The following is a 72,089-nucleotide window of genomic DNA, read 5'->3' as shown; positions in this document are numbered from 1 at the left end:
TGTCCACAGCTTTTGAAGAGTGGGTTCGATTCCTGGCCGGCCAGGGAGATACTCATATGGCGTCGCAGACCTCTCCTATCTCTGCCGCTGCTCCCCTCAGCAGTGTATTTCAGTCAGTCTGCCTGTTCTGTTCCCCACTCTGTCTCTGGTGAATCCTCTCACCCTCCCGCACATCTGGCCTGTACCCCAGTTCTTGTATAAATAATCTTTTTAAAAAATGCAGCAGAATACTGCTTCTTAAAAATTCTACATCTAGACATTGACGTGTCCTAGGCAAGGGGGTAGCATGGTCTACTGCTCTTTGACCCATAGCACAGGTTCTGATGGAAGACACTGCACGAAAGTCCGCTGGATGACAGTGTCCCTTAAGAATTTATATTATCAGTCAAATGAAACTCCATCAAAGCATTGGTTGAATTTTGAAGATACCATCCCCAGGTTTAAAGCTTCATGGTTTCCCTCTTACTTACCACATTTAACTTTTTTCAGAAATATTTATAATTAGAATCCATCTTATTCTGAACTCTGATATAAAATGCTTTTTCTTCAGTGTCTTTTGAGACATGTTGTTTATTTATTTTTTTATTTATACAAGAGCTGGGGTACAGGCCAGATGCATGGGAGGGTGAGAGGATTCACCAGAAATAGAGTGGGGAGCAGAACAGGCAGACTGACGTAATACACTGCTGAGGGGAGCAGCGGGCGAGACAGGAGAGGTCTGCTTGCCGTGTGGGTTGCTCCGAGGCCGGCAGGGATGGAACCGGCACTGCAGAGGCTGCGGACAGCTTCACAGTGCTGCGCTCAACCGCCTGCACCACCAGGCAGGCCCCCAAAACATGTTGTTAGAGAAATAACCATCACACAAAAACTGAGGCTCTTGTTCTTGGTTTCGACCTTGGCAGCCTTTCAATACAGCTTTGCATTAATGGAGTTCTATTAAATCCTCCCTAAGGTCTCTTTCTGCTTTGAAATTTAAGCATTCCCTTCAACTTATAACATAGTATCGATTACTTCTTTAGCAACTTTTAAACACAAGACTAAAAATTGGTGCTAAACCAGTAGTTCTAGATAGCCATTAGTTCTACAAGCAGCAGTTTGGGGCCTCCGTGGTGGTGCAGGGGTTAAGTATCAGGGCTATCAACCTATTGCCAACCACTGCAGCCTAAGTTTGATCCCCTGTCAGAGAGCAAACCTACAGGCCAGGAAGCAAATCCACACGGCGTAGCAGACCTCTCCTATCTCACCTGCTTCTCCCCTCAACAGTGTATTTCAGTAGATCCGCCTGTTCTGCTTCTCTACTCTATCGATGGTGAATCCTCTCAACCCCCACACCTCTGGCCTATACCCCAGTTTTTGTATGCATAAATAAATAAAATAAATCTTTTTTTTTAAGCAGCAGTTTAGAATTAGCACTAGTTTTAGATTAGGCTAGTTCATCTTTATAAGACTTAGGTGTTAATATTTTAGCACAAGATTGCCAGGGATAGCAAGGGAAGGTGTGGGAAGGAAGTGGTGAAGGCAATGTGCAGGCAGTATACTCAAACAGATAAACAATGGTCAGTGCAGATCCGGGGGAATTTCACTCTCTGACACTTCAGACAGAACTGCACGCTAGAGTGATTCCCCCGACACCCTTTTCCAAAGTGCCCTGGGAGGGTGCCCTCTGCTGAGACCAGCTTGTGGGGCCTTATCTAACCCACAATTTTATATGGGCACTACTCTTACTTGCTCTTTTTTTCTCCTCTTTTGAAATGGAATTTCAGCTTCTCAAGGAATGGGCAAAATTTGCTATAAATCTAGAAACTCGTATATGAATTTTTCAACTTGTAAAACTGCAAACAAATCAAACTTGCAGGAGCAACAGCACAGCGACATGTTTGTATTTCTTGCACAGACAAGATCACTCAACATTTAACTGTTTTAGGGAAGTTTTTATGTGCTTGGCTAAGAAAGCAGTAAACTATTGCCAGCGAACATTCAAATCCAAACTTTTATACTTTGGGGTAACGAGAACAAAGAGCAAGGGGGAGGATGAAGAGAAGGGACGTTAACAGAACTCTGAAGAGAGCCATTTGAAGTACCAGAATGCAGTGGGAACCTATAGATGCCCAGATGTCAGACAGGTGCCTGGAAACAGCTTTTAATTGACCTTTATTATTATTATTATTATTATTATTATTATTAGGGCTGGTGAAGGTCTAAGATGCAAAAGACCACAGCAAGCTCCCTTTACCCTGGGCCAAATTTATAGATGGGGCAGGGAGCACAGTCACCTACGTAGTATGCTTTGAGGAACTTGGGAAGGATAACCATTTTATCACCATTCCTACAAAATAACCTTCCCTACAATGCTTGAAATTTTACCATCTGTCACTTATACCCTGTAGTCAAGCCTTGCCCTCTCTCTAGTTTTCACTGAAATTATAAATACTCTTGGGAAATATGTCAGACTCACTCCCTGGCACTTTATTCTTTACTAAGTAGTAATAGAAATAGAGCAAGTTGGCGAGGATGGAGATCAGATAAAAGAAAGATGTTGTAGCAAAGGGAAATCCTTCTCCTCCATCACAGACTTGCCTGGAACCAGCCTTATTCCTACAACACACAATTTACTCCCACTGTGAGGAAAAATCTGAGATCACTGCTGTATTTTCTTCACCCATGATAGATCTTTCCAAAATGACCTAGATTTGAAAGACACAAAGGAAAGAGACCAAATGAAGAAACAGTGTAGAGTATCTCAAATGGAACCTGTCACTTTTTTTTTTTTAAAGATTTATTTATTTATACAAACACTGGGTACAGTCAGAAGCGTGCGAGGGTGAGAGAATTCACCAGAGCCAGAGCGGGGAGCAGAACAGGCAGACTGATGAAGTAAACTGCTGAGGGGAGCAGTGGGTGCGGCAGGAGAGCTCTGTGCACCATGTGGGACCCTAGCCCAGCGGCTGGGGACGAGCTGGTGCTGCAGAGGCTGTGAGCAGCTTCGCAGCCCAGTGCTCAACTGCTGCGCCACCGGGGAGGCCCTATGGAGCCTGTCACTTTATGAGTGTTCAATAAATAAACTTTCCCTTCCTTTCCCAGCCTGTCAGTGGCTCCATTGTATTTATTCTACCATGAGGCACTTAGTTACATTTCCAAGGAGTGTCAGGTTAATGTTAGAAATGACTGGAAATTCCAAGGTTCGCAAGAAAACAATCTTTCAGAAGGAACTGGTGCCATGGATGCTAGAAGGGTCCTACATATTCAACTCCAATTTATAGTTTAATTGGTGATGAAAGTTAAAGAAAGTCCGGAAACAAGGCTCTATAAAGAAGGCACTAGAATAGAGCTCACTTCCTTATGTATCATTTACTGTTGCAAATATTTCTGGGCCATTTCATTTATAAGCACTTAAACTGTACAAGGCTGATCACATAATACAACATAATAATAGTCCTTTAATTTTACATTGTAGATTGTGCTTTTATTTTTTTTCAAGTTTTATTTATTTATGCATACAAGAACTGGGGTTCAGGCCAGGGGAGGATTCACCAGAGACAGAGTGGGGAATAGAACAGGCAGATCTACTGAAATACACTGCTGATGGGAGCAGTGGGCAAGTCAGGAGAGGTCTGTCAGGCTATGTGGGATTGAACTTCTGATGCAGTGGCTGCGGATTGCCTCATAGGTTGAGTCTTAACCCCTTGCACCACTAGGGAGGCCATGTAGACTGTGCTTTTAAAGGAAGATCTTCCTTATTTCCTTTTAGATACATGTGGAACAAAGATGGTATCATCAGTAATCCCACCAACAAAAAAATATCCTCACCAACTGTTTCATTCAAATTCACATAACACAATAAACTACAATTTTTGTTCTTTTCCCATACTGTGTTTCTTAAGTTCTCTGTCCTTGAACATATGCTTCTAGCTTCTTTATTTTTAAAAATATTCATTTATGCATACAAGAGCTGGGTGTGGGCCAGAGGTGTGGGGGTGAGAGGATTCACCAGAGACAAAGTGGGGAGCAGAACAGGCAGATCTACTGAAATACACTGCTGAGGGGAGCCCCGGACAGGAGAGGTCTGCTGTACCATATGTGGGTTTGCTCCCTCACCAGGAATCGAACTCAGGCTGCAGTGGCTGGCAATAGGTTAATAGCACTGGTGCTTAACCTCTGTGCCACCAGGGAGGCTTCTGCTTCTAGCTTTCATGTCTTCTATTTAGTTCCTTCCTTATACTTTTCCCATTTCCTTCATATTCTTTTTAGGTTTTTGCTTCAGTTTTCTGTCCTTTCTTCTTGTTCCTGCTGCGGTACTACTCCCTGGATTTCTGCTGCTTCTTGTTGCCTTTAATAAATTAATATCCCTCAATTTTGAGATATTTGTTTCTTTATCCATTCACTGAACATACATTATGTGCTTGGCACAGTGATAAGTGATTCATTTCCGAACTTCATTCAGAAATTAAAGGCATGACCTTCCTCAAAAGACTCACCATTGGGGCAGGCAGCAGGTGAATAAATAAAGCGCCCTTTGTCAGGCAGCGGGCATAGGACATGCCACAGAGGACATCTGCAGGGGCAATGATGCTCCCTAGAGAGGCTGATATTTGAGTTGATTCTTAATGGATCTGATTTGCAGTAGGTAACCAGGCAGGGATGAAGGCTCAACGGTGGGAAGGAACTTCTAAGGAGAGAAAATTGTCTTCCTCTAGGTCGGAGGCAGGAGGAAGCATGTGGCGGCTAGATGCCATGAGGATAGCTAGAATGAGAAGGAAGGAGTTAGGAAACAGGCCCCAGAGGGGCACCAAGGCGGCCACTATGCACTTCTGTGAGGGTTAAGGAGTTTTAATTTTATTGTAAAATGACATAGGGACGTAGTACTAAAGCAGTGGAGAGACATCTCATAAAGACCACCCTGGCAAGGCCTAAGCCCCTCTGCCGGGAGAGGGGAATCAAGAGATCAGGGAGAGACTGATGCAGTTAGAAAGACACAAGGTGGGCCAGGCAGCACATTTTACCCAGGACTTGGTGAGCAAATGGGAATTGTGGAAGAGGGGAGAGTGGGCTCTCAGACTCTTAGCAGTAGGGACATAATGAGGTTCCCTAAGACATGGGAGGCAGAGTAGGCTTGGGAGGAAAATCTCCTTTAAGCCCATCCCTAATGTGTACATTGTACATCCAGGTGGGGGTGAGTGGTGTTCAGGAGGGACTCTAGGCTATTTAGGGGCCTATTTAGTACCTATTTAGAGGCCTCTAGATGAGATGGTGGCAAGTGGATGCAGATGAGGTGAACCGAGGGCCACCCCTCCTGTGTGACCTGGCCACTGCTGACCCTTCCCCTCCAACACAACACCACTATGGCCAATGCCATTTCTTCAAACACACCAATCTCTTATCCATTGGAGAACCTGGTGCTTGGCATTTCCTCTGTCTGGAAAATTCTCCCATGCTTTTTCCATCTTCTCATCCTTCAGTTACATTCAGAGAAGATTCTCTCACTCCTGACTGGATTTGTTTACCATTTTTTTCCATAATAGCTTCAAGTTATGTCTAGATACTTAGGCAATGTATATTTATTCAGTTACCTAGTTCTTCAATTTCTGTCTCCCTCACTAAACTTTATGGGGGCAGGGATCTAAGCTGTTTCGTCCACTGTCATACTCCTGATCTAGTGTAAAACCTGGCACATTGCAGGCCTGCAGGAAATATTTGCTGACTAAATGAATGAATGATGGGTACAAGGTGTTCTCCACAATAGAATACTCTATGAGCAGGTCTCTTCAATAGAAGAAAATGGCAGACTTAAATTTAGGAGAATTTAATAAAGGGACTCCTTATAAAGAGGTGGAAAGTATAGAGAAACCACAGGGCATAGTGCAGCATGGCCGACTAAGAGTACTGGGTGCTCCATTACCAGCCCAGATCAAAGAGCCATGGAGGGGGGACTCATTGGAGCCTAGAGAGAGAACAGGATGGGAGAAAAGGGCTAAAATGTGCTCCTCCCACATATTCTACTTGCTGTCTTCACCCAAGTACAACTAGAAACTGGGGAGGAGGCTGCAAGGGAGCTCAAGCTCACTAATGTGGACCTGATAGCTCAGTTCTCTTGCAAGTAAAGGGCTGGTGGAGATGGTGGATAGTGGCTACGAATACACAGTACAAGGACCACAGAACCCAATAAAACCCAAAAAAGAAGATGGAATTTCCTAGTTGAGTCTCTGACTGACCAAAAGAGCATGGCTTTGTGTACAGATCATATTGCAAAGACTGCTGACAGAAGAGGTACCCTCAACCCCAGAGAAACTGGACCTCTTCTGAGGAGTAATGGGTCACATTTTCAAAGTTGGTTCTTGGATGTATCTTTCAAAATGAAATTCTGTGCTGCATGAAAAAATGGGTATCATAGTCTAATGAGTTCAGAAAATCCTGAGTTAAATCGTTTTCCCACCTCAAGCTTTCTCAACTCTTTCCTTTTCTAGCATGCACAGATAATATCCAAAAGGAAAGGCTTCTTGGTAGCATGGCATGGCCCAATGTGTTCTTCACAAAACATCTGACCACTGACCTGAGAATCAATCAGGATACTGCAATTTAAGTTCCAGATCTGCCACTGCCTGGCTGTGTGGACAACGCAAGCCACTCAACTCCCTTTGATTTCATTTGCCCAAGTTAAGCGGTTGATCTAAGAAATTCATATTTTTAGGACTCAATGTCTATTTCAGAACCAGGGCTGACCAGTCATCTTAAATTTCTCAAGATAAAAAGTATGAATCCTTCAGAGACTTTTTGAGCAACAGCTTCCTCAGAGGACTCACCAATGTGGATCTTCTTCCCCTGACACAGACTTTAGTCTGGAAATTGTTTGTCATTGACTCTGCACAGCTCTGACTATGACACATGCTGACCTGACTGCCTGCAGCAAATTACTCAACTCAGAATTCTGCCTGTCTGGTTCTACTTCAGTGACTCACCACCTCCATCTGTGATACTTCAGAATGTTCCAAGGTCATCCCAGTTGTGCAAAGGATCACATGACGTCGCCGTTCCGTGCTCTCCAGACTTCAGCAGCAGCTCCTCCTCCTTTATCCTAGCACGTTTCTTCTGGCTGCTGATTTTTTCCATGCTATTTTGTTTATTCCTTAGATCTTTCTCCCTTTTTCCCTACCAACAATGGACAGCAAGTTTTCTTTTCCTCTTTCCTTTCAAAGTTACCACTTCCCTCCTGCCCTCTCCCTGCTCCTTGTATTCCTTTGGACAGAAGTTACCATTCCCCTTCCATGTTAGGAAAACCCACCCTTGCTTCAACTGTAATACAATAGCAAACTCTGTGTTTACCAAGGTGTCCTTAGCATTTATATTTCAAACTGCCCCAAATGGGGTTTTAGCTTCACCCCATTGTTTGCAGACATATGACATACTATTATACCACTGAAATTCCATATATTTTTCTTTTATGAGATGCATTTATGTCCCAATCATGCAGATCGGAAGCACTATTCCTGATTGCATGATTTTTTGACTCACATGTATTACATGTCTCTGACTATCCGCTAAATCAGTCAAATTCCTCCTCTAAATGACAAACTTCTAAATGGGTGGCTAACTCTGCCATCATGTTCATAGTCATGGTCACTGATACAGTTCAGATAACAGAAGCATCTGCACCTTTGAATATTGCCTTATACTTGCCAGGTGTCGGATTCCCACCTCCTGAACCACACTGTCCTAACTCATCAGTCTAATCTGATAGTCTCTCTTTAAGTGCTTCCTTTGGCATCTACAGCAGCTGTCACCAAGACATTCCCAAAGTCAAAAGCAAGAACTTCTGGGTTATGAATACCCAGACATCTATTTACCTGTTTCTGCTTGAGGTTGGAGGCCCTCCTCCTCAGCAGCTCAATTTCAAATGTCTACACTGATTTCACTAGCCTGTGCGTACTGTTTTGATGGCAAGAGATAGAGCCCCAAGCTAGTTTAGCCTCAAAAGGAAATTCATTAATCCAAGGATCTAAGAAAATGTTTTACAAAGAGAAACAGAGATGCGGGAAGGGAGGGCTGAGGAAAGCCCAGAATCAGATTCAAGTGCCACCTTGTCTCTGCATCTCTGTCCTATTTGGAGCAACCAGATTGACTCTCGTCCTTTAATGACTAGCATTACCATATGCCGGGAAAATCTCATTTTTTGAGCTCCCAAAGTTTTCCCCATATTGCTCTGTGTGTGTGTGTGTGTGTGTGTGTGTGTGTGTGTGTGTATAAGGAAAAGACAGAGAAAGCAGTCACAGGTATTAAAAATCTTCCTCAGTTTACAAAGGGTTACATCCACCAAACCTATCACAAATTAAAACTATTGCAAGTCAAACTGTTATAAGTCAGGGACCATCTGTTGCCCCCCCTAAAAAAAAATAGCAACAAAATACACTTTAGGGCCTCCCTGATGGTGCAGCTGGTTGAGCACTGTACTACAAAGCTGTTCGCAGCCTCTGCAGCTCCAATTGGATTCCCCACCAGCCAGGGAGCTACCCACATGGTGCTGCAGACCTCTCCTGCCTCGCCTGCTGCTCCCCTAAACATTGTCTTCCATCCGTCTGCCTGTACACCAGTTCTTGTGTAAATAAATAAATAAACAAACAAATAAATAAATAAATAAATAAATAAATAAATAAATGAATGAATAAATAAATCTTAAAAAAAAATATTAAAATACACTCTAAAGCACCAGTTTTTTCCACCTCATGATTGCATGACTGAGTGGGAAATACAGCTCACTGCCACTGCCCAGCCTCAGGAGAGGGTATTATACTGCATATTACTAATCCTGGAGAAAAAAATCACCATTCAAAATTCAAGTTTGGGGCTTCCCTGGTGGCACAAGGGGTTAAGCACAGCACTGTGAAGCTGTTTGCAGCCTCTGAAGCATGAGTTCGATCCCTGGCCAGGGAGCTACACACATAGTGCAGCAGACCTCTCCTGACTCGCCCACTGCTTCCCTCAGTAGTGTATTTCAGTCAGTCTGCCTGTTCTGTCCCCCACTCTGTCTCTGATGACTCCTCTCACCCTCTACACCTCTGGCCTATACCCAGTTCTTGTATGCATAAATAAATAAATCTTAAAAAAAAATTCAAGTTTGGTTGCTACTGAATATGTATAGCTTCACACTATCATAAAATCAAAAAATTGTTAATTGAATCATCATAAGTTGGGGACCTTATTTCCACTAATTTCTGACTATGAATTTGGGGCATGGTAGCCAGGAGCCCTTGAGGTTAAGTTACCTGGGAGGACTCAGAGGTCTTGGCATATTCTCTCCCATCTGGAGACTTGATGAGATACTTTGCTTGAAGTAAAAGGGGAAGTCTCCTAGCCGCTGGTTGTTACATCCCCATCAGGAAACAGGTTTATTGGTGAGATATGTACACTGATAATTCGTGTTGCATTCTTAGACTTTTCTGTCAGTTTCCATTGATGATTGGATAAGAAAAAACGTATTTTGCTGAGCTTGGTGAATGTCTGACACACTTGAGTATATTGACACAAAGATTAGTAACATCATGGCATTGGGTACAATCCAAAAATCCAGGCAACCAGGTTGACTCTCGTTGGACCTTACTCACAACACCTAAGCAACTCCGGCAGCGTGGGATGAGAAAGGCAGTGGGAGTTTTCCAGGAGAACAGATTTGCTAAACTGATAGTTCCAGAGTCTTCCCTGGACTCTGACCCCAACCCTCTACAGAGCTAACTTAGTTAACTTAGTTAGTTAACTTAGTTAACTTAGTTAATTTAGTAACTTCATTAACTTTGTTATCTATGGTCCCATCTTCTGTTCTCCTAACCCCTTTGGGGGGTGTGTTCTCCTGCCCACCATGTAACACATAGTCCATAAAACTAATCTTCTCTGGGGCCTCCCTAGTGGTTCAAGGGGTTAAGTCTGAGCACTGTGAAGCTATCTGCAGCACGAGTTCGATCCCCAGCCCACATGGCATGGGGACCTCTCCTGTCTCACTCACATGACACAGCAGACCTCTCCTGTCTCACCCGCTGCTCCCCTCAGCAGTGTATTTCAGTCGATCCGCCTGTTCTGTCCCCACTCTACCTCTGGTGAATCCTCTCACCCCCTGAACCTCTGGCCTGCACCCTAGTTCTTGTATGCATAAATAAATAAAATAAAAGAATGCTGTTAAAAAAACCCTAATCTTCCTTGCATGTCATTGTTTTGTTTTATATGTAATTATCTACTGTTCGTGAGACCAAGTTATTTTAGGAAGCTCCTTCCAAGCTGTCATTACATAATTGCCCCAGCCTACCACCAAACAAGCCAGAAATTGTCCCTGCCTCTCACCTCCACCCAGTTTCTTCTAGCATAACAAACAATTTCTCATTTCCTTCCCCTGGCTTGATTCTCGGGTTCCTCCCTTGAGCAGGCTGTATCTCTCACTTGATGGGTTAGTCATGTGCATGTCAAACTTTCAGTTGAGTTTCATCATGTGAGTAGATTTACTCATCTTAATTGAACTCCTAAGTTTCCTTCACCTTTGACACACTGAACTTTTTCAGATAATATCTGATGTTCCCTTTCATTGACCTGCGTGTATCCTTTGAATTTACGGTGAGGTCTTTTTCTAGGCCTTATTGCTCAATTGACACATATGCACGCTCACACACAGCATCAAGACCACCGCCATCACCTGATTTCCTCAAAATCCCCTATGTTCTGCTCCTCTCACTTTATTAACCAAGCAAAGCCATTCTCGGCATCCAACTGTCCTTCACTGCTTCTTTGTTGGAGTTACCCCCAGCAACTTCTTCAGCATTCCTCCACATTTCTTCAATATTCACTGACTCATTCCCTATCTCTCCACCCTCACTCCTGCCTAAAACCCCTCTTGCATCTTCTTAAAAAAATTTTTTTTAAAAGATTTATTCATTCGTACAAGGACTGGGGTACAGGTCGGAGGTGTGGGAGGGTGAGAGGATTCACCAGAGAGAACAGGGAGCAGAACAGGCAGATGGACCGAAAACTCTGCTGAGAGGAGCAGCGGCTGAGACAGGAGAGGTCTTCCACGCCAGGTGGGTAGCTCCCTGGCCGGCCAGAAATCGAAAACACTGCAGAGGCTGTGGACAGCTCCACAGCATGGTGCTCAACCCTTTTATCCATCCCTAGGGTGGCCCCAGGTCTGCCCTCTGGCAGGTGTTATCATTGTTTTCTTTCATTTCCCTTCTCACTCTAGGCCCACCTTGGCTGTGGCTGCATATGGGTAGCTTATGTAAATGAAACTTCCCTCCACACAAAGATTACCCTAACCGTTCTTTAAAAAAAAAATTCATATCGTGGTTCTAGGCATCAGATTGGAAACACTAGTTTCCACTGTACACTTAAATTCTGATAGTTTCCTTTTTGTGTTGCATTTTAAAAACAATGAAGTGTGTTTATAACAATTTAGATTCACAATACGTGTTTGCAATAGCATTTTGCAATTAAAACATCATTATTTTGTTGTACAGTATTTCCTTTCTGTCATTTAAAATATGGTTTTAAAAGAAATATTTGTAATACCTTTTTTTCTTAAAGATTTATTTATTCATGCATACAAGAACTGGGGTACAGGCCAGATGCGTGGGAGGGTGAGAGGATTCACCAGTGAGAGAGAAAGGAGTAGAACAGGCGGACGGACTGAAATACACTGCTGAGCGGAGCAGTGGGCGAGACAGGAGAGGTCTGCTGCACCATGTGGGATTCTCCATGGCCGGCTGGGATCGAATCCACGCTGCAGAGGCTGCGGACAGCTTCACAGCGAGGTGCTCAACCGCCTGCACCACCAGGGGAGGCCAAAAGAAATATTTGTAATTAAATTACATGTAAAGTTGTCAATCCCTCCATTTTCACTCAATGTTAAAATTCATTCATCCAATACTCACTGAACGTTTTTGTATCTGAAGGATTGTATCAGGCCCTGGGGAAATAATGCTCCCACCACCCCACCCACCCCCATTGAGTTTATGTAGAGTCATAGGTGATGGGGCAGTTAAGCACTGTGGGGAAGATACCAGTTTTCTTGACCTCCAATCTAGTCAGGGAAGGCTTCCATTAGTAAAGTGAGGTCAAGCTGTTTCAGGACAAAGGAATCTAAAAACTGACACCCAGTCATAACCTCTCTCACCACTTCTAGGTCCAGACACCTGCTGCCACATGGCCTCTCAGCTCCACCCCTTCCCAGCAGGCCCCTCACTCCGGAGCAGAGAGTTCAGGCCACTGCTTCAAGAATCCACCCCGGCTAGGGTGGTGCCTGAAGTCAAGTGCTGGAGTTCGGCCCTTCCTTTGCACTAGGCCTCCAACAAAGTCAAGATATGAAGAATTAGCAGTAGGGGAATAAGGAAAGGCTGTTCTAGGAAAAGTAACAATATGTGTGCATCATGGTGGTGAAGGCAGCAAGAGAAGCTTTGAGAATTGATTCCTGAGATAACAGCCCATGTTTGCCAGGGTTTTGGGTTTCTGGTTTTTCCTAAGAGCAATGGAGACTTCCTATGCAATATAATCAGATTTACTGATAGACATCTCTCCCTGAAGCAATCGAACAGATGAGCTCCTTTGTATAATTTTTTTTTTTTTACAAGTGTCTGGAACTCCATAGACACTTCCTTTGTATAATTATTAACTCTTCTACTCTACATACTACTACACCACTGAAATTCCATATAATTTTATTTTATGAGATGCATTTATATCCTAATCCTGCAGATTGGAAGCACTATTTCTGATTGCATGATTTTTTATTGATAACATGAGACCCATAAGTAAATGTACCATCATTTACTTACTCATTTCCCTGATGTTGCTGACATTGCAGTTACCAATGATGGTGCAGTAAGCATTTCTATTTGGCTGTCCTCTATACAAACTAAAACCCTAAGTAGGCTCTTTTATATGACTACCTTTATCTTTTCTTTGTTTCCATTCTAGTTCATATATCATGCTTCCAGTTGAAGTCCCAAACTTGTCTACAAATTTAACAGGGACTGTTAGGAATAGCAGCTAAACCTGGGGTCTCCTGTGGGCATGTCCACAAGTTTACCTACCCACATCTACGATCTACTTGCACTGGAGCACATGGTGTTACAGGCAGAGATGCTCAGCACATTTCACATTAAACAGACTTCCCTGGACAGACTTGGATATTTTCTGAAAGGACTGGGAATCTGAGTGGGAAGGAAATGGAGAGAAATTGACCATTTACAAACTGACTGAAAATGTACTGAACTCACATTAATCATATTCACACACTTCCTCTTTTTTTCAGATCTTTTTTTAGTTATCCCAGCTTAGTTCTGAATTACCATCAGTGAGTATAGAAGAGGAAGGAAGCAAATACGACCTTTCTTGAGTCGTTGACCTATTTTAGGAGAGAAGTGTATATCCACAATTGAAGCTTTGTATTAAGAGTTCTGATAAACTTCACACCAATATCATAGCTTACTAAATCTCACTTCCCTGATTTGGCCATTAAAAAGTCAAAAACATGTGTTGGATCTTCTTTTTAGATAAGGTGGTATCATTCCTTTCCACATGATTCGACTCATTGCAATTTCTGTTATTATTTTGTTCGTTTTCTTGACCACTCAGTTTTCTCTTAAATTAAATTTAGTTCATTCAGGAAACATCCTGTTTTCATGGTTCATAATTTCTTGCTAACTAGACTGTGTGCAACCAAGATATCAAGAGCCACGCCAAAGTTTATAAATCTTCTAGAAGCCCTAAACTCACAAACCATTTCATCATTGGTATCTTTTCAGTATATTTTAAAATTCCTGCTAAGTTATGTTAAGGTTCAATATGCTCCTTTATACAAAAAGTAGATTGTCAGATGAGTCCTTCCTTTACTTATTCATTCACTCATTTGTTCAAAAATTGTTTATCCAAGTACCTCCTCTGCCTGAGCTTTGTGATCATACATCCTAATCTACCATGATCCAACGAAAGTGAAGTAGGACCCAAGTCCTCACCTTAGTGTCAAATTGTGATGAAATAAGAACTTGTTCTGAATACCCTATTTGAACAACTTCCAAAGATGACACAATCAACATAATCCCTAGAGCAGGTCAATTTTTAACACCCTCTTTCTACATATGACACAAGGATTTTCAGCATAATCATGAAGTGAAATAACGACGACCAGAAAAGAAATGCATAAAAAAGAAAATTTCATGCTTCCACTGTATAACCTTGCCAGTAAAAAAATTAAAATTAAAATATTACAGTTCAAAAAAGAAAAGTGTAAAGGATTAATATTTTTAAATGTATTAATGTACTTTTGAAAGAGAAAAATTATCCCAACATTTTTTGTTTATAGTAAAAAAAATACAGTATATGTCTATAGCCACAACTGCAAGTCTGTCAATGACAAACTGACCTTTGACCCAAATTTCTGTACTCATGGACAACACATTCTATCTGTGATCAGATTTGTTTATCTGTCACTGAACAACAATGTCTGCTAATTTTAATTTCAAAGAGTTTATTTAACATAAGACAACAGATATACAAACAGATTCACATAAATCCCTTTTTACAATAAATTCTTGAAATATCAATACTGCCAATATTTTTGTTTCTTAGGGATTTAGTCCAGTGGCTTTCAAAGTCTTCATAACCAATAAATTTCCATTCAAAATAGCTTCAGAAAATTCACTGTAGAATTTTTTCTATACTTGCTAAAAAGTTCCAAATTGCTTCCTTAAACAAAAATCAGGAAGTAGACATTGACATTATTTGATCTAGTCATTTAAATTGAATGTCCAGTTGATACAGGGCAGCAAGGGGCACTAAAACTGACCAAGGACAGTGCTCAAATAGTTTGTCAGTCACTGTCTGAGTTCTTCACCTGAGCAATTGCTAGACTACTCAGGTTTAGAGAACAACAATAATGGGATTTATTTGACAAACAAGGAAAAACAAAGAGGCCACAAATGGCTGTTTACCTCATCGGAAGCAGTGTCCGGTGTTTTATAATCCTAAACACAAAGGATCCCAGGATGGTGTCTTCCCACCACTCAGGGCCTAGAGCACGTGGAAGCCAGATAATAGGATGGGATCCAACTCTTGAAGATAGCAGAAGACACAACAGGATATGCTCACCAGAGATGTGCCAGCACAGTACCAGACAATCGACACTGAAAACAGCAACTGCAGCAACAGCATGACCCAAAAGACAGCCCGCACTCACAGCTTAGCAAGGGGCCAAGCTCTGGGTCTTTGCCTGCTCTTCCAGACTACAACAGCCTCAAAGCTGGGAACAGTTTCAGTAGCTCGGCTACCTGCAAAATCTCTGAACTTTTCTTCTCTCAGGTTGGCTGCTGGAAGCCTCTCTACGTCCTTCAGAGGCCATCAAGAGCCTTCTGAAGATCAGCATGTTGGGGGCATAAATGGTTTACCCTGGAATTGTGAAAGATCCCAAAAATACTGAATCCCAAACACTGAATGAATCCGCAGGGGCTGCTTCAGCAGTCCCTTACATTTCTTATCAGAGTCTCCACCCACATCAATACTTTGGTGGTATTTGGCCTGGGGCTACTCACCAGTACCCCCCTCCCCCCCTTCAGGGGCCACCACCTGTAAGAGTCTTTGGCTTCAGCCCCTGGTTACACAATTCCTAGGGAAATGATTGAGGCTTGTTCTTAGGTTTCGTGTAGCAATAGAAAGCCAGAATCTTTCATTTGTCTGCATTCCTCAAAATGTACTTCTATTTTTGATGTAAATGTCACTTGTTTACATTTCGTGGTTGCAGAGTTAAGGGTTTTCTTCATAAAAAATCTGAGCTGATCCTCCCAACTTCAAAGCTGGGATTAATGTTTTAAAATTAGTCTTTGTGGGATGTACAGCTTTATGTTGTGTACTCTATCTTCTCTGGGGAAGGCTTTAGTTTTTTCATATGCCATCTACACTCTGAGGCATTTTTCATACATGAGGTGAGACTATTAAGAAGGAATAGAACTTTACCGTAATTCCAAAAATATCACATATGAAGAAACACATACCAAAAAGTAAGCTGTGCAAAAGAGCTGAGAATGATTTGCAGAGGCCATAAATAAGAACTTTTATCAAATTCTTTGATCTTTGCTGGACACCATCATGAATACTGGTCAGAGCTGCGATGTTATCATTTCCTTCACCACGGCAGGCAGATATTTCTGTTCAGGCCCTCCTTATTCAGTTGCTTCAAAATTTCTTTGGCACACTGAGTGGTAATCATCCCCCAAAAATAAAAGATGCCCCAAACTAATTATTTTAACTTGACAATCTTCTGCATAGTCACATCAGAACATTGCAAATGTTTAGTAGCTATGACTAAACATAGGTCTCTCTTCAGGAGACCAATCCCAAAAAAAGCCAATATACTTTGCGTTTTTAACATCTACTACTATTTCCAATATGATGCAATTTTCCAGAAGGTGACTGATTTTTATTTTTTTAAATACATATGAGATATGGTTCTCTTTAAAAGAATAGTGTGTGTGTTTCATTTTTACAAAATGTTCCTTCAAAACTAGGTTGGAATTTGAGACTATTTCTATCTGTGCAAAAAAAATTCCTCTTGATTGCTCATGATATTGTAACAGGGTGGTCCCCAGGAAAGGGGGAGGTTCCCTGCCCCACCCAAGGGAGGGTGGAGCTGAGCAGGGAGAGAAGCTGCAGAAGAGACTGAGGAAGGAAGCAGGATGGAGCCACCATAGATATGGTGGAATAAAAACTAAAAGGGGGGATTGTAACAGGGTGGTCCCCAGGAAAGGGGGAGGTTCCCTGCCCCACCCAAGGGAGGGTGGAGCTGAGTAGGAAGAGGAGAAGCTGCAGAAGAGACTGAAGAAGGAAGGAGCATGATGGAGCCAGGAGACCTGGAGGAGGCGCATGGAGCCTAGAGACACGTGAAGAAACTGCGCTTGTCTTGGTCGTGTACTGGGTGACACAGATGTGGGTGAGACCCATGGGGAGGTGACCATGGCAGCTTTTATCTTGATGTTGATTTTGCTCTTTTCCTTCTGGGCTTGTCTGGTTGTTTCTGACCCTTTTCTAAGGGTCCCCACTGGAAGATGCCTTAGACTTATAGCAGGCTTTGGGGCCTTGCTCTGGGCCAATCCCATTTGGATGGACTTTTACCCACAAGGGGACGGGTAACTTTGGGTGCTTCATTTAGAAACTGGACTCTGCCTTACCTGTATTGTTTCCTAGTTTTATTAAAGTTCCTTCCCCTTAAAGTCTCCTATGTTTTCTGTTGATGCGGCGGATGGCAGAACCCATTTAGAATAGGCAGGTTTGCGGGGTTTGGGCTGACCCTCTCCCTGTCCTATAACAATATAGCTGTTCTTTAACCACAAAAAAAGTTTTGTTTGGCTGAAAAATATTTAGGCCCAAATGATGACATAAAATTTCTCACAAATGAGGGATGCAAACTGGTCCAACCACTATGGAATGCTGTGTGGAGGATCCTCAAATTACTAAAATGTATCTACCTTATGACCTAGCAATTCCTAGGAATCTACCCAAAGGACACAAAAACACTAATCCAAAAGGAAACCTGCACTGTTTACAATAACTAAGATGCGGAAATAACCTAAATGCCCCAAAACAGATGAATCAAGAAGATGCGGTCTATATCTATATCTATCTATCTATCTATTTATCTATCTATCTATCAATCCATCCACACACCCAATGGAATACTACTCAGCAGCCAAAAAAGATACACTCATGCCATTTGCAGCAACATGGACGGAGCTTGAGATAAGTCAGAAGGAAAAAGAAAAATAACAGATGGTTTCACTTATAGGATGAATATAGAGAAGTCTAGCAAAGGGTCAAAAAAAAAAAAAAGACAAACTTGCAGGCAAACTATAGATCTGAGGCATACAGCAGGGGAGGGGGAGGGAGATGTGTCAAAATAGGGGAGAGAAGAGCACAAGAGACTATGGTGATGGTTCATGAGTGATGTGGTGGTGGGAGATTTATGGAGACTACACCTGAGGGGAGAAATCATATATTGTACAAAAATGAATGATATAAGAAATTAAAAAAAATAATTACAAAAAAAATAAGTAAAGGTCCTCCTTGGTGCCACAGGGGTTAAGGTCTCAGTGCTGTCAAGTATGGCCAACCACTGCAGCATGAGTTTGATCCTCAGCCAGGGAGATTAGCCACATGGCGCAGCAGATCTCTCCTGTTTCACCTGCTTCTCCCCTCAGCAGTGTATTTCAGTAGATCTGCCTGTTCTGTTCCTGACTCTGTCTCTGTTGAATCCTCTCACCCCCTGCACCTCTGGCCTGGACCCCACTTCTTATATGCATAAATAAATCTTTAAAATAAATAAAAATTTCTCAATTCTTTTTTTCTTAATCTGTTTTCACTTGATGAGTTTTATCTGTCATTTTTAGATTTTGCTCCATTGCCAGGGTTTTCCATTTTTTTAAAGTGGCAGAGATATGATTCAGCTCTGCCACTTTCAAGTACTTTAAGATTAAATTTATACCAGGTTTTAAAGCCAGTTATAAAGTTGCAAGCTCCAATTTTTTCAAAATATTTATTTTTATTTATTTATTTTTTAAGATTTTATTTATTTATACAAGCACTGGTGTACAGGGTAGAGGCGTGGGAGGGTGAGAGAATCCACCAGAGAGAGCAGGGAGCAAAACAGGCAGAAGCACCGAAATACACTGCTGAGAGGAGCAGCGGGCAAGACAGGAGAGGTCTGCCGCGCGCCGTTTGGGAATCTCCCTGGCTGGCCGGGAATTGAACCGGCGCTGTGGAGTATGTGGACAGCTTCACAGCGCTGCGCTCAACCCACTGCACCATTGGGGAGGCCTACAAGCTCCAATTTTTCAAACTTATCTATAAACAGTCTCCAACAAAAACAAAACATACAAATTTTAAAAATGTTAATAAACCACCTATATTCTCTGTGCTTTTGTTATTTGGCGAATATTTGCAAAACCATGAATCTGTCACATGTCAACTGCCTATTTCTTTCTCCTTCCTGTTGCATAGTAGAGAGGGGCCACCTTTATTGCCGGGGACTCATTTTAACCTTTTTCAAGTCATGTGCAACTGGTGTTGCAACTCTCTCCCTGCAAGAAAGAATGTTCTGTGATCTTAATCCATTTTTTTGTTTGTTTTAAAACCAACAGTAATTAAAATAGAAACATTAATTTTAAAGATATTAGTCAAATATATTTCACATAAATCAAAATTTGCCCTTACTAGACAAAAATATTTTACCTCACAATTTACACATGCTTTTGTCACAGTGTAATCAAGGGAAAGATTCCGTGTCCCCTGCCCCACCTAATAAAGGGTAGATCTGAGCAGCCAGGGGATGCTGGAGAAGTACAGAAAGCAGAGAGACATTTGAAGAAGGGCCTGGTTGCTTTTTGGCTTTGGACTTGCACTAGGGACTTGTGGGACATGGAAGAAGACATGTAGGACACTTGGGAGAGATATGGGTGAGACACCTGTGGGAAGGTTGAAAATGGCAGCCATTATTTTGATTTGTATTTTGATTTTTCTCCTCATCCCAGACTTGCCTGACCCTTTATGCCCCCTTTCTATGGTTCCCTGCCAGAATATACCTTAGACTTGTGGTGAACTTTTGGGCCTAAGTGGCCCCAATTTGGGTCAGCCATGTTTGGTTGGGCATTTACCCATGAGGGGATGGGTAACACTAATGTTTAATTGAGAAATTATATTCATTCTTCTCTCTATGCACACTATTCTATTAAAGTTCTTTCACACTTAGAACATGTTTAGTCTTTGAGTGGCAGATGGCAGAACCCATTTAGAGCTTCAGGTTTGGGGGTTCAGGGGTGCCCCTCAGTCTGCACGCCAACACTTACTATTTTAAATTTTAAACACAAATAAGAACTCTGAGGGGTCACCTAGCATAGCAGAATTGAAACAACTCCAATTCTATTTCTCATCTAAAACCACTGAGCTGTCATTCACTGTTCATTTTGAATCTCCGGTTTTAACAACAGAGCGTGTAACCCCACAGGGGCTGCAGAGCCAACCAGGCCTGCAGGAGCTTCAACCATTATGTGTGGTGAGAATCACTCCCGGGGCTGAGTTCTCTGTGAAGATGATGTTTTAGCTAATTCTGCAGATTAGCTTATGACAATGCTTATGAAATGATAAGTAATAATTCTACTGTTTTGAGACTTAAGAGCACTCAAAGTCATTAACACAGAAAGTAGAATGGTGGTCACAGGGGTTAGGGAGGAGGAAAAGGAAGTTAATGTTTAATGGGTACAGTTTCAGTTTTGCAAAATGAAAAGAGTTCTGGGGATGGATGGTGGTGACAGTTGCGCAACAGTGTGAGTGTACTGATGCCATCAACCATACACTTAAAATAGCAAAAATGGTAAGTTTTCTAAATATATTTAAAAATTAAAAGGATGAATAATTAAAATATGCTAACTTTAAGTTTATGTTTACTATTAAAAGTGAATAGTCACTACAACAATTGTTTCGAACTTAGATGAATAAAAGATTTTTTTCAGGAAGGAGCATTTTGTCACTGATAGGGGCATAGTCATAATAAAAAGTGTATCAACTTTTAGTTGATTTCATTATTGTTTTGTATTCTCTATAGACTGTGCACCCCTTTAACCCCTGCAATTTGGAAGACAGCTCTCACTATCCTACCCTCAGTAGGGTAATACCCTGTTATACCCTTGGAAGATTAGAAGATATGATTAACTAGAGGGTTTTTCCCAATCTCAACTTGTCTCACCCAAAACTCATCATCAGGCGAGTTCCCACGCCTGCCTAGTTGACCCCCATCTCACATCCCTTTGTCTGTGGACCATATCGCCATTTCTTCAGTCACTCAGACTTAAAAATGTATGTTTACTCTTTGCTCATTCATTTCATTTATCCCCACATCCAGCAATACGCAATTCCTGCCAATTTTCCCTCTGAAGCACCTCTTCAACTACACTCAAATCCAGGCTAGCATGACTGTTTTTTGTGTGCATTCAACATTTTCCCAGCTAGATTTCCTGAATCCATTTTCCCTCTTTTCTAAAGGGAATTAATTTTTCTGCCTTGACTGATCTTACTCAATGTTGCTTTCATTTCAAAAAACCTTCGCTAACAATCTCCTCTATACCAAGGGGAAACAGACCTGCCTGCTTTCAAGGTCCTTCAGATTATGCACCACGCATTTACCAGTATCATCACAATCTTTGAACTTCTGTGGGGTCAGGATATCCCTCAATGTTCCACAGACATGCCTTGGTCATTCCTGCTCCTGAGCTTTTGATTACCCAGCTTTTCTTACCTGAGGTGACTTTCCCTCCCCCTAGCTACATCCTCTCATCTAGCAGTCTTTCCTAGTGCTGCAATTCTGAGCAATTCTACCTTATCTCTCACATAATTGAAAAAAAAAATGAGAAAGATCTTGACTAGATGCTTTCTGAGACTGCTGTCTGAGCTGCATCATCCAGATGCAGCTACTTGCCTCACGCTGCACCAAGCTCTTAGACCCTAGAGGCTGATCTCTGGGAGATGGACTCTTACTGTCTGGCTTCTTATTGGAGTTCTTCAAATTCCTTAATGAGTTTGCCTGGGGGTTGCTTGGTCCCTTGGCCAATGGTCATTCATTCAATATTCCTTGCAAGGTGACCTATTCTTTTTTTTTTTTAAATAATAAATTTTATTTTTATATTCCCCCATACAACTGCACATGCCCCATTCTGACCCCAATCCCTCCCCTCCCTGCCCCCACCCCCCAAAAAGTGTCTCTGGTTCATAGTTTTTTGTTGATTTTGATTTTCACTTTCTTATAGTTATTCATTTTTCTGATCCCTTATTTAAGTTTTCTAGATTCCTGCTATGAGTGAGACCATCCAGTATTTTTCTTTTTCTTTTTGGCTTATTTCGCTGAGCATGATCCCTTCCAGCACCATCCATGTTGCTGCAAATTGCATGTGTTTATCTTTTTTGAATGCTGAATAATATTCTATGGTATATATGTACCACATCTTCTTGATCCAGTCATCTATTTTTGGGCATTTGGGCTGTTTCCAACAAGGTTACCTATTCCATGTGACTGTTCTGAGTTCAGTAATTGCCTAACACGACTATAGTATTATGCCTTGCGATGCCTCCACACTGCTATCTCTAGAAAGAGTGCCATTATGAATAAATTGTTCTCAGATGACTCTGTTTCTTGACCAGGATACTCTAGACTACCCTATCTCTTGAAATTCCCCATTTCTTTTCACTTGCAACTCTATCAGATACAATTTACATACCTCCTCAGATTCACTTGTCCCCACTTGTCTCCTGTATCCTTGGTTGCTTACTCATGGAGACCAACCCCTCCTACACACACGCATACACATACACACACAATATTCATTGCCATAGTTGTCCCCACCATGCTTTTTGGCACTGGCCTTCGCTAAGAATCCACCAAGAGCAATGTTAAGCTCCAAAATGGCTTCCATTGCGACCACTTCTGTGGAGAGACACAGCAACTTTAATGCCCAGGATGATGGCACCTGGGTGGCACTGGTCTCTTCTCTTGTTAGGCTACAGCACATGGGAACTGGCTTCCTTAGCAACTGTCCACACATAAGTGTCTACAGATACAACCTAGAAATACAGGGAAGCTGAGACGCTAATACTCTGGCCAGTGACACAGAAGGCAGGTGGGAGCAGCGAGGGGAGGAGCAAGAATGAATCATGAATCCCTCTCCCTTTCTCCCTTCCATGACCTGCTCTGGGACATTCTGTTCTGTATGGCCTCTCTGAAGCTATTCCATGAGTCTAATCAGCCAGTTGTGTCTTTTCCTTAAGCTGTGGCCAGTTCAGTTATATACTAGCTTTTATTTGCACCTCATCCTTTCCTGTTTCCCTTCCCTCTTCCCTCTTTCTCATTGCCCTGCAATTGTACTTTCCATAAAATACAAGCACTTAAGCTTTGCCTCATGCTCATTTTCTGGGAAGTCCAATCTAAAGAAGACCCTACCTGGGGCAAATCTTTTCCAGCTATTATTACAACTCTTTTTTAAAAAAACGATTTATTTATGTGTGCAAGACCTGGGGTACAGGCCAGAGGTGTGGGGGGATAAGAGGATTCACCAGAGACAGTGGGAACAGAACAGACAGACTGACTGAAATACACTGTTGAGGGGAGCAGCAGGCAAGTCAGGAGAGGTCTCCAGCGCCATGTGGGCAGCTCCCTGGCTGGGGATCAAACTTGTGCTGCAGTGCCTGTGGATAGTTTCATAGGTTGCTTCTTAACCCCTTGCGCCACCAGGGAGGCCCTATTACAACTCCTATTCCGTCAAACTTTTCATTCCCTATGTGCTCACACTGTACTCTATGCCACACAATTATGCCCTTAATTACATTGAATACCCTAATTGCTAATTTAATGGTCTTGATCTTATTGTAAACACTGAACTATCGTAAGCCAGATTGTAAATGCTTTGTGAGATAAGAGTACATTCTATATAGTTTGTATAGAAGAAAAGATTATGTCTTAGTAAACAACATTATAATTCAAGTAAGCTCATTTCTGAAGTAGGAATAATATCAGTGCCATAAGATTTGGATTTTCTTAATAACAAGCTTAGGTAGGAAATTTTTTTCTCCTCTTCCAGTGAAATGATGAACCAGTAGAGTTTAGTGGGAATGGCATGAACTTTGGAGTTAGATGGACGTGGGTTCAAATCTTTAGTTTGCCATGTGTGTTCTCACATTACTTACCCAATCTCTAAAGTCTTATTTTCCACTTTCTGAGCCTCACTCACCATAGCAAAAAATGAAAAAGACTAGCATTCTCCAACACACCTGCCAACTTCCAAAGTTAAGGCTACTTTGGAAAAGCTTTGCTTTTAGAATATTTGGCACCATTTTGCTGACTTCATAATTTACTGTGATTTTATTCATCTTCATTAAAAATAATAATGCCAAAGCTGCAATAGTTTACATGAAAAGGAGTTTGATCTTCATAGAGTTAACTCAATAGAGTATGACTGTGTCTACCTACACTGTATTCTAAAGTTCTTGAGCACGCAGCTGGTACTTAGCAGCATTCTTTGGTCATTATCTGGTCATTATCAACTTTAATGAATAACCCATGATGTTATATATAATAACATAATATATAACATAATAAAATATATAAATAACCCATGGTGTTTGTACCAAACACCATCAATTCTTCTCCCTTTATAGAAACTCTTCTCTCCTCCATCTTTACCCCAGAGCCTATTCTGACCCACATGGGTCACATCCCATGAGATCAACAGGAGACAAAATCCAGCCTTTTGGTATCAGTGGAACGGAAACTTGATTAGCCTAGCCCAATAGTTCCTCTTTAGCGAGAGAGTTACCCCAAGGCTAAAACTAACATAAGTGTAAACTGCTGTCTTGCTTCTGCTCTGGGATTTCCCAGGTCTTTGAGAGATGAAAAGGAAACAGCAAACAGCAAACAGTGCTGTGGTCTGGTCAAGAGCCTGAGTTTGGAAGTCAAGAACTTTGGTTCTCATCCCTGCTCTGCAAACAGTTAAATTTGATCCTTAGGCAGACCCATGAACATATTGCTATTCAAGTTCCCTTCTTATAAAATGAATTCTAAAGCTTGCAATGACCAAAGCAAAATGAGAGGTCATCAGGTTGCATTCTCAATTTCCAAAGGAAGTCAGAAAACAGGAGAGACTCATGGCAGAAATAGTTAAGGAAAGGCTTTTTGTATTTACTTTTTTAAGACAAATGCAAGACTTGCTAAATAAGATTAATCTTAGTAAAATCCTTCTGTAATCTCCTCGAAATAATCTGTTAAAAAAACAAAAACAACCAAACACAACAAACCAAGACACAAAACTATGCAAAAATTATACTGCTGTGCGTGTGCTTGGTTGTGGTAGTAAATGTTGTTTGAGAAAGAGAGAAGGGTGTTATATACTCACAAATATGTGTGTATAGAGACTATCTTTGCTAGCAGCAATTACCTTTGGAGAGCAGCACTGGGGAACCGGGCAGGGTTGTAGGAAGGGAGAGGGAGAGGCTGAACAGGAGAATGAGGAAGGCACCAGACAAATATTTCTATTGGGTATTGTCTGTTGGCCAGACCAAAAGTGGAACTTAATTTTCAGGGAGAAAAATCTATATTGATGACCTTATTCTTTCTCTTTCTTTCTTATGTAACCTAGGTGAGATAGAAACCATTACACTTTCTTGCTCATTCACTCTGGTGAGAACTTACAAATCAGTCCACAAACAAGTCCACAAATAGAAGTTGGGAGAGGTTTGGGGAGCCTCCTGGACCCACACTTACCATCCAACTTTCTGATCTGTTGAGAGTAAAACTTTGGCAAGAGCTGCATTCTCAATCAGAAGAAATACCTAAGCAGAAGGGACCGGGGTAGAGAAGGAAGTACAAGTGAGGAGTGTGCCATTTTTTTTTTTCTTTTTTAAAGATTTATTTATTTATTTTTACAAGCACTGGGCACAGTCAGAAGCATGGGAGGGTGAGAGAATTCACCAGAGCCAGAGCGGGGAGCAGAGCAGGCAGAAGGACCGAAGTACACTGCTGAGGGGAGCAGCTGGAGGCAGGAGAGGTCTGCGCGCCATGTGGGACCATGTGGGACCCTCCTCCGGTGGCCGGGGAGCAGCCGGGGATCGAACAGGCGCTGCAGAGGCTGCGGGCAGTTTTGCAACCCAGTGCTCAACCGCTGCGCCACCAGGGAGGCCCTAGGTTGCCATTTGTTTTTCACACAAGCCCAACAGCTGTATGAAGACTTTCTTAGTACCAGGCCTTGCCATCCTGTAACTTATCAGTTGTGCCTTTGGATTCACAAGTCCCTCTCTCTGCACATATGCTCACAGCCATTGAATGGGAAGTCAATTCCACTCTGCCCCAAGCCTTCAGTAGCGCACATTAACCTTCTTTTTCCTGAAACTTGCTTAATTATTAGATGAAAAGGAACTAACTTGTGCCCTGAAAGAGTATTAATTAGGCTCAGAAGAGCCAAGTGTTCCAGGGAAAGGAAAGAGAATCCAAGCTCTCTGAAGTTCTGAGTCATCGTGGAAAGATAGACTCAAAGTACAGTAAGCTTCAATGGGAGAAAATTTACCATGAATTAACTAAGGAAAGCAATAATGATGGTCAACATTGTAAAGCAATTCCACATCCCTTCTAATCTTTAGTGTTACTTCTTCAATGATATAGTTACTAGGTACTCAGCCACCTCTGCATAGACACAGAGCTGTGATGAGAGAGGGCTGTGCTTTCTAAGGATTTCTCACTGATTTATATTTCCACTTGGCTTCCCTGATATGGTCACCAGAATTAACAGGATCTCATAAAATCAGTTATTGCTCTCTAGACAGTCAGATAACCAAGCTTTATTGCCTCCAGCTCTAATTTCTGGTGAAACAGATGTCTCTGAATTGGTTAAGTACTTAGAACTTACCCCAGCCCTGAAAATAAATGAAGCACATGCTCTATCATGTGTGGAAGATCTGAGTGGCTCGCTCTCACTTTGGTATTGAAGTAAGACAAAATGAATTTCCTGTGTCTTGCATGAATATTAGTAACAAGGGAAGAAATTACAATTTTTTTTAGATTTATTTTATTTTATTTATGCATAGAAGAGCTGGGGTGTAGGCCAGAGGTACGGGGGTGAGAGAATTTACCAGAGACAGAGTAGGGAGCAGAACAGGTAGAACTACTGAAAAACACTGCTGAGGGGAGCAGTGGGTGAGACAGGAGAGGTCTGCTGCACCATATGGGTCACCTCCCTGGCTGGGGATCGAACTCATGCTGCAGTGACTGCTGATAGTTAAATAGTGCTGAGACTTAACCCCTTGCCACACCAGGGAAGCCCCAAATTCACAATTTTTATTTTATTTTCAAAAATTATTTTATTATATATAATTCTTACATTATTTTTCATTTTTGCACAATGTACACATTTTCATTTTGGTTATATTCCCCATACAATTCCCAGCCCCCTAATTTGACCCTAATCCCTCCTCCTCTGCCCCTCCCCCCAGTAGTGTGTCTCTGGTTTATATAGTTGCTTGTTGAAAATCACAATTTTTAAAGAGGGATCAGCCAAGTTCTTGCCATTGAATGGTAAGAAAAAGCTAGTCCTTTCCTTTTGAGTGTTTCTTTTACTCCCACACTGGTATCACATTCACAGTACTTCAGACACCAAACACAGGGTGCTTCCCCCACCAAGCAATTCTGTGACCCAAGTTAGACAACACAATCTGCCAAGAGATAGTGATAGATCCCACAGGTTAAGGGCTCAATCCCATAAGTCTCCCCACTTCAGATGTAAGTCCAGGTTGTCACCTGTGCTTCTGACTAATTAGTGATAAATTGGAGGGTCCCGTGACCCCCTTCTCCAATTCTATTAATCTGCTAGAGTAATGGATGGAACTCAGGGAAACAATTACATTTACCAGTTTATTAGGGGATTTGGTAAAAAATAAATCTAGATGAATGGCCAAATGAAGAGACATCTAGGATGAGGTCTGGGAGGCCCCCAGCACAGGCACTTCTGACCCTGGGGAGCTGGAGTGTATCACCCTCCCCAGGACCTTGCTCACCTATCCCTACTTCTCTGAAACCCATGCTATTGAGATTTTTACGGAAGCCTCCTCACATAATTAACTCTATTTCCAGACCCTCTCCCTTTTCTGGAAAAATAGGGTCAGAGATAAAAGTCCTAAGCTTCTAATCCTGACTGGGTCTTTCTGGTGATGAGTCCTAATCCGGGACTCCACTATAGTTATCTTGTTAGAACAAAGCCAGCTCTTAGTGCTCTTATCACTTAGGAAATTGTAAGAGTTTTAAGAGCTTGTTGCCAGGGATCAGGGCAGAGACCAATAAAGCAGCAACCTCCCTGGTGGCACAGGGGGTTAAGGTGTAGCCTATGAGTCTGTCCACAGCTGTTGCGGCATGAGTTTGATCCCCAGCCAGGGAGCTACCCACATGGTGCAGCAGACCTCTCCTGACTCACTCGCTGCTCCCCTCAGCAATGTATTTCAGTAGATCTGCCTGTTCAGTTCCCCACTCTGTCTCTGGTGAATCCTCCCCACCCCCCCCCCGCCCCGCCTCTGCTCTGTACCCTAGTTCTTGTATGCATAAATAAAACAAGTCTTAAAAAAAAAAAAGCAGGGCCTCCCTGGTGGCGCAGTGGTTGAGCGCTGGGTTGCGAAGCTGCCCGCAGCCTCTGCAGCGCTGGTTCAATGCCCGGCTGCTCCCCGGCCACCTGAGGAGGGTCCCACATGGTGCGCAGACCTCTCCTGCCGCCCGCTGCTCCCCTCAGCAGTGTACTTCGGTCCTTCTGTTATAGAGCAACCCCGATATTGAACGGGTTCCTGGCTGTGGGTCCTCACCCGCACGCTTTAAAGGGACTTATGAATACTCTACTACAGACACACACAAAAGGGTTAATAAAAGGTTTATTTACAAGAGAAAAGGAAATAAGGAAAATGTACAACTCAGGGAGAAAATAGGGAAATAAAGTCTTTAATGCGTCCTACCCGATCCGACGACCTGGAAACCCAAAGTCACTCTCAGAGCTGGCCGGATGCTGCGAGCTGGTGGAGAGCCCAAAATGGGGTTCCCCCAAAGCCCACGTGTCTGCCTTTTATATCCACCTGGCTGCTTAACCCCACCCTCAGGTCCCAGCCACCTTCCCTTTGGTGGTGATGGGATTTGGAGTTCCCAGTGTCTTTGGCTTTGGCCTGGGGTGGGGGTGGAGTCCACAAAGCCTATATGGAATTTGCTTTTGGACATCCTTTTCCCCCTAACACTTCTGCCTGCTCTGCTCCCTGCTCTGGCTCTGGTGAATTCTCTCACCCTCCCATGCTTCTGACTGTACCCAGTGCTTGTATAAATAAATAAATAAATCTTTATAAAAAAAAAAAAAGCAGCTAGTGCTTCCCTGGGTGGAGAGCCTTTGTGTGGAGGGGGAAGGGAGTGTGACTGCATGGCAATTTCTCTCATTTGTGATCTTGAGCATTAGGTTACTAGGCTAGCTATGATTATTTCCCCTCTGAAAGAAAGGAGAGGTAACAATGCCTTTCTCATGCATGTGATGTGAGGATTACAGAGATGGCATGATTCATGTAACACAAGTAAAATTGTTTAATACTAGTCCCTCAGCAAATGGTGCTGGACCCCCACTTGATAGTTATTAACTTTCTATACTTAAAGGTAGTTAAATGTATAAAAACAAGATGCAAAATAGCTACGCACTTAGCCTGAACCAGTGGGTTGCAACTGTTTTTCTACCACAACATACGAAAAAGAACACTTTCCAGATGATGGTAATGACAACACGAATAGAAGTGGGGCATGTTAATATGCAAAGCTCAAGTATTTTTTGCCTCCTTGTGATACATGTTCCCCTCCAACTTACATGCTAACCCCGAAACCCAACCCCAGTCAAGAATCACTTTACAATACTTAAGACAAATTGCTGACTTTATTCAGTTGATTTGACCAGTGTTGTTGGATAAGTATTGGCTTTACTTGCATGATGTAAAAATATATTTTACATAGGAATGCTCACGTATTCTATAATGTTAAAAACATACCTATGAGAAAGATTCATGGAGGCATTTGCTATAAAACATACACAGTATGCTATTTTAATGTGCAAATGCTTAAAAGATAATAGTCATATGAATTATAAAATGGCATCATTAAGAATTTACAAAAGTTTCCATTTTTCTTAAAGGTCACATTCATCCTTTAGGATGTACAGAAATGATGTGGTTTACACAGTTTTATCTACATTCAAAACATCACGTTTTAAATGTTTTAAGCATAGCACATACAGTATAAAATGTTTCCATAGGAACATAACAGAACCTGTCACTAGTGGCCTCCTGTTGGATGACTCCTAATTAATCAGTTAGCCATTTTTAAGACACTAGTTCAGCTTATTGCTATAATATTCAAGTTGTTCTATTCACCCAAATATAGTGATTTTATATTAGAATCTATCAAACAAAGGCTCAAAGAGCTATCATATACCAATATACATAAGATGTCTATGCTGAGATAAACAAAGTTCCCAAACTTAAATCAGAACCAAGAATAGTAATTTTAGGCTAATATATCATTCTTGTGATTGGCATTTTTTACATTTTGAGCAAAGTGCATAGTGAATAAAATCAGTCACCAGAAATGATCCTTCTATGAACTCTCAACCTCTTTCTTTTGAGTCACAAGAATGAGAACTTTTAGGTCTGGTAAGTACCAGGATAGCTTCACAATTCAGCCACAGAGGACACATGTGGAGTCACTCATTTGTCATGGGAGCCCCCAGCTGATAAATGGCATGATTCACTACATAGAGTTCCTGTGCAGAGTTAGCAGAACCAGCTTCCAAGAGATACATGCTGAGTCTTAAGTTAGAGACAATAATGTCCCGTCAGCCGTATTCTAGGGTTGGCGGACCCCGCACAAGGTTGAAATAGCCAGCCAGGGCTCCAAGGTCTATGTAGAGAGAACGCTGCCTCTTCAGCATCTCTGATTCCTCAGTGCTCCCTGTGCATGATGAATCTGAAAAAGAAAACAAGGGGAAAAAATAATAAATGATCAGGGAACATGTTTCATAATAAATACCACTGTTCTTCAAAAAAATATTTCACTGAACCTAATAAAACAACATTCAAGCTCTGGTTTTATTATAGACTGGTTTTTGAACACTATGGGATGGTTTATACAAAAGAATATAGACAAAAGAGTTCAAAAAAGAGTCACTGATGACAAGAAATTAGCTAGAAATCTTGGCCTATTTCCCAATGTCCCAGATGGTTCTCTTTAAATACATAAAAGTCATACAAAAAAAAACAAAACAAAACAAAACAAAAAAAAGAGGAATGCAAACAAGCATTCCAGACTTAATAACTGGGCTTGGGCCACAGCATTAAGAATGCCACAGATTTTAACAATAAGAACAGAAGCTCCATTTCCACGCATATTCAAAGAGCCTGGGATGAAGACTAACTTTCCTAGATGGAGAGATTCAGAGGTGGCAAAGAGATTTTAAGCAGAGAAAGAGATAAATGCAAGTTGACTTCAAACTCAGTATTTTATCTGTGCAGAGCCAAGGTCTGGAGTAGCTGATCATATCCTCAGACTTTCTAGCAGCAGGACTTTCATGCTTGATTTATTTTTATTTATTTACTTTTTTTATTTCTAAGGCCAAATGATAGTCTTTGTTGCAAAAACATAAGTCAGAGCAGTACTCAATGACCTTGTTACTTACATTTGCATTAAAAACAGGTTACAATTTGCTGGTAGATTAGTCAATATTTAATGCTTTTGTTAACATTCTTGATGAATTTCTCCACTATGGCACTTAGGAAATTGATTTATTAGGGCTTTCATGATTTCCATCAGAGGTTTGACACAGACAGAAAAAGAAGACAAACAAGAAGTGCACACAGCAGGGGCCCATACCAGCAATGTTCTCAGGAAGTTCCAACTCCTTCCTACTCAGCAGCCTCTTCCGCTCAAAGAGGGCAGAGTCCAGACTCTGACAGCGCGGTTGCTCCTCTCTGGGGGGGTTCAGAGCTTCATGTTTGAGCAGATCTGCCGCCCTGGGGCGGTGGTTGGGGTTCCTCTGCAGGGCTGCCTTTATCAGCTCTCTCATGCTGGGACTACAGTCATCTGCAATATCTTCTAATGGAGGCGCTTGCTTGTGGATCTGGGAACAGACCAGCTCTCTTAGCATCACTGGTATGGAAATAGATCCTTAACAGGCAAAGCACTCTGATAACATCACCTAAAACACCCTTTGTTTCCTATGCATGCCCCACAGCAAATACAGTTCATACACGAAACAAGTTTCCTTTAGTTTCCTAAGGACATTGAGTCAAACTCATCTTTTGGTTTAATGCAATTGAAAATACAAGCTAAGGGTCTCCCCGGTGGCGCAGCGGTTGAGCACTGGGTTGCGAAGCTGCCCGCAGCCTCTGCAGCGCTGGTTCGATCCCCAGCTGCTCCCGGCCACCACAGGGGAGGGTCCCACATGGCACGCAGACCTCTCCTGCTGCCCGCTGCTCCCCTCAGCAGTGTACCTTCATCCTTCTGCCTGCTCTGCCCCTGCTCTGGCTCTGGTGAATTCTCTCACCCTCCCGTGCTTCTGACTGTACCCAGTGCTTATATAAATAAATAACTCTTTAAAAAAAAAAAAATACAAGCTAAGTTTTAGTAGACAGTGACAGCCGTACATCTGAAAAGGGAGTATCTGTTCCTGAATCTCTCCATGGTAAGAAAGGAGTTACATGTTTCACCATCTGCCAGGCTGGTATGAGTTTCTGTAATCTAGTATCTTCTTCTATGAAAGTGTTCAAAGGACCTGTCTTCCTTGGCTCAGATTTATGTTACTCTGATACTATTAAGTGGCATTTCATTTTCTACACATAACAGAATAGGATATTATTTTTCTCTGATGCACATTTTTATAAGCTTCCACTCATATAGCAGTGTCTTATTTGCAAAAATGGGACTTTCAGGTTCCTCTCATTGGTCACTATTGCACCATCATCCCAGTCAGGTGAGTTTTATAGGAGGGAGAGTGGCTCTCCTGAGCAGGTGGGGGAGCCCACTTACTATGTAGAGGTAGGAGGGGTAGGCTGAGCGAGGGTAGCGCTTCACCCAGGGTGGGGTGCCTGTCTGCATGTGGATGAGTGTGGCCCCCAGGCTGTAGATGTCTGCTTTGGTCGAATGGCCCCTGCATAGGATCACCTCTGGGCTCATATAAATCTGAAAAAAGAAGAGGGAAACAGCAGTGTGACTCAGCCATCTGGGTTTCCATTTTCCTAATCCAGTTCTAGAAGCTGGTGCTTCCATTGTACTATATTTATTGCATGCTTCACTTCTTCAGGAAAGCATGCCATTGCTGTGTTAAGCTAAGGAGAATACTGCAGACTCTCTTGGGGAGCCTGGAACTCCCACTCATCAAATTCCTGCAAAGCACTGGACAATATAGTTAATTTTTCTATTGAGACACCAATTCTTTTCATATTTAAATGAAAAGTACAAGTTACTTCTTTACCTCATGCTTGTTATAAATTCCCAAACCTCTAAATATCCGCAATAATAAAAGGTGGCAGAAGTCCAAGAGCACTAACACCTAATACTTGGAAGAGAAGAACAAAGTGTAATATTACAAAAGTGATCCTGTTAGGGGGAAAAGGATGTCCCAAAGCTAATTCCATACAGGCTTTGTGGACTCCACCCCCTCCCCAGGTCAAAGTCAAAGACACTGGGAACTCCAAATCCCATCACCACCAAAGGGAAGGTGGCTGGGACCTGAAGGTGGGGTTAAGCAGCCAGGTGGATACAAAAGGCAGACACGTGGGCTTTGGAGGATCCCCCATTTTTGGCTCTCCGCCAGCTCGCAGGGTCTGGCCAGCTCTGAGAATGACTTTGGGTTTCCAGGTCGTCGGATCGGGTAGGACGCATTAAAGACTTTATTTCCCTATTTTCTCCCTGAGTTGTACATTTTCCTTATTTCCTTTTCTCTTGTAAATAAACCTTTTATTAACCTTTTGTGTGTGTCTGTAGTGGAGTATTCATAAGTCCCTTTAAAGCACGCGGGTGAGGACCCACAGCCAGGAACCCGTTTAATATCGGGGCTGCTCTATAACAGCTTGGCGCCCAACGTGATTTGCAAGTTTCACCCGTGGTTGACCAGCCCAAAGTAATTTTTCTTGCGTTGGTCAACAATCCCAATTAGTCATTTCTTAGAACTACTACTTAGTCCTACCTACTATATAGTCCAGTGACTAAATATTAAACGTATGACATATTAACATCATAGTCAATGCTGAATAACTGCAGCCAGTTTTAGAAATAATTTCTCTAAGAAGTGTTTGTTTTTAAACATAAAAAAGAAAGAGAAAAAGAGAATAAATACTGGTGACCAGTGACTTGTAGTATAGCTGGTAGTTAATAGCTTAATTATCAATATTTAGTTTTAAGGAGTTTCTATACTGTCATTTGAATATGGAGGAGGAGCTTTGTGTTCCTGGAATACACTTCAGAATAAAGAACTGGTTTAGAAGACAGGAAATTACCCAGTTTCCCCATCCAAATCCTGGTCAGCTCCTCCCCACACACTGTTCCCGGCTGGCCTGCTTTTGTTTTCTGCCTCTCCGTCTCTCCCCCACTGGCAACCCCTCACAAACAGACTAAACTGAACTCCTTGTTCTCAACCTTTCGCTGAAGCAAAGTCAGAGTATTTGGATCCTGAAGCATCTTCTTAGCAAGTATAATCACAAAGTTAAACAATAAATGCCAGGGAAAGGCTGGCTGTCAATTGTGGACACTCACCTCTCCCCCCTTGCTTGCTCTCCTCAGCGAGGGTTGTGTACAGTGTTTATCATCAGTATTACCAACAGCAGTTGTGCACATGATACTGCACCCTGGGGGTGACAACATCCTGTCTACCTGGTGACCCAGCTATAGCCCTCAGACCTCCATGGCTCAGAGGTCCTGCTTCCTTAAGTTCTACAAGAATCAGAGCATCAGGGCACAGTGTTTAAGTAGTGGCTGAGGGCAAGCACAAAAACAGACCTCACAGAATCCAAGCGAGGCTCTCTGAGGGTTGCAACCCCGAAGGCATGAGAACGGGAGAACAAACACTTGACCTGTCCATAGTTCATGAGAGAGGGAAAGAGACTCTGTGTGTGTGTGGTATGAATGCATTTTAACTTACATGAAATAAAAACAAACTGACTCAGAAGAAGAGAAGGTGTTAAAAAAGACCATGATACAAAAGTAACTCTAGGGCCTCACTGGTGGTGCAAGAGGTTAAGTCACAGCATTATGAAGCAATCTGCAGCCACTACAGCAAGAGTTAGTGACTTGGTGACCCTGGTGACCCACATGGCGCAGCAGACCTCTCCTGTCTCACCTGCTGCTCCCCTCAGCAGTGTATTTCAGTCAATCCACCTGTTCTGTTCCCCACTCTGTCTCTGGTGAAGCCTCTTACCCCCCCGCACCTCTGGCCTATACCAGTTCTTGTATGCATAAATATTTTTTTTTTTAAAAAGGTAACTCTAATTAGTTATTTCAATTGATGTTTTACTTTTTCTCCATACCATGTAATTCAAAAACAATAGCTTAAATATGTGCCAGGTTAACCCTTTATATGTATTAAATGGTTATAATGTAATGTTCTGAATGTGAATGAATACAGAAAAAGAGAGCAAAAGAGAGTGTGTGTGTTATACTGTGGGGATCAGAAATCACCTACAGTTATGAAGTAGATAAGAGATCAAGATCTCATGGAAAGCAAATCTGCATAGTTGACTTTGGCTAATAATATCTTGAATCTTTAAGTATGAGGAGTATATACAAGCTTGCTGAAAGGTTTCACTGGTGATGTCACAGCCTTGTGCTTGCTGTCAAACTTAAATTCATGAAAATCATACAGATGGTCCATGCACATTGATGAGAACAGAGTTTATCACTCTTAATAACAAAGCCTGTTTAGCACTTCATAAAAAGCAATTTACACTTGCTGAAAATAACGTAGTCCAAATACTATGATCACTGTGGCATTATGTCATAGTGAAGCATACATTCTTTTTCAGCTAGAGAATTTCAGATAGAACATGCCTTTCTTCAATCATTGCAAAATGTTCAACTTGATCGCACTTCCCAGAAGAGAAAGGTATTTCCCATCTTTAATACCACATATAGTTTGTTTTTCAAACCAGCTTCAGGAAAAAGGGTAGCGAGTCACATGTCTGAACTTCTGAGTAATGTCAAAATATGCTGAAACATTTTCCTGAGAAAACATGTCGTAAGCATTAAGTCTTAATAGGTTTTATGCTTTGGTGATGTATTCTTCAGATTTGGGGACTGAAATATTCTTTTTAAAAAGTCTACAGTTTTCTCTTCAGATACTATTCTGCTCAAAGGCGAACATCAAGATTCTTTTTTTCTCAAGAATAATTTGAGTAACATCAGCAATAAGAAAGATTTCTTTTGCTTCCCAGAAGAGTCTTTATTCTGAGGGAGTTAAGAAAAGAGTTTCAAATCTTGATATGAAATGAAGATAATTTTTATTTGCACTATAATTTAATTTAGTTCAGTGCAATTCTTCTATTAGCTAAAGACTGTCATTTGGTTGTGTTGAGGCACAGGTACAATCATGTGCCCTATCTCCATACCCTGGGGACAAATATGTGGCTGGGAGGCTCTCACACTTAAAGCATCCCACAATTTGGAGATTAATCAGGAAGATAGCTTCTATACTCATTTACCTTCCCAGCTGCATTTACCCCCAAGGCCACCATAATCTACTGCAAACTAAACCACCAGTCTTTTAATAATTCTGGTAAATTAAACTATGTCCTTTCACTTATGAGTGAGGAATACTAAGGTGATGAGGTCCTTGTTGGCATCATCCTGTGCTCCATCCCTGGTACCTCAATGCCTGCCCCACAGCACATGCTTAATAGCTTAATAGGGGCTTGGTATGTGAATCAACCATACAGTCTAATGATATGATACTGAATTATACATGCTACTTGACAGTCCATGGATGCATCTCTCTGAATCTCATTTAGATTTAGGATTTTTAAAAAAAGATTTATTAATTTATTTATGCATAGTACTGGGGTATAGGCAAGAGGTGGGGAGGGGTGTGTGTGAGAGGATTCACCAGAGACAGAGAGGGGAGCAGAACAGGCAGATCTACTGAAATACACTGCTAAGGGGAGCAATGGGCTAGACAGGAGAGGTCTGCTGAGCCATGTGAGTTAGTTCCCTGGTTTGGGATCAAACTCAGGCCGCAGTGGTGATAGCACTGAGATTCAACCCCTATGCCACCAGGGAGGCCCAATTTAGGAAGTTTTTTTGGTTTTGTTTTTGTCCAAATGAATTAAATATTATAGCTAGCTTATATTTTCAAATAAGATTTATATATGCAACCATAAGCTTGAGGTTTACTATAAAATCCCTAGGATTAAAGATAGATCTAATAAGTTATAGGTTCCCAGTAAAAATTACTAATGACCATAACAATTATGGCTGTAATTGAACCAAAACAGTAATATTAGTATACTATGACTACACACATGAGTTATATTAAAAAGCTACATAGTGGTTAAACCTTAGACTTTAGACTCAGAAAAAAATGGGTTCAAGTCCCAGATCTATCTGGCTGAATAACTTTGGGCACTTTATTTCAACCCCTATAAGTTTAATTCCTGATTGTAAAATGGGAATTTATTTTCTTACTGTAACAGTATTTATCAATAAAAAAGCTGATATGAGAATTAAATATTATAGTTCATTTAAAGTGTTAAAATGAATACTTGGCACAGAGTAAGTGCTCATAAAATATGTTCCAACAATAATAATGATTTAATACAATGCCTTTTCTCCCCTTCTTTGTTCTTCTTTCCCACAATAATTCTAGAACATTTTTCCCTTGTACTCTTAATAAGATATAGACCATTCTTGGGTAAATATAATTACCTCTGTGCCTCGGAGGTCCTTAGGGAAATAGATATCTTCAGTCATCTGAACACTTAGGCCAAAATCCACCAAAACAGCTTTTGTGGACATGAAAACAATATTGCTGGCTATAAAGAGAGACATATTTGAGTAAGTAATTGCTTATTTACCCATAAATAAAATGAAAACATTATCGAAAACAAGCTCCAAGTCAGAATAGATTGAAATGTTTTCCTGATTGAGCTAGGCTTAATATAGTCAAAAGTGGAGGATAAATTTGGGTGAAAGTTTAGATAAAAATCACAGTTTAGATAAAAGTTTAGATAAAAATCAAGAATTCAGCTAATGTGGGTCCAAATTATCATAGACATTAATAAGTGCTCATGATACAATATGCAGGACATGGAAAAAGCCTCAATGCCTAACAATGGGTAAGTGGTCAAAGGAAATGTGATACACTATGGAATGTTATTTGACCATAAAAAAGAAAAGTCCTGCTATTGGGGAAAACATGGATGGAACTTGAAGGCATTATTTTAAAAGAAATAGGTCAGAGAAAGACATACTGTATGATCTTACTCGTATATGGAATCAGTGAAACAACAAACTCATAGAAACAGAGAAAGGATTAGTGATTGCTGGGATTGGGGAGTGGAGGAAATGTGTGAAGATGATCAAAGGGTACAAACTTCCAGTTATAAGACAAATAACACCTACAGTTAATAATACTGTATTTGAAAGTTACTAAGGTAGTAGGTTTTAAAAGTTCTCATTATAAAAGAAAAAAATTATAACTATATAAGGAGATAGATTAAAGCTTACTGTGTTGATCATTTTGTAACATATACATATATTAAATTGTACACATTAAACCTACAAAATGTTATATAACAATTATATCTCAATAAAACTGGAAAATATAATAATGCTCAAGAACTTGAGTTTCAAATTCTAAGAAATATACATACTATTATCAAACCACTTTTCTTACTCAAAAAGTAAAATACTCATTTTTTTCACCAAAAGTTTTGTTAGTCCAACTTATTATTAGCTAATAAGGGTTTGAAGTAACATTCTTGTATGTTTCCTTATCATATCTTCAGTAAAATACATATTAAATGACTTATTTAATTACCAATTTGGTATTCAAAATTAAAAATTCTATTTCTCAAAAATATGTGAGAAAATATATTTCTCAAAAATACATGTGTGTTTCTAAGTTACTATTTTAAAAGCCTATTAACAAGAGCATAGGCAGTAATTAATAGATGTAGGCTGTGGTCTTTTCCACAACACTTGGATAAACTTCTCTTATGACTGAAAGCTCTAGTGACCCACACGTGATTGCAAAATGTATTTCAAGACTTCAGGGGAGGAAGGTGAGAAGACCCCAAGGGAGCCATTGAGGTCATTCAGACTGAAGGGGCCAGCCCATTTGCCTCTCATCTAAGTCTCTTTAAGCCAACCCAGTGCACATTGAAAGATAACTCACGTTTAATATCATGGTGAATCACTTTCTTTGAGTGCAGAAAATCAAGTCCCTTGAGAACATGCTTTGCCACCCAAATAATTTCAAATTCTCTCATTGGTCCACAGCTTTCCAGTTTCTCCAGAACTGACCCTCCCTCTCCTGCTTCCATAAAGAGATGGACAGTTTCATCCCATAGAACAGCGCCATACAACTCAGCGATGTTCTCATGCCGGAAGCAAGCCTGGATTTCCACATCAGACGGTTTAAATTGATCTACTGGAATCTAGAACAACAACAACAAAAGTAAGATTCTAAACAACACTAGTATAATGAAAATATATATAATATAGGTCAACTCATAAGCTAGAAGGCAAATAAATACTGTCAAGAATTTTCTGATCTTTATGAAATTGCACTGCCAAGTTAAAATGCTTGCTTCAGACCTACTTTTACATTATGTCAGCTTTAGGTGAACAATTCAGAGAAAGAAAATAAAAAGCAAATAATTAAAAATTACTTTCATTTAGAGTGTAGAAATCCAAAGAATTCCTCATAATTGAATAAAAGAGATTGTTCCCTATTATACTTGTAATTTCCATGACATCTAGATTTTAGTTTGGATTTTCAATATTTCAACTTGTTATGAGAAAATGTAATGATTTGGTTCCACAATTTGTGCTCTAATGATGGATTTAAAATAAGCACCGGGCATCTATTCTATGGAAAATTAGAAGCTATTAATAAAGAAGTTGTTCTTTCAACTTCTTTGAAAAGAAGTTAAAGTGTGAAATGTCCCCCCAAAATAGTAAGATTCTGGGGTCTCCCTGGTGGTGCAAGGGGTTAAGATGCAGCACTATGAAACTACCTGCAGCCACTGCAGCATGAGTTTGATCCCTGGCCAGGATGGTGACCCACATGGCGCAGCAGACCTCTCCTGTCTCACCTGCTGCTCCCCTCAGCAGTGTATTTCAGCCTGCCTGTTCTGTTCCTCACTCTGCCTCTGGTGAATCCTCTCATCCCTCCATACCTCTGGCCTTTACTCCAGTTCTTATATGCATAAATAAATAAATCTTTTTTTTTAAAAAAAAGTAAGATTCAGAACTACATAGTTTATATTCCCGTTTGTGAAAAAAAAATTAACTAAATATACACATGTCCATAGAAATTTTCATGAAAGATAATTAAGACTCCATTAATAGTAGTTACCTCAGGTAATATTCTTTTGAACTCATTTGGGGTTATTAATCAACATATGTTTTTCTTTTTTTTAAGAAAGAAAATGTAACTAACAAACTATAAGTAAGAAGAAAAATTCACAAAGCTATTTCCTCAAACTTTTTGCAAAAAAACTGAAAACCAGAACACTTTGGTTCTAAGATCTTCATAAAATGTCTTCAGATGTTCCTTAAAGATTTGAACATGTCTCTTCTAAATGCAAGCTTTTTCTAAATGTCTCTTCTAAATAGCTTTCTGTAACACCTCTCCTTTTTTTCTTTTAATAAGCTATATGCTGACAAATCTTTACGAAGGAATAAGAAAGGTCAACGTATGTGTTGATTTTTTAATTACACTAAGAGAAACTGAGATGATATTCAGCAATTGTATTTTATTTTATTTTCTGTTAAATTAAATGTGAGTTTATTTTACTTCATGCATTTAAAAAAACTTGAAACAGGTACATAAATGATATATATCAACTCAGAGATTAGTCAATTAAGCAACATCTAAATCAAGAGGCGGAATTCCACCATCATACAGAAACCCCCAGCTGACCCCTTCTACAGTGGGTTCTCAAGGGCATTTATGAGCCTGACTACCAGCAGCATTGTTTTGTTTTGCCTGTTTTTGGTCTTCATATATGTGGAATGAGTTTCTTACTGTAGATTTTATTTGGTATCTGGCTGTTTTGCACCAACATAATGGTCTTGAGATTCAACTACATTAATACAGCTGTAAATTATTTATTGTGTTTGTTGTATAGTATCCCATTGTGTAAATACACCACATTTTAGCATCTGGCAACTTTGCAGTTTGGGACTATTACAAATAGTACTGCTATGAAGACCTTAGCACATTGTTTTTGATGATCACATGGTCATGCCTATTAGGTGTGCACTGCAGGAGTGGAATTACTGGGTCATAGGGTGTGTGTGTTGAGCTTCAGTAGACACTGCCAAGCAGCTTTCCAAAGTGGGGCACCTCCACAATGGAATGTTTAATAAGAAGAAATGGGGTCTCTGTAACAATTGGTCTATATAAATTCAGCTCTTTAATCTGCAGCTTTCCTACCTTCTGCTTCCCTGCCTGATCCCTTCTGGGTAGGATTAAAGGAGCAACACACAGATTTGCTTCTGCAAAATAGCTCTCTCTGCACGCTAGTCCCTTCACAAGAGGGATGAAGTTATACATGCTGGTGCTAAAGAAGCCAGCACTTTCTTTTTTAGTCAGGGCAAACTAGATTAAAATCAACTATGCACTTAAGCAGATTTAGGGGCTGAACAGCCCCAGGTTGCAAACGAATCCATAAAACACAGATGCTTTTGGACAAGACACTCTTAGATAAGATCCAGACAAAGGCTAACGAGTGTTGTATAATGCAAATAAACAAACAAAAGCCACAATGTGAAACGTGCAAGTGTACACTGTCTGGTTACAAAGTACATACCAGTTTACATGCCATTCTTTTCTTAGTCTTTATATCCTGTGCTAAGTACACTTTTCCAAAGGCCCCTCGTGGAATGAAATCTGAACCAATATTCCTGTAAGTCAGCTTCCAAGGGATGAGCAGAACATCAGAGTCTATTTGGTAGCGTCCATTTTGGGGAGTAATCACCTACAACAAAATAAAAATGCAGGAACATGAGAATGTCAGCAAAGTCCTTTTCTAAAATCCACCCATTAGAAACTGGCTACTTCAGATCGCATTCCTACACAGTGTTTGAAATGAATGTCACTGTGCAACCCTAACAGCGGACTGAGACTATATTTAGAACTTTAGCAAGACAGCGAAAGCATGTAACAGAAACACGTCCCTGGTCAGACCTCATCATATTTCCATCTAATTGTGAGTAATTAAGTGCCACCTAGAACTTAAAAAAGGTATTTACCTAAGGGGGCATTAGTATTATCACCAAACGGCTGAAAATAAAGATTGCATAAATATAAACTGTGCCTGCAAGTTGATTTGTTTCCAATTAAAATGTGCTAACCTGTCAGTCTGCATAGCTATTACTCACACATGAGGCATACAGAGAGAGCATGGAAATTAACCAATGATCCTGGAGGACTCTGAATTCAAAACAATGTGTTACGCCAGAACTATGATTTGACAGTGTAACATAAATAAAGTAAGGGCAGAATTATTTCTCATCTTCTTACTCAATATGTATTGAGTGCACAACAAATTCTGGACTCCCTGTTTGGTCTTGAGGAGGCCCCCTATGAACAAAAGATAGATGACCCCTGACTTCCAAGAGTTCTTGTGTAAGCAGACACATAAAACAAAAGGTTTCAAAACCAGACGATTCAAAAAAAAATTTTAAAAGATGTATCCTGACAGCAGAGTGGGCTATAAGCATGTGTGTATTTGCCAAAACTCATCAAACTGAACGTTTAAGATCTGTGTATTTTACTGCACATAAGGCATATTTTGACTTTTAAAGAATAAAAAATTAAAAGGAGAAATTATAATTAAAAGTAAAGCAAATGAATAAGGTAATCTACAGGAAATAAGACCTGGAGCATGTGCCTGAAAAAGGCTTCAAGCCTTCTTTCAAGGGATAAGGAGTCAAAATACAAGCTTTCCCTAAATATAATGAGGAATATGGCCTTAGATTATGAAGTCAGGAATTATGAAACTAAGTGACACTAAGTTGTAGCAAGTATAGGAGAAGCTGATGGGGAATGTGGACCACCCACAAAAAGAATGAGCACCTGCTTCATCTGTACACACATGCAGCAGCTCAAATGGACCACGGTTACGGGAAGTTTCAAATAACCGTAAGGATTATTCAGTCTCCATCACTGCTAATCTTAGCCATACCGCACAAACAGATATGCTCACTATTAGTCAGGGAATAAAGTTGAGATCAACTCCACTACTTAGAAATGTGAAGTCACTAAATTTAAAAATATTTCCTGAGCACTCCGTTGGTGAAAGATCCTGCTTAGCATCATCAGGGGAATGTACATGCAGACCTCAGTCTTGCCCTTGTGAAATATGACCTCCTTACAAGTGTCACCTCCAGTTACTAGAGGCCTCTTTTTCCAGCATGCTAAGAATGATGAATTTAGTCCCTTTCCATACTGAGACAGAACCATACTCACAGCACTCAACTGCACTTGTTTATTGCCTCTCTCTTGTTATTAAATATTTATAGACCCAATTTCATCCTATCTTCCCATTCAGTATTTAATGTACCTTCATCAAAGTTTTACTTTTGTACAATATAATTTGTCATAACCCAATGTGACCCAGTTCTCTTAGTTTATCCAAGAGGACAAAAAAAATAATAATCATATTTTGAGCACTAATTACAGATGAAGCACAGTGCTGAGCACCTTAATACATTATCAAGGTCTCAGAACAATCCTATGAGGTAAGCACTATTTTTACCTCCATTTTACAGATGAGAAGATGGGCTTCCAGAAGTTATGTGACTTGCTAGTCAGCGACAGTCAAAATTCAAATGCAGGTCTGTCTAACCCCAAGTCATCCCTTCTATTCTTTGGATAAGAGCCTTCTATCTTCCAGAAGACTTTGACTAAAGCTGAACCATGAGCAAAACCCAGCTATTAAAAGCCTATATTTACATGTTGCTGAGCGTAGTCTGAGTTCAAATATTGCAAGTTCCTTCATCCCTGCTTAATTATCCCCCATATTCTGGGGACCTTCTCCTAAGTGCCTGACAAGTTTCTTGTGGTGCCATTTGTTGACAGACCCTAAATGTTCAGTGTGATATGCTAAGTCCTACATAGTCCCTGGTTCTTTCCCTCTCCCCACCTGGATTCTTCCCTATTTGAGTTTAATATGATTTCCCCCTCTTTTCTTCTTTCTAGGGGCCATATCAAAATCTCATGGAATGCTACGCTTATCTCTGCCAGTTCTTCAACCTACCAAAGTCATCTTCAAGTGTAGATATTATAATAATCATGCTTTTGATGTCCTCAACCAGATCACTAACCAAACAACACTAGAACAGCTCCGGGAGGTTATCTTTAGAAAAATTTGTAGGTAATTTAGTAAGAATAAATTCATAATTCATAAGGGATCTATGTGATATGGCTGCTATAAAGTGGCTGTGACACTGGGCTATATTAAAGGAGGCATATTATCTAGAATAAAGGCAAAACTGGCCTTTTTACTCTGCTGGTTACACTATAAATTGACTGCCACAAAACACAAGGAAAGTAGCAGACACAATTAGAAGTGGTGTTTTTTTATTTTTGGAAGAGAGAAGATCTAGGGAATTTGTAACCTTAAAAATATTTTGAATTCTGTCACCCCCTGCACCTCTGGCCTATACCCCAGCTCTTGTAAATAAATAAATTTACAAGATAAATAAATAAATAAATACATAATTTACAAGATAAATAAATTTACATGATAAATAAATAAATCTTAAAAAAAATATTTTGGAGGACTGTTGTAAAGAAGGGGAAAACCAATTGAATGCAACAACTCCCACAATGACTCCCATTGATTCAACCCTTATTATGTGTAAACAGGTCACATGCATTCACTATTTGTTCTACATAACTATACTGTGGAGTGAGTGCTAAGATGTTACCCATTTTATAGATGAGTAAATGGAGGCACAGAACTGTAAAATAACTAGCTCAAGGTCACACAGCTAATCCACTTCAGAGCTGAGATCCATACCCAGGCATAGGTCTCCAGTTCTCACCACTACTCATCATGTATACCTTTTTTATGGCCAAAAATTGGGACTAGGGCAAAGAAAACACCAATGCATTTAATTCTAAATAACTAAAAAAATTTCTTATAATCAGAATTAGATGTGAAATCTACCGCCATAATATGTGAGGAGGTCTTCATTGTGGGAGATTTTCAAGCACAGAGCAAAATGCTCCATTAATTATTGGAACCAATAAATGGGATGATTTAAGCATCGGACAAAGTTTACTCAAGCATTGGTAAGGTTTCTTCAGCCCTGAGAAGCTCTGTTACTAACCATTAGGGAACAGCACTCCCGTCTCATACTCACATCTCTGAGGGAACCATTTGGGGACCATCAACTCCCATAAAATCACCAAAAAGTCAAACATTTGGAACCCACTTTTGGTTATGCATCCCCGCATGTATTGGTCTAGATTATAAGCACTGTAGCATTCTCACACAGCAGCTCCTAGGTTAGTTACCTAAAGTTTCTTCCCCAGGCCCTGCTGAGTGTTGGTAGAATCTTTAACAAATCCTATTTTTAGGAAAATAGCACCCACACGTACACACACAAACCACCATTCAACATTCCTGTGCTTCAGGATAGTTTCATAATTTCTGGTCCTCTGCCCTAACTAATTCCATGGGCATTGTGGTTGTTGATTGCCTGAAACACAACATGTCTCTAGACCTTTATGCCTTTGCACATACTAGTTAGTCTCTTCATCTGAAACACTCCTGGATCTCCATCCTCTTCATTTTCCTCTTCATTTTGCTAACTCAATACTTCAGACGCCAGCATAGACATCAATTACTCCTGGAAGCCTCTATGACATCCTCTTATTTCCTACCTACCCTCATGGCTATGTGAAATCTCCCTGTGTGTGCCCATAGCAATTAGGGGTTGTATTGGGGAAGACCACACTGTCTTGTAATTGCCTGCTTACTTGTCCCCTGAATACACCAGGCAATTAGCTACCAGAGGGCACAGACTGCTCAACACTGTATCTCTAGCAACTAGAAAAGTTCTTGATACACTGTAGATGTTTAAGCTCTATCTAGCAAATTGAAAGTATGATACTTGAAGGAAAGCATCTGTTCTATCACATGTAGACACACTTTACTGATGGATTTTTACCTTATTTGCTAGATAATTTATATTTGTTACATAGTTAGCTATTATGTAACAAAACCGAGAAGGAACAGCAAAGGAAGCTCAGCACAGATAGATTTTGATCAGAGCATTAGGTGGAAGACAATGGGACAAGAAAGTTCTTAACAGTAGGATGGTTCCAAGGAGAGCACCAGGTGAGGAAGAAAGGGAGCTAAGGGTAAGCCTTTTCTCAGACTAGCTATGATCAGATATGGCAAGTAGGCATTCCTTTGCCTTTATGAAAGGGAGCGGTAATCAGTCACGAGAAGTCACAGGGTCTCCAGAGTCTCCTGCCACCAGACTCATTTGCCCAAGAGACACAGTTAGATTCCTGCAGTTAGATTCCACAGTTAGATTGATGATAAAAATTTCACTTTATTTTAATATCTTCACTTCTCTCCTTTTCTGCATCACCATTTTTTTTTTAAATTCAGAACTTTCAGGAAGTTATTTCTTTGTTTCTTATAATCTCCCTGAATTCCCTTCTGTACATACCCAATAAAGTTCCAAGGTCCATCATAAGTTTGATGGGCCAGAGGAAATATACTTATGATGCTATGTATTTACAAGCAACAATAGCTTATTCTGCATATTTATCTTTAAAATACCCATTTTAACAATTTAGTGTTTTAAAAAGAGAGAAAACAACATAAATAATTATGTTTCTTATTATAGGAATTTGTAATATTTTAAACCAGAGTTCTGCAGCTATAGTTTAAAAAAATCAGGTATTACTTTAGTTCAAATTATTACTTCTCATGCATAAGAAACAATAACATTCAAGGTAAAGTAACAGTTAACTATTGAATCCAGTTTGGTATAGTCAGACCTGAGCAAGAACCACAACTATACAAAATGCAATCTTGCTCACATGTTGAGCTATAATTGAACAAAACTGATTTCTCACAGGACAATTTACCACATAGCTGACCTAAATGACTGTGATGTTTTTCACTGAATGAATATGGTATGCAAAAAACCAAAATAATTAAGTACCCTATTTAGACTCTAATCATTCAGCACTAACCTCCCCCCTACATTAGATATACCAAAGGAAAGGGAGTCACTTTCATCAACAAGCATGTTTTTTGAGTCACCCCTACTCCTTTGCAAGTTTTCTTTTTAAAAAATGAGATTACCTTTAGCCAGCAACTATATTTACCTTTGACATACTGAAAGACTCACAGAATCCCAGGTACACTTAACACATCACCTGATCTACTAATGTGGCAACAAAATGTTGTCACAATGTTTTGGATTATTTACATACTTGGGATGACTAAGTACCTACACCATTTGTCAGTCATACTTCAATTAAAGAGAGTGAATCTATGGATAGCTATTTACTGTCCACAACTACATTTCTGCAAGAACTAAATTTAGTCAGTATTATAGTGTGACATTTCAAAACATGACAAGAGAGGAACAAAATATTTAGCCCTCAGAAGGATTTATTAAAGACAAAGTATATTTTTCCCTTTCACATGAAAGATTCTCACTAAGTCTTTCTCTTCTGCCTAATTGATAAATGAGCCTTATAATGTTTTAAAAGAATTGTTAGATTGGGCCTCCCTTGTGGTGCAAGGGGTTAAGACACAACCTATGAAGCTGTCAGCAGCCACTGCAGCACGAATTGAATTCCTGGACCACCAGGGAGCAATGCACAAGGCACAGGAGACCTCTCCTGTCTCGCCCCCTGCTTTCCTCAGCAGTGTACTTCGGTCAGTCTACCTGTTCTGTTCCCCACTCTGTCTCTGGTGAATCCTCTCACCCCCGCCTACCTCTGGCCTGTACCCCAGCTCTTGTATGCATAAATAAATAAATCTTAAAAAAAAAGAATTGTTAGATTAAAGTACTTTCTTTTTAATTACCTACTTGAGGAACAACTACTAAAATATGATCAAGATTCTTTGAATGGAAGCTTTTATGAAGAATTCCTGCAACATTAACATGGAAGCAATTCTTATAAATTTTCCATTTTTTTTAAAAAATAACACCTGGTAGCCCATCTAAATCAAGTTTAGATGCAATTAAATAAAGCTACTATAGTAATGCTGGACACACTGCACTCAACTGATCAGGAGAAATAAAACTTACCATATTTAATAAAATTCCAGATTCTTGTGGTCGGTGTTGATAAAAACGCTTGGTGGTATTGGATATGTGGTTTGCAAAAGCGAGTAAATCCTCCACAGTTCCATATCTGACCGACGACAACCAAGGCGTCTCTTGACCACTGAGTAACAGAGACTCTGAGCACTCCTGGTTTTGATTACTGTCTTGACACATAGTCATTAGACTTGGTTCTTCACATGTGTAAAGATTTTCCATAATGTCTATTACATCGGAAACGTTCAAATGTTTAATTAATAAATCAATTTCTTCTTTATTGTCACTTCCAGTGCTCATGTACTCCATTACTGTTATGCTTTCTAGAGAGTCTGTAAAAGCAAATACAAATAGTTTATTATATTTGCATCTACATTTGCAGATAATGGTAAACTGAAACACAAGAAGGGGGAATGGGCTTCTGTGGAATGGGCTTCTCCGTGCCCATATTTATAAAATGCGAGTTCTGTTCAATAGAGTATGTGAATTCAAGTTGAGAGGGGAGAAAAAAGACCTCAGATAACCTTTAGTACAGCACTCACTTTGCAGAGAGGAAACCTGAACTGCTGAGAGCTTACTGGGTACTCACTGAACTGTGGCATCAGCTACTGCCCCTGAAGACAAACTTTCATTAAACATAAACACCAATTTGAGCAGCTCAAGAATATGTAGAGCTGACTCCACACCCCTTTACATCTTCCAACCCTACAAACCCTTCTGCTCTCCCAGGGAGCGATCCTCACTGCATGGAACTCTGTGGTTATTATGCTTTGGGTGACTTTGAAGAAAAGAATCACTTTCTAAAATCAGGAACTAAATTGGCAAGCATTGAAGTCAGAAGCATGCAAAATGAATTTTAATCTAAGCAAGTCTGATGGTGATAAAGTTTTAGGACTAATTCTGATGCAATGGATTCATGCAGCTCATTTTGAAGAGTGACAACAAACTCGAATTCCTGGTTCCATCAGTGATTAGTACCAGAAAGAACATTCATTTAACCTGTGAATCAATTTTTTTTCCCTTCAGGCCAGAATTCTTTAATAGTACAAAGCATACATCTTAAAGTCCCAATAATATTAATTTAATATCTCTAGAAGTTGTGGTATTAAAAAGAGGCCAGGAAAGTCAAGTCTACGGATAAAGCTAACTAACTATACTAGTCAATAGTGTACTTCAGTTCCTATATCCAAATTGGGTGCCACACCTGGTCATCTGTAAATGAGAAAAAGAAGGTAACTTAAGGGTAAAAAAAAGATACTATTACTCAGGACTTTATAAGAACTCCATTCCAAAGGACTAAAGATAAAAAGACTTAAGAGGTCTAAGAGAATTTGGAAGCATGTATGTTTACTTAAACTATTATGCTCCTGAAAACACAATCTCTTCCTGAAAGATATTTTAGGTTCTTAAAAGCACAAGACCTTAAGATATTTAACTAAAAGCCACAGGCTCAACCTTGGAGCTCAAGTACAAAGCTCCAGGAAATGTTCTACTTAGGAGCTACCAGCACCTGCAAACAATCTAGTCAACAGTCTCTGAGTGAACTTCATTTGAGAAAAGAATTAGGCAACTTCATGTCAACATTAACTTCCTTGATCATATTCTGATATACAAATTACGTCTTAGGAAAGCAAGCTAGCATCCTGCAGTCTGGTGTTCCATCTAGAATGTTCAGGGTCAAATCCAAATCCCTTCATACTGTCTGCAGGATCTTGGGTATCTTAACCTCTTCACCTCAACTTACCCCATCTGTAAAATGGAAGAACAGTACTCACTTCACAAGGTGAGAATTTAAGAGTTTATGCGCACATGTCTAGTGCACTATAAATGAGCTGTGTATCTGGTGGCTGCTTCTATGTGCATGAAAGAGAGAGGGTCTGAGTCAGAGCCCAGCTTTGCAGTTATCACATTAGACCTCCTTTCTTATCTGCAAATGGGATGTGGCTACTATTCCCCTGGTTTCCTCACAGTAAGATTTGAAAGATTGTATCTAAAATAAGAGGCAAAGAAAATAAACTTTATGAATTGCTTTGATGGCTGTTATCACTACAGTTCAATCTAGCCAGCAAAGGAAGCTCCCTCTCAGAAATACTGCACATCTTTGAAGGAGATTGTGATTCAGGTTCTTGGAGTTTGTTGAATTATGCAAGGTATTTGTTGGGTTAATGGAGGAACATTCAACTTTCACTGAGCCATTTAGTTAGTTTCTTTTTGTAGAATGTGTTGTGAAATAGAAGTTAAAACAGAAACTGCCTAACTTAGGACCCCAGTGACCAAGAAGTTCCATTGCTCCTAGACTTACATATCAGATGGTTGAACTGAGAGAAAATAAAAAAAACTAACATGATTCAAGAAAGAGAGGCAAAGTCCATGTATTTCAAGTCAGTGATCTGATGCAGAGAAAAGAGACAGGTTAGGTTGTGATGTTTAACCCCTGAATTTCAACCTGGGAGAGAAGGGAAGGAAAAGGGTGGGGTGGCATGTGTGACAGAGACTACCCTGGGTGCTAGGTGTACCTCCTTAGCAATGCAGGGCTGGGCTCCACTCTACAAATCAATGCTCCCCAAGCAACATTGTTGAGGAGTCCACCCAATCAATGCCCCTGCAAAAAGCCTCAGCAGTTTCAGGCCTCAATTAAGCAAACAATATGCCAATGGGTTTCAAGTTATTCATGATCCAGACCTAGCTAGAAAAGTATGAATTGTAAAGGTATTCTACTTTAGCAATAAAGGTCCCTCCCCACAGTTTCCAATAAATACCCTCATAAACTTCCTACTTCTTAATGTAGAAGAAAATGATGCCAATTTTTGAAATGATGAGATGGTAAACACAGTCAAAATTATTTGCTTTGAATTATTTTGGAAATCAGCAATAAAACCCAGAGGAAATCACATTCCTTAATATGAATGACATACTCTTGGCTATTTCCAGCTATATAAACAAAAGTTAAGGGTTTCCTGGCAAGTGTGAATGAAAATGATCAAGACTACCCGCACAACTACTGCCTAACAAAGGATGATTATGTCTTGTGTAACCATTTAAAAGATTTTTCTGCCAAAGTAGTACATTGTCTCTCAGGGCACAGCACTTACATTTTTGTTCTCAGAAAACCCCAGAATGACGCATCCGAGCTGCACAGAAGCTTTCCAAACCCTAGATGCAGCAGCCATCCAATCCTTCTTTAGGACAAAGTCCATCAGAGCCACTTGCCAGAACTACTGCCCACAATCCTCAATCCATCAGAGTTGACGGCTTGCGGCAGAATCAGATTATGTTCTACTTGGCAAATACTTAAGACGCAGGGCCCAGACATGTGAAGCAACTGCTTTAGTGTTTCTTTCCCTGCTTTTATTCAAGAGCAGTCCTTTCTTCTGGGCCAAAATATCTTTCAAAAGGGAAACAGACAGACTGTGCAACGGTTCACTTACAACACAGTTTGTGGTCTTCCCTGTTCGGTTTAGGATAATTCCCGAGCAAGCGGCCCTTCTCTTTCTTCTAGCGTCATTATTCTACCAGAAATGAAATAATTTCAGTCCTGATCTCTCATTACTACCAGGAAATAACTGGGGGATAACTTCTTCCCCCAAACATTGTTTCTTACCAAAAACCCATCATTAGTGTTCTGCCATCACCACCCTTTAGTCACAGAATAGCGTCTGCTTATTAGCGTAAAATTAAGTTTCAGTTATTTAAAAGGCTTTTGCTCCACCACCCCCATGCTCTTCCACCGATCCCTCACGGCCAGGGGAGGCTAAAAGGGATTATTGGTGCGGGCAGAAGAGGGGCCCTCAGCCCAGACGCTGCACTCACCGTGTCTCAGCAGGCAGAGTGCTGGGGTCCCGGCGGCGAGCCCGCGGGAGGTGCAGCGACGGCGGGACCCTGCTTCCCGGCTCACCGCCCAGACCCGCAATGCCAACAAGCTCGGGATCCGGGAAGCAGAAGGAAGGGGGAGGAGCCGCACGTCTGCACCCCGTGAAACCCTTGCGCAAGGTGCTTTCCAGCTGTGCCGGCTGCACCCGCTGTCGGTGCGGAGGGCAGAAGTTCGACAGCTCGGGCTGCTGGCACGCCCCCACTTCCCCGAACTCGGGGGTTCTCCTCTCTGACGGAGCACCCTCCCTTTCAGAGTGGAAACCTACTGGGCACCCAGGAGGGTTACAACCAGAAACACACCCCCGAGTGGCGGAACTCTGGAGTTACCTGCGACCTTCGCGAGCCCCCGCTGTGGAGCGCTGCAGCAGCGGCCGCCCTGACGCCCCGGCGAGCAGCTGGTGGCCGACCCTGCGGGGCCCCGCGCGCCCCGGACACGCGGTCCGCGGGCGGCGGCAGAGGCTGGAGCCACGGCGACCGGCCCCGGAGCGAGGCGCGCCGTCCGGACCCGAGCGGACGAGTGAGTCTTGGGCGGCCGGTGCGCTCAGGCCGTGCAGCTCGGCGCCTGACTCACCGCGTCTGCACCCGCCGAGGGGCGGCGCAGCGGACGCCAGCCACCGCCTCCCCGACTTTTCCATTTCCCCTTTCTCTCCGTAAACAGAAAGGGACTGCCGGGTTGCGGGGAAGCTGGAGCCCCCGCGCAGGGAAATTCCGCCTCCCTCCCCCGTGCGCCCTCGGGGCAGCCGGGCGGCGCCGGAGGCGGGACTAAGGACGTGGGGCGCGGCGCCGGGCGCGCGCGGGCTGAGCGCTGGGGTCCGGGCGCAGCGCCTTCCCTCCCCCGGAGAGCCGCCCCGCCGCCCTGGCGAGGCCTGGGACACCTGTACGAGTTTCCCCCGGACCTGGACCCCGGAAAACCTGGTGATTGAGAGGACCCCGAGGCGGAGCTGGGAGGGGCTGCCCTGTCTCCGCACCCCTTCCTGGCCCCCGAAGGAAGATCGTGTTTCCTAACGTGCTCGCGGCCTCGGCGCCACTCGGGTGTCCCAGGTCCAGGCGAAAAGGACACGCACCCAGGAGGGGCGCCCTTTTCTTCTCCCTCCTCTGCGCACCCGGCGTAAGAGGCGCTGGAGCTCCCCGCGGCGCTGCGGGAGGCCCGGGCCGCGCAGGCCTTCTCAGAACCGCGCGCACCTGTCCCGTGGGGGGGAAAGCGTAGCGCTGGCCCAGGTGTCGTCGGTCCATGTCCACACGCAAGTGCCATGATCGCGATCCGCACGCGCGGTCTGGGTGTAAAGGTCTGGGGAAGCCGAGGCATAGTGGGTCGAAACCTGGAGTGTAACCCCTGGAGAGGGGGCCGCACACGCCGCCAGCTAAAGCTGGTTTTGTTCTTTAGTCTTTACTGGAACTGCTTATTTTTGCGCGGCACCGTTCTCTTACTAAGTGTATTTGCACCAATGCCCTCCTCTTAACCCTAGTTTCCAGCCTGGGATTCCCTGATTCACAAGAAGATCAAAGATCATTTATGGTGTTCCTTCTTGAGGAGAAAGCGTTTTCTCCAGGCGAAGCAGGAAGAAGGTACTGGGGAATAGCTCCTCTCTCCAAGAATCCACTCTGTCAGCCATTCCCAGGACCTACGGAATTGCAGTCCCCCACCCCAAACCCTACCCCAGGACTAAACTATCAATAGTATCAAGCACCATAATAATATGAGCCAGACACTACAGGACAGTCCAGAGAAGGAGACATAATGTAAGGTAGACATCCTCTCAGCCTGCCAACCCGGACGGGCCCACATTAAAAAGCCAGGTAGGGCCCACATTAAAAAGTCCCAGGTAGGGCCCACATTAAAAAGCCCTTGGACTCCGAGTTCTCAAGTCCTCCTCTTTCCAGCACTCACGTGCTTTCCTGGCCCTCTCACCCACACTCCCTGCGATTCCAAAAAGTGCTCCGGATTCTCTGAGAGTCTCCACATTTTTTTCTGTGAAAAGTGACTTGCTGTTCTAACCCAGGAAATCATGTGGGAATTGCTGGCGGCCCTTGGCTGGCTGAGATGAGCAGCAAAGCCCTCTGTGTAGATCTGAACTCCCATCATTTCTCAGGATGATCCGAGTGATTGACAGTCACGGAGTCCCTCAGTAAAAGCAGCCCAACTAACAAATAAAATTGAGAGAATTGATTGGACACTAAATCACAACCCTCCCCTCCGCCCAATATTTTTAAACCCTGGAGCCAGGCGAGTGGTGTAATGATAATGATATCCACCGTGGTGTCCCGAGTGTCTAGAGAAGAAGCCCTTCTTGGGGCTTGGGACTTTTGGATCTTAGGGAGAGGGATGCAGCTGAGGTACTGATCCAGCAGGGGCATCTGCTTGCAGGCTGGAAGAAGCCCCACCTGCCTGCTCACTGACTCAGTGGAATTTGGCCTTGACTCAAGAGCAGATCATCCCAGTCTCCTCTGGGCTGAAACTGAAGGATGAACTTCAGCATTTTCTCTAGAAACCAGGTTGTTTCTTTAACTGCAACGTGAGAGACATCTCTCCCTCATCTGTTGTCTTTGAGCTAGGAGGGATGAGCTTTATAAGTGTTTTAAAAATAGAAGCATAGAGCCACTCCCACCCCCGCCCCCTTGAATGAGCTCATTAAAACCACACCTAATCTTCTGGGAACTAAGTATTAGCCTTACTTCCTACATAGAGGTCTCCCAAATAGAGTTGCATTTTAGAGGACTGGTGAAAGATTGTTCAAGCAGGGGTCCCTGGTCATGAATGCCTTAGGCTGTTGCAGTTTTGATCTGGTGAGGTGAATGAAGAGGTTTTATTAAAAATATTTTTAAAGTCTAAGTAACGATTGGATCTGGGGACTGGAAAAAGACCGAGAGAAAAACTGAAAAGAAAGAAAAAATGTTTGGAGCTCTTGCATTTTTCTTGATCAGGTTGTTATTACACATAGGTGTGCAAAAGCAACCTCGCTCTTTCAGGAGCATGCCAGCAATGTGAGTTTTAAAGTTGCAATGCCAGTCACTTGAGCCAGAGTGTGCCCCACCTTCCAGGACTTCTTCAGGAAGAAGTCTTTTATGAAGTGCATCACAAGATGACTTTCTTGACGTTGCTCACAGCAGACAAGATGCACTACACTGAGTTGCAACCTGCCGCTGTCTACTTGAAGCAGCTTTCTCTACTCAGTTTGGGATAATACTGGGTTTGTAATCTAGAGTTTGGAAATCAGAACTCACTCACAGAAACAAAATGATTAGCAATGGATGGCTTTGTTGGTCTATGGGACACCAGAGGGTACTCTGCATTAATAAATGTAATGTAGATGGTGTTTTCCAATCTTTTTCATAGCCACAAAATGTAACTTTTAGAGAATACTGGAATAAATTGGGGGAGCCCAATTTGTGGCTTGTTAGAAAATAGGTACTAAATTTTCTTAAACTATAAATAGCAATAAAATAAAAAGTATGCTGCGAGGATAATTGGATACTGAATTTGAACAAAGATTTTAAAAAGATTTGTTTGAAGTTAAAAAGAACTTGAGTCTGATTTCCTGAGCTTTTCTCTGTATGATTTTCTTGAAACAACATGCATATATTTACTAATTTAGCTGTTTGCTTTATAATCTCTTCAAACGTCTCATAATAATCTTGTGATGAGAAACTATATAGATATGCAGGTAATATATTTAAAACCATTTTTACCTTCTTAAAAAAGTTTAATCAGTTGAAGTTGTAGTTTAGAAATGCAGTAGCTCTTCTTTTTCTTTCATTGGCACGTAAGTTTCTTGTGATAATGCAAGTGGATTTCAATTATAATTGGACTTTTTCATATTAAGTCTTTCAAAATGAGAAAGCTTTAATTTGCAGAGCATGCATGCACTGTTAGAGCAGTTAGCTTGGACGACACTGACGGGGACATCAGTCCAAATGCTGAATGTCAGTGGAGTTGGCATGCAGGGCTTCATGCCTCAGCACAGGAGCCACCAGCCCCACTTGATGCCCTACCCAGCTCAGACTGTGGCTTGGGCTTTGGCTGTGGTCCTCTGGTTCCTGAAACAAAAATCCTTCTTCCAGCAGCACTGCACCCCCATTTATGACCAGTGGCAGGGTGCTCACAGCTGCTGACTGATGGAGTTCCTGCCTCACACAGCATCCTGGTGTGGGTCAGGGGTGTGTGTCAGAGCTGTGGGAAACACAGGTGCATCATTACATGCAACTTCAAGTGCATCTGCTCTGTGATCCCTGATGGTGTCCCAGAGGAGTCTGTAGAAGCAACAGGCCCTGGGGCCTCCAGCCCCACCTGGCTGTCTTAAAGAATCAAAGAGTGAATACCTTTACTGCATTCATAGTGTGCAAGGCTTCTCCCAGCCCCATAACTCTCTTCCCTTCAGGTCTTCCAGAAGACTCCAGGAGGGGGAGGGGTGAGGGGAGAGAGAGATGGGGAGGGGGGTAGGGAGGGGGGGATGCAGACAAGGAGAAAGGGAGTTTTCTCTGTCCTCCTTCCTTTTGTCCTCCTTCCTGTCTCATCTTTAGAGGCATCACTGTACTCACCAACTTTTGCCATCTCTTTTGCAAAGTGGGAACAGCAACCCAAGGAGGGAAATGGGACGTGGACAAAAATGGAGTCCTCACAAGAGAAGAAGGAGTGTGGAATCCCCCAGCAGCTGTGAGAAGGGAAGAAAAGGAAAGTTCATAAAAATCCTAGCCATGACTGCTGTTGATCTATGGAGCCTGTGGGTAAATCAGGACTGTATGTAAACCAGAGACCACCTGTTCTCATGTGCAGAAAGACTAACACAGGTTCCTCAAGGTGTCTAAATTGCACTTTTCTGTCTGATACAGTCTAAGTTTTGCTATGACTTCCCTAAATTTGAGGCCCTTGAGCCATGTTTTGAAAATAGAAACTACTGTACTGTTGCTTCTCTGTTCCACCTCCCAAATGGAAACTCCTACTGCAGCATTTCTTAATCTTGGACTTCTGAATTGATCACATGGCTTGCCATGCCCCCAGGAACTGTGCAAGGCTCTATCCTTGGGCCCATGCAATAGCTTTCATTTTTCACATTTTTACAGGGGGAGAAATACTCAGCAGTGATGATTTCCCTACTCCCCAAACTACCTGGGGCTGAAGATTCTGGAGAAGCCCCATGTGGATTTGTGGAAATTCTCCAGATACAACATTAGGCATGTCCTACCAATCCTTTACCTGTTAACCCCAAACATTGCCCCAACACACACACATAATACTATGCACTACCTGCAAATGCTGCATGCAGAGGGCATGCCTTGATGCCAGGGAACTGTTGGCAACACAATGATTGAGAGAGGGGAGGAATCAGTTTTAGAAAAGTTTGATGAAAGCCTGATCCCCACTCTGTAAATGCACGTATAAATACACAGGTAGAGAAAAAAAAAAAACAACCCATAAGAATAGCACATTCTCTAAAAATAATAATTTACTAGCCACCTTGGAAATGGCATTCTTCACGTAAGATTATTTCACATCTTGATGTGATTTTTGTTTATTACTTTTTAAGATTTTATTTGTTTATTTTTGCATAGTACCGGGGTGCAGGTCAGAGGTGAAGAAGGTGGGGGGGGGGGTGAGGGGCCTCACCAGAGACAGAGTGGGGAGCAGACCAGACAGATCTACTGAAATACACTGCTGAGGGGAGCAGCAGGAGAAACAGGAGAGATCTGCTGCACCATATGTGGGTTAGCTCCTTGGCTGGGGATCAAACTCAGGCCTTGGGACCTTCAAGGTGGTAGCACTGAGACATAACCCCTAGGCCACCAGGGAGGCCCTTCATATAATTTTTAAAACAAGTAAGTTCAACACTTTTTGTTTTCTGACAGGTGTGGATAGATTCTAATCCACAGACATGTTTCTGTCCTTGCAGCGGGTCACTAAAAAAATTTTCAACAGATGCCATCTCTTTAGAGTGAGTGGGAAAGACTCTTTCCTTTTCTTAATTGAAGTCATGTCACTGCTTATCAGGACGTATCCTCTTAGTGTCAGATGGATGCTTTGATGGATGGATGCTTTCATAATATTGAAGCACTATACATGCCCACCATATTAAAAATGACAGTAATTGAGCCTCCCTGATGGCGCAGGGGTTAAAGACAATGCTATCAAGCTATCGCCAACCACTGTTGCACAAGTTCCATCCCCAGCCGGCCAGGGAGCTAACCCCACATGGCGCAGCTGACCTTTCCTGTCTCACCTGCTGCTCACCTCAGCAGTGTATTTTTCAGTAGATCTGCCTGTTCTGCTCTCCACTCTCTCTGGCGAACCCTCTCATCCCCCATCCCCAAACCTCTGGCTTACACTCCAGCTCTTGTAAGCATAAATAAATCTTTTTTAAAAAATCACAGTGATCATTGTTCTACTTTAAGCATTTATTCCATCCCAGATATTCTTCTAAGCCCTTCAACTGGATTATCTCCAACAACCCTGTGCTGTGCACTAGTTTCTGTTTGCATGTGGGATTTACATGAGTTTAAAGAGGTTAGGTAATATGTCCAAGAAAACTAGTCTAATCCATGTCTGTCAGACCCCAAGCCCAAATAAACACCTCCTGCATCTACCTGCCTGGGGTTGCTTCCGGCAGCAGAGACACCTTCAGGGGCAGTGTCCCTTTGTCCTGATTGGAGGAAACAGGACTGTGCACAGGCTGTTGTGAAATAAATGCCTCTGGTCTGTGTTCCATCCTGGGCTCTTCATTGTAGGAGGTTGACTTTGCGTTTTGGGATTTAGCTTCTGCCCCCCTTCCTCAAGATGGGAATGAATTTCAGACATACCTTGACCAGGTCCTTGTATTTTTAATCATTTATCTCTAACTGTGAATGGAGAAACTCTGGAGGAATTCAGTCATCTCCCTGGGGGTAGAGATGTTGGGGAGGGCTGAGCCCCCATAAAACAAAAGACTGGTCTTATTTGTTTATTTAAATAAAAATAATTATTTAAGCAGTTATGAAGTTTATTGTATCTTTAAGACACTGAAGTTTAGACTCTTCTTCCAGAAAAGGACATTTCAGAGATGGGGAACCATTTTCAAGGTGAATTGTTCACTTGTCATTTCATGGGCAGCTGGGTTCTCCCTCTTTCTCAAACATCTGGGTCTCCCATGTGTAGACAAGGTCACCACTGCAAATGGTGGCACCTACACTGGATGGCCCAGGATGTGGAACAGCATGTTGGGGTGCCCTTGCTGGAGCAGTGCAGGACACGCCATGCTGGAAGGGTGCAGGTTGTAGGTGATCCCAGGCCACCTGCAAACTCTCCACCAATGGTCCTGTGCCTCACTCCCCACAGCCACGGATCCACAGGACTATCAGCCACTTCTGATAGAATCTGAAGTCTGAAGTAGTGCTGGTTTACAATATTATATAAAATTCAGGTTACATACATATATCAACATATAGTATGTTATGCTCCTCACCAAAAGTCTAGTTTCTATTATCATTGTATACACACACACACACAGAGTGTGTGTGTGTGTGTGTGTATATGTATAAACACATATATATATATAATCATGGTAATCATTGTTCTACTTTAAGCAGTTATTCCATCCCAGATCTCTTCTAACATATATACAGAGAGGTGGAGGCCCAAGATCACCTTTCCCTGTTATAGATTTTTCTCCTCATGTAGAATTAAGAGATCTACAGCTGTATTACTGAATATAAGAAATGGGAAAGTAGAGTACAAAAAACAAAGTTAATAACCTAGAATGTGTGAAAAATATCAAAAAACAGTAGGCAGTGATGTTGTATCAACCCCCCCATCATCCCTTCCTTATAGCTTATGTTTGTTTTTGTTTTGTATGTTTAATTTTTTTCTTTATATACCTCATGAGTAAAGTCATATGGTATTTGTGTTTCTGCTCCTGAATTACCATCTCACTTATTTTCCTTAGCATAAAACCCTATGTCCATCATGTTGTTACAAATGGCAAGATTTCCTTTTTTTTTTCTTGAAGCTGAGAAGTAGTCCATTAAACACAGCATGGAAATTCTACAAAAAATTTAGAATTACCATATGATGCAGTTACTTCACTGCTGGGTATTTACCCAAAGAATACAAAAGCACAATTTGAAGAGATATATGCACCCCCATGTTCATTGCAACACTTTTTACAATAGCCAAGTTACAGGAACAACCTAAGCGCCCATTGACAGATGAGTGGGTATAGAAAACGTGAGGTAAACACACAATGGAAAACTGCTCAGCTATTTTTCAAACCGCTAGTCTCTCTTATCCTAAGGATTTGATTCCTCTTGGAGTCTGCAAGAATCCAGAGAGACTTCCTACCTCCCCTTGCCCTGGTTCTTTGAGGGGTGATGAGCGTGTGGAGGTGTACTGGGGCCAAGACCAGTTCCCCAGATGTTTTTAAGCTGCAGCTGAGGGCATATGGAAAACTGCTGTTCTAGTACAGACACACAGTCCTCCGGCCTTGCTCACCCCCAAACTACAGTCTTTTCTCCAGACTTCCACAGGTACTGATGTCTGAATGGAGCCCATTTTTACTGACTCACAGAGCCAGTGTTAATTTTTCAGGACTATATAAAATTACAAGTAAAAATATATGTATTAAAGAAAAAGGTAATAAAAACTGAAAACTCACCACTTCCTGATGATTCTCTCCCATTTTATTTTATCTCGGCGCTTGAGGTTGCCTATGTCTCTTGTGTCTGTGTGGTGGAAATGCTACATAATGATCGGCAGCAGTGCAGCGCCTTCCAACTCAGCGGCCTCACAGTGGTTGCTAAATGGGCTGTGGTGGGATTATTTACGCCACAGAAACAAGCAAATGCTGCAAATTCTGGCAGGTTCCTCAGAGAGCAGTTCCTTGAACAAGTTTCAGCACATCACAGCTTACTGTTGTCTGATTCTTTCACACATTCTAGATGATCAACTTTCTTTTTGCACTCTACTTTTCCTTTTCTAACATCTGGTCATACATCTGTAGATCTCTCAATTCTACCTGAGCAGCAAAATCTACAACAGGGAAGGGTGACCTTGGGCCTCCACCTCTGTTGGTGAAAGCCTTCTGTAGCTTTATCCCTGATCAACTGGAAGAGCCACAGGAAGGAGAGAGTGACCATCATTGTCCAGTCTGAGATCCAGGCTGCAGCCAGGTGGCCCCTGGGGACACAGGGAGCCCTTGCTCCAGGCAGTGGGAGGGGGCACTCATAATCTGAACTGCTATGCTGACACTGGCTGGTTTGGGGATCAGTGACAAAGATTGGCTTTGTAAGGAATCAACGGGGGAAATTTCACTCAGGCCTGGACCCTGAAAGCTGAAGTTCAGCGAGTTTAGGGGCATGAGACCATGCCTCCTAGGCAAGCAGGAGGAGCACTGTTTGGATTCAAACCTCTGCTTTGCCACTTTCTGTCCATGTGACTAACCTTGAGCAATCACTTAAACACATGGAGCTTTCGTTTCTTCATTTATAGCAGGTGGAAAAATTGAAGCTATCCTGTTTTCTTTTTCTTTTTTATAGTATCTAAAACTGTTAACAACTTATGGCTTTGACATTAGGAGAAAAGTTTAAATTAACTATGACAAGTATTTATGTTGTACTAAACTACTTTTGAAAAACATAATACTTCGTTTTACTTATTAGTAATTATCACTAATATAATAACCCCAAATGTAGCCACAGTTAGGCCAGTTTTACATTTGAGGAATCTGAAATATAGAAATAAATACCCTGTCTAGGACACTCAGATAATATACAGAGACAAAATTCAAGCTAAATTTGTTCTCAAAATAGCTATTAGATTATTATATTCTTGGACTTAGTAGATGCTAAGTCACTGACTCATCCATTCAAGAAACAATTATGAGGCTTCAGTTCACACAGCTACAACCACCCACAGTGCCTTGGGAAAGCTGCTTAATTCCTATGAGACTTAGTTTCTGTATTTATGAAACCAAGATGCTTAATAAACGTGGTTGTCACTCTAATGTTTAAATGGAAAAAGCAGTAAGTGAGAGATTATAGAAAAAAAAATAGGCCTGCATAGAGAGTTAAGATATAATGTCGTCGGGCCTCCCCGGTGGCATAGCAGTTGAGCGCTGGGCTGCTAAGCTGCCCGCAGCCTCTGCAGTGCCAGTTCGATCCCCGACCACCAGCGAGGGTCCCACATGGCGCACAGACCTCTCCTGCCGCCCGCTGCTCCCCTCAGCAGTGTACTTTGTCAGTCTGCCTGTTCTGTTCCCTGCTCTGGCTCTGGTGAATTCTCTCACCCTCCCGCGTGCTTCTGACTGTACCCAGTGCTTGTATAAATAAGAAAATAAATCTTAAAAAAAAAAAAAGATAATGTTGTCACTGAGGAAATACAGCAGAACTTGGTGGAGGTTCAGTTTTTCTTTCTTTTTCTTTCTTTTTTTTTTGAGATTTCATTTATTTTTGCATAGCAGAACTGGGGTGCAGGCCAGACATGGAGGGGAGTGAGAGGATTCACCAGAGACAGAATGGGGAGCAGAACAGGCAGATCCACTGAAATATACTGTTGAGGGGAATAGCAGGACAGACAGGAGAGGTCTGCTGCACCATGTGTCTTAGCTCCATGGCCAGGATCAAATAAATTCAAGCCATTGTGGTGATAGTGTGAGACTTAACCCCTAGACCCCCAAGGAGGCCCCTTAATTTTCCTTTTCATTGAATAGGTTTGCAGTTAGAAACAGATCTCTCAAGAACACATCATACTACCCCTCTGCTGCTATTTGTCCACAAAGCCCCCTGCCTCCAGCCCAGCTCTTAGCTCACACCAGCTTGCTCCCCAGCTCTTTGCTTCTGGAAAGCCATCACAGTGGGTGGTTGTAGCTAAGTGAATTGCAGCCCAGCCAGTTCCCAGATATTCACCCAAAAGATCCTGAGATTCCTGAGAGTTCCCTCTAGGAAGCAGTAATATGAGAAACATCTTCTTAGCTCCAGTTAAAGACAGGGAAACACCAGGCACACCCAGTTCCTATAAGCCCCTCATCCCAAATGTACATGTTATATCTTTACCTGCACTTAGAAGAACACCAAATTTGAGAACGTGTAATTTGTACTTTCTGAAAACTTTAATCTGATTGCAAAACAATTCATGTTCAATAAAGATATTGCAGAAAATAGTGAAATTTACCATCAGCCCCAACATTCAGATTGGAGGTAACTGTTAACATTTTAATGAATATCACTCTGATTGTAATGTACAGAAATTAAGGTTTTGTTGACTTTATCTCTGGTAACTGCGCCTAAAATTACTTCACAAGTGAGAAGCAAAGAAAAACCACCACACCACTTTAAAGGCAACTTGCTCACACATTTGTCCATTCAATGAGTTTTTGAATGTGTGTTATGGGCAAGTCACATTTTCTGCTGCAAGAAAATAGCAGTGTACAAAAGTAAGTGACATTTAGAGAGCCTACAGCTTAGTCAAAGAGAGAGAGACAAATATTTACATGCAAGTAAACAAAGGCATGTAAGTGTATAATTTGCGACAAGTGACGTGAAGGAAATGAATGAGGTGGAGGAAGTGAAGGGGTGTGAGGGATGCTTACAGATTAGGCCTTGCTTAGGTCAGAGAGGGCCTTTAGGGGAATGGGCTCCTATAGGAAGATAATGATATAGGTTATGACACCCTGAAATAGTCAAAAGTCAGTGTGGAAGAGCAGCTGCTTGTCATTTATTTATTAAAGGGTAATTTAAAAAATGATTTTATTTATTTTTGCATAGAAGAACTGGGGTATTGGCCAGAGGTGCAGGGGGTGAGAGGATTCATCACAGACAGAGCAGGGAGCAGAATAGGCAGATCTACTGAAACACACTGCTGAGGGGAACAACTGTGCCAAGCAGTTTAGCTCCCTGGCCAGGGATCCAACCCAGGCTGTCAGGTGATCATTCTAAGACTTAACCACTAGGCCACCAGGAATGCCCTAGCTGTTTTTTTTTTTTATTTTAATTTTGTTAAAGATTTATTTATTCATACATACAAGAACCAGGGTATAGGCCAGAGGTGCGGGAGGGTGAGAGGATTCACCAGAGACAGAGTGGGGAGCAGAAAAGGCAAACTTAGTGAAATACCCTGCTGAGGGGAGCAGCAGGTGAGACAGGAGAGATCTGCTGCGCCATGTGGGATTCTCATCAGCCAGCTGGGATCGAATCCATGCTGCAGAGGCTGCAGACAGCTGGACAGCGTCATAGCACAGCGCTCAATCACCTGTGCCACCAGGGGAGGCCCCCTAACTTTTTTAAATCCAAGCTTTTGTTGTTGTTACTAGTTGATGTGGATCATTCTGAAAGTAAACAAAGATCCTAGAGGTGATTTCATCCAATATTTTACCTTTAAAGGTAATTTAGCCAGTCACTTTACTAGCAAATAACAGAACCAGGCTCTGAGACTAGCTTTTCTTTGACCCAGAAAACCTGTCTAATACTATGGTAACATACAACGCTTTTCAAAAAGGAGTCATATAAGGAAATTTTGCACTACATAGTTCTTATAAATATACAATCACCAAAATGTGGTTGTTGCTTTAATGTTTAAATGGAGAAAGCAATAAGTGAGAGATCATAGAAAAAATAGGCCTGCATAAAGAGTTAAGATATAACTTCAACTGAACTGATGGCAGTTCAGTTTTTCTTTTGTTTGAATAGGTTTTTAGTTAGAAACAGAAACTCTGGGCCCTTGCGTGGAGAAACCTGGGTGAGAGATTCAGCAGGTTAAAGCCATATCTCTGTGGTTTTTCTTTTTAAGATACCAGACCTTCTGGTTTTCTTTAGTGCCTCTTTTACTACACTTACTTTATTTATTGCATCATAAGCTATGTGGCAGTGGTTTCAGTTTTACCATGTGAACTGGATTATCCCATTATGAATCTCCCTGGGGTTCTTGGGAAAAAAAAAATCTGAAATTGATAAGAAACAGAACATTGTAAAGGAAATACCCAGTGAAGAAATCATTTAATGTTTTACATAGTTCACAGAGGTTTTAGGGAGTTCTTAAAATGTCTTTAGAAAAGACATTTTCTAATTAGAAAGCCAGTTTTCCATGGACCTACATGGATTGCTCATTTTTCAAAAACACATGAGAAGTTTATTTAAAATAGGTTGCCAATGAAATACAGTGGGAATGAAAAAACTACAGTATTTTGATATTTTCCACAGTAATGCAGTTATGACAGGCATTTTTACACATTTGACCTAATTGTTCAAGAATGGCCAAATTCAGTTGTACAGTTTATAACCTTCCTGTATGTATTTACATGTATTTGTGTATATTTATGTGTATTTGTTGTTTTTCTATATATCCACAGAAGAGTAGTTCATCTGCATCTTTTTATTTAAAGAAAGTGTTGTTTGCATCCCCATAAGGCTACCAGTGTTCTCAAGGTATTTGGTAGGAGCCTGCTTTGCTTGAACTTCTGGAGCAAGCTTGCAAACCCTTCACACACACTTAGGACCATTTCACTCTCTCACTCAATCAAAAAAATAGTAAAAAGCACACTTTCAAATAAGAATCCTGATAGGTAGTAAAAAGTATTTGTATCTGCATTTCTAACAATTTATCACACAACTTTTATTAAAGTAATTTCTATAGCTAGGAACAATCTCTCTTCTATCGGAAAGGGTGTATATTTTTCTAATACACATATCTGTCAGAGAATAATGCAGTGCAGAAAAATCATGTAGACCCTGTTAGGGACAGAAAAGAGCTCTCCGCCCCCAGAAGAGGGCAGCTGCATTTCTTCTTCTTCTTCTCCTTCTTCTTCTCCTTTTCCTTCTTCTCTTTATTTTATTTATTTATGCATACAAGACCTGGGGTCCAGGACAGAGGTGTAGGGGGTGAGAGGATTCACCAGAGACAGAGTGGGGAACAGAACAGGCGATTGACTAAATACTCTGCTGAGGGGAGCAGTGGGCGAGACAGGAGAGGTCTGCTGACCCATGTGGGTAGCTCCCTGCCAGGCCAGGGTGCTGCAGAGGCTGCAGACAGCTTCACAGTGCTGTGCTTAACGCCTTGCACCACCAGGGAGGTCCCTGCATTTCTACTTCTGACAGTGCAGCTGGGCTATGGTTTTCTTTCAAGGACTAGCAGTCCAGGAAATCTAGGAAGAGTCTTTTTTTTTTTTTTAAAGATTTATTTATGCATACAAGAACTGGGGGTACAGGCCAGAGATGCAGGGTGGTGAGAGGATTCATCAGAGACAGAGTAGGGAACAGAACAGGCAGATTGACTGAAATACACTGCTGAGGGGAGCAGAGCAGCAGGCAAGACAGGAGAGGTCTGCTGCATCATGTGGGTCACCTCCCTGGCCAGGGATTGAACTCGTGCTGCAGCGGCTGAGGACAGCTTCATAGTGCAGTGTCTTAACTCCTTGCACCACCAGGAAGGTCCTAGGAAGAGTTTTTTAACTATAGTTTTCCCCAGGCTCAAATGCAGAAAAGAGAGAGGGAGGGATCCAGTTAGTTTGGGAAACAGGAGGAGAGATGGGAGCAGGAAATGCATAACTAAGAAGGACTCTTCCCCACCTGGAAAGTCAAAAACCCTACTGCTTTACTGCTGAAGCAGCTTTCTCACTTTCTGAGACCGTCCATTTTTTTTCTTGTGTGGTATACTTTCATGTCCTAATAAACTTGCTGCTGGTTTTATTCTGGTGCTTTGTAAAGTTCTTTTCCCACAAGACGTCAAGGACCTCCTGGTCCCCACAGACCCCCCACATCAGGGCTCTGTCAAATAGGAAATGTATTCATAACCACAAAGTAATTAACCAGCATAACATCACACAATATAAAACAAAGTGAGGTCCGTCTCACCAACATCAGCCACATATTCATAACTGAAGGAATGACAATGGTAACTAATAATTCAACAAATGAAAATTGAATAGCTATTAACATGTAAAGCTATAGCTTGGGCTGTGATATGAGTTATTCTAACAATCTTGAAATTACAGAGGCCATGTTTTTTTTGGAAGCCTGGAGCAGACAGGAGCAAGCCTAATTTTTGATGTCTTTGTGTCTTTAGCTATAAGGCTCTTCAAACAGGCTTCTCTTTTCCTTAGCCAGCTGGGTTGCCACAGACCAAGCAGAAGTGGCTTGACCCAGGGAGAAAATGTGGGCTTCACCCTGAGTGGGACCAGATGTGAATCCCCACCCACTTACAGGCTGGTTTCCTCTGCCTTGAAACCTCTGGCAGACTTTCTGCCCACAATTCCTAGTCACTATAGTTGGGTGGGAGTAGTGTTTTGCCAGTAGTTGGTCAGGGAATGAGTGACAGATGGTTCTGAGGAGGAGAAACACATACAGTAGAGCAATCTCACTTCCCTCTTGCCTCTTCAAATGATCTTTTCTTTCTTCCTTTATTTTTTTTATAAGATTTATTTTAATTATTTATGCATACAAGAGCTGGGATGTAAGCCAGAGGTGGGAGGTGGGGGCTGAGAGGATTCACTAGAGACAGAGTGGGGAGCAGAAGAGGTGGATTGACTTTTGCATAAGAAAAGAAGATATGATTTACTATTAAATGTGATTAGAAGAGAAATTAGTACTTCTGTACTGCTGATTATGCATCTGAGTTCAGAGGAGTGTTGGGGGTCTAAGTTCATAGGAATTGTTACAGGTGGGATCACAATCAAAAACCACAGAGAAGTAACTCAAAACTCTTTGTAATCTAAATTTTAAAATAGCATGTAACCAAATTAAGAAATAAAAGCATTATCAGTATTTAACTCTAGAACTCTAGGTGAGATTTTTTTTTTTTCTGGTGGTAATGAAGTAATGAATTCTATCTATGGTTATTACACACAGGTAGTAAAGCTCTTTAGCGGGGGTTCCAAGTTAAGGCATACCAAATAGTACGTAATAGATGCAGATTACTAAATACCACCCCTAGATATCCGATTAAATAAATCTAGCTACATTGGGTATATATACACCACATCTTGATCCAGTCATCTATTTTTGGGCATTTGGGTTGTTTCCATATCTTACCTATTGTAAATAGTGCTGCAAAAAACATAGGGGTGCAGGTATCCTTTTGAATTAATGTTTTTGTGTTCTTTGGATAGACAGCAATCAAAAAAGATACTCATGTCATTTGCAGCAACATGTGCGGAGTTAGAAGGGATTACGCTCGGTGAAATAAGCCAGAAAGAAAAAGAAAAATATCAGAATGCTTCACTTACAGGAGGAATATAGGGGAACCAAATAAGGGATCAGGAAAAACAACTATAAATCAGAAACATTCTGCAGGGGAGGGTAAGGGAGAGAGATCAAACTAGGGGAGGGAAGAGCACAAGGGACTATGGTGATGATTCATAGGTGAATTGGTAGTAGGCTACACTTGAGAGGAGAAAGCAAACATTGTACAAAAATGAACAATGATGCAATATATGTGTGTCTAGATATAGTTTAGAACTCTGTATTTTAGGAAGCACACTAAATACTTTTAAGGCAAGAATCAGGCCCAAAGACCAACTTTAGAAACCTACCTTCTCAAAAAGAGAAAGAAAACTTAATGTGAAATATACGAAGTCAAACTGCAAGAACATTGGAGTCACATGCCAAAAGATGACATCCACCTTTTAAAACATTTGCTTACAAACAGTTACAAATGACTTTAACTGATTCATCAAAGAGCAGCAATTGCTTAGGAAAATATCATAAGGGAAAGAGAAAAGTCGTCAGAGCTACTTGTTTACCTAAAGCATCTCAGAAGATACAAACCTTTCAATTAAGATACTTTGCAGCTCAGAGATCTGTAGCACAGAATAGAAGAGGTTCTTTTGGTCCTAATAGAAATGTTTCCCATGATTTGAAGTCTGTCTTTAGACAGCCCTCCATGTGTTCTGAGGTGTATCAATAGGTTTTTTTTTTTAAGGGTTTTCATGTAATTTTATTTTAAAATGTTATCAGAAAGTTATATTTTTCCAAGAAATGGGGATCTTCGTAGACAAGCTGAAACTTGATGACCCTAGTTACTATTCTACCTGTACTTACAGTCCCCTTTAAAAAAATGTTAGTCAAGTAATTTAGTCTCTCTGTGCTCAGTTTATTTACCTATAAAATGGGGGATTATAATAGTTTACTTTTTCACACATTTACCCAACATTTTAATATCTCTGAAATTAGAATGAAAGCATTGTGTGGTAGATTAACTGGCAGAAATTTCTTAATGGTGCATAAAATAGTGGAATGACATAACGAGTGTATCTTAGAGTAGATGAACTATAATGTTATTACCTAGTCTTAGGGTTTTGTGGGGTTAACTGAGTAAAGAAACAAAATGCTTAGATCCATGACTGGCTGATTTTGATCACTTAATAAGTATAATATATTAGTATTCTAATTTGTGGATGGATTATAAATTAAATAGTTTCACTCTTTGGACCTTTAGATAATATCCAATAGTCCTACCATTAAGCACTGGATTATGTACCCTTGTATATGAACTCTTACTCATGGTGACTAAAATGGCAGTCAAATCTGAGTTTGACTGGTGCCAGTTAGTCAATGTGTTCATTATATAATCACTTCTTGCTTTTCTAAACTCTAAATCTCCAGGATTGTCCAGAAGTTCTAACTGGTGCCAGTTAGAACACAAACCACTAACTGGCACCTTAGTCAGTTTTTGCATCTATAAAATCCAGACATATAGTGACGTTCAAAAAGAGGATGCAGTTAGACACACTGCAATGCAGATCCTTCAAAGTCATTGTAATCTATTTTTGTAGGGCATAGAGACAACAGCAGCAGAGCATGGCTTCATGCTAGTTTTAGATGAATAGGAATTGAACGGTATAAAACAACTAGCTTCCAACAGTGTCCCCATGTGGTCATAATAGAAATAGCACCCTCAGAAAATAGACGAATGTCAGAAATGATTTAATTCTTTCTCCTGAGGTTTGTTGACAGGACTATTTGGCCCACAGAAATCTGTGCCTAGGATTCTTGAGTGATTTGATATAGTTATACCTCAAAAAAGAGATGATAGATTCTGCCTATTTGAATACAGGGCTTGAGTGATTGCTTTAAACATTGAAAGATGATGATCTTATTTAGGTTACATCTATATCTATATTATGCATAAGTCAACTTTGTTTTACCGGTTCTTACATATAAAGACACAATATAATCACAAAAGGCACTTTGACAATTTTATTCATAGTTTTAAATCATGACCAACTCTAAGATGGAATTTTATTGAATGGTTGGGATTGACATGCTGTCACCCACCCTACAATTCCTGAAAGATTTCCAGGTATGAATTTTTGGAGAGTCCTGGAGATTTAGAGTTTAGAAAAACAAGAAGAAGTGATTATATAATGAACACATTGAATATATTAAACAACTGATTGTCAGATGACAGGTGATGAATATATATATTTCATAAATTTTATTTCATGGTTTCCATACTCTACTCAAAAAGATTTCATAAAAGAAGTTATGATTTTAAAATAAATTTTTTACTTTCCTAAATATATGGATTTCTAGAATTATAGAGCTATAAGTAATAGTTGAAAAATTACTGTTGGTAGCAATACCATAAAGTATACAAAGAAATGAATGTTAGTGGTCAGTTAGAATTCTAATAAATTTAGAATAATTATAAAACTTTATATACTTTTAAATGTAGTTTGACCATATTTAAGAATGTATTTATTTTAAATTTTTTTAAAGATTTATTTATTTATGCATACAAGAGCTGGGGTGTAGGCCAGAGGTGTAGGGGGTGAGAGGATTCACCAGAGACAGAGTGGGGAGCAGAACAGGCAGATACACTGAAATACACTGCTGAGGGGAGCAGCAGGGGAGAGAGGAGAGGTCTGTTGTGTCATGTGGGTCACCTTTTGTCTGGGGATCAAACTCCAGCTTCATTGACTGCAGATTGCTTCATAGTGCTGAGACTTAACCCCTTTGCCACCAGGGAGGCCCATATTTAAGAATTTAAATAACAAATTTATTAACAAAATTACATGGAACATCTAAAATTTAGCATTAAATACAGTACTATAAAATATAGTATTGTCCACATTATAATATCTGTGAGAGTGAGAGAGGCTACGAATAACAATTAAATGGGCACAACCTGAATATATGATCACCCAAGCCTAAATCACTCACAGTCACTCATTATCAAAGACTAACTTTTGTTTCAAAGAACACCATCAGGAAAGAGAATTACCACCTACAGGATGGGATAAAATATTTGCAAATCATATATGATAAAGGATTTATATCCAGAGTACATTAAGATCTTCTAAAAACAGTAAAAGAGATAAAGGCAATAAAAGACAAAAAATTAAAAATGAGCTAAGTATATCAATAGACATTTCTCCAAAGAAAACACAAAAAATGGCCCCAAATTACAGGAGAGCTCAAAATTCATCAGAGAAATACAAATCAAAATCTCCACAAGATACTACTTACACCCATTAGGGCAGCTTCTATTAAAAAATAATAATAACAAGTATTGCTAATAACAGAAATTGATACCCTCGTATACTAGAAGGGGGAATAAAACTGGTTTAGATGCTTTGGAAAATGTCCTAGGAGTTTCATAAAAGGTCAAAGAGAGTTACCATAGGACCCAGCACTTCCAGTTCTAAGTAAATACACAACAGAAGTGAATATATATGTTTACACAAAAATGTGTACATGAATTTTCACAAGAATATTAAATATCAAAGAGTGGCACAACCTAAATGCTCATTAACTGATAAATGGACAATCACATGTGGCAAATCCATACAATGGAATATTATTTGGGCCATAGAAAGCAAAGAAGTATTGCTAGATGCCACAATATACGGGAAACTTTGAACCATTATATCAAGTTAAAGAAAAGTTACCAAAAAGCTACATATCATGTGGCTCTATTTATATAACTGTCCAGAATAGGCAATTCCATCAAGACTGAAAGGAGCTAAGTGATTGTTTACGGCTGTGGAGAGTAATGTAATGGGAGGACTGATAGTTAATGGACATAAGTTTTCTTTTGGAAATAATGAAAAAGTCCTAAAAACGATTGTGATGATTGTGCATACACTGAAAACCACAGACTAATGTGGATCAGTGGGTCAGCTTAAAGGGTGACTTGTATGCCATATGAATT

General features: G+C 41.2%; 1 protein-coding gene and 1 long non-coding RNA gene across 4 annotated transcripts; both read right to left on the bottom strand.

Annotated features, from left to right (window-relative positions):
- Window positions 1-11,574: 11,574 nt before the first annotated feature.
- Window positions 11,575-25,356, bottom strand: LOC129145830 (uncharacterized). Its single transcript, XR_008551923.1, has 3 exons — window positions 25,310-25,356; window positions 13,056-13,175; window positions 11,575-11,789 (listed from the first exon to the last, which is right to left on the bottom strand). It is a non-coding gene; the product is annotated as an uncharacterized LOC129145830 (long non-coding RNA).
- A 4,120-nt stretch (window positions 25,357-29,476) lies between these two features.
- MAP3K8 (mitogen-activated protein kinase kinase kinase 8) lies at window positions 29,477-60,669 on the bottom strand. 3 transcript variants are annotated; one of them, XM_054695045.1, is made up of 9 exons: window positions 60,604-60,669; window positions 56,522-56,634; window positions 48,104-48,447; window positions 41,620-41,787; window positions 38,976-39,237; window positions 37,505-37,611; window positions 32,621-32,773; window positions 31,466-31,712; window positions 29,477-30,562 (listed from the first exon to the last, which is right to left on the bottom strand). In XM_054695045.1, exons 2-9 carry the CDS (start codon window positions 56,532-56,534, stop codon window positions 30,432-30,434), a joined length of 1,425 nt encoding a protein of 474 aa, XP_054551020.1. In that variant the 5' UTR covers window positions 56,535-56,634; window positions 60,604-60,669; the 3' UTR covers window positions 29,477-30,431. The 3 variants fall into 3 exon arrangements, with proteins under 3 accessions (XP_054551020.1, XP_054551019.1, XP_037366413.1); XM_054695044.1 differs by lacking the exons at window positions 56,522-56,634; window positions 60,604-60,669 and adding an exon at window positions 52,313-52,337; XM_037510516.2 differs by lacking the exons at window positions 56,522-56,634; window positions 60,604-60,669 and adding an exon at window positions 51,926-51,969.
- Between the last annotated feature and the right edge of the window lie 11,420 nt (window positions 60,670-72,089).

This window comes from Talpa occidentalis, unplaced genomic scaffold (genome assembly GCF_014898055.3).
Source record: "Talpa occidentalis isolate TD23 unplaced genomic scaffold, MPIMG_talOcc4v2.1 talOcc4.14, whole genome shotgun sequence".
In the NCBI taxonomy this organism is placed as follows: Eukaryota; Metazoa; Chordata; class Mammalia; order Eulipotyphla; family Talpidae; genus Talpa; species Talpa occidentalis.
Note: the sequence above shows the minus strand (reverse complement) of the source record. Positions and strands in the feature narration are given on the sequence as shown.

Bases quoted from the DNA above. Each gene is read 5' to 3' on its own strand.
- MAP3K8 (XM_054695045.1), bottom strand. The intron at 41,788-48,103 runs GTAAGTTTTATT...ATTTTGTTGTAG, and splicing joins CTGGAATTTTATTAAATATG to GTGATTACTCCCCAAAATGG. The intron at 32,774-37,504 runs GTAATTATATTT...TTCTTTTTTCAG, and splicing joins AGGACCTCCGAGGCACAGAG to ATTTATATGAGCCCAGAGGT.